General features: G+C 35.9%; 1 protein-coding gene across 10 annotated transcripts; it reads left to right on the top strand.

Annotated features, from left to right (window-relative positions):
* The first annotated feature begins 16104 nt into the window (after nt 1-16104).
* Nucleotides 16105-71051, top strand: TTK (TTK protein kinase). 10 transcript variants are annotated; one of them, XM_082730261.1, is made up of 22 exons: nt 16105-16127; nt 29463-29603; nt 33884-34106; nt 34460-34566; nt 36815-36958; nt 37931-38045; nt 38203-38275; nt 38360-38451; nt 39868-39958; nt 40867-40987; nt 45477-45625; nt 49468-49604; nt 50981-51107; nt 55159-55251; nt 59400-59557; nt 59680-59831; nt 61330-61454; nt 63494-63574; nt 67953-68129; nt 68487-68571; nt 68889-68986; nt 70558-71051. In XM_082730261.1, the coding sequence occupies exons 2-22, from the start codon at nt 29465-29467 to the stop codon at nt 70639-70641; spliced, it is 2571 nt and encodes an 856-aa protein (XP_082586387.1). In that variant the 5' UTR covers nt 16105-16127; nt 29463-29464; the 3' UTR covers nt 70642-71051. The 10 variants fall into 10 exon arrangements, with proteins under 10 accessions (XP_082586387.1, XP_082586384.1, XP_082586388.1 ...); XM_082730258.1 differs by lacking the exon at nt 16105-16127 and adding an exon at nt 28103-28207 and having other exon boundaries at nt 39871-39958; nt 49471-49604; XM_082730262.1 differs by lacking the exon at nt 16105-16127 and adding an exon at nt 28103-28207 and having other exon boundaries at nt 39871-39958.
* The last annotated feature ends 1038 nt before the right edge of the window (nt 71052-72089 follow it).

Below are 72089 nucleotides of genomic sequence, written 5' to 3'. Positions count from 1 at the left end.
CCTTTTTACATTCTTTGCACACCATTAGTTGTGTCTAATTTTCTTATTGATTTGTAAAAGATTTTATGTAATAAAGTTAATAAGTTTGTCTGCTATATATGTTGCAAGTATATTTTCCCAGTTTATTTGTCTCTTACTGGATTTGTTATAATACTTTTCAACTGGGCATATTGGAGGCTGGAAATAAGTTAGACTCACCTACCACCACCTCCAAAATAATTATGTATCAGAATGTCTTGTGATCATTCTCAAACTGTAGAACCCCTGGAATTTCCAATTGACATTTCTAGAAGCATATGCTACTCCCTTTCCAAGGAGATTTCCAAGAATCTTTTTTGTTTTCCCCCTGAGCTTTCCACGTATGTTAACTTCAAATAGCCTGCATTGGGTAATCATCATTTTGGGGTCATCCACTATGTACACCTAGTGTATAGTCTCTCTGTTATGGTCAATGCCAGTGTCCAGTCCTCCTTCACATAGCCATCCTTTAAGGCCATTTAGCCACACTTCTACTCATGTGTTACAGAACAGAGAGATAAATCTGCCAAACCATGGTATTTCTGCCAGTTTTTCCTGGCTTGGTTACACCAAGAAAAGTTCTCTCACTCTCAATTGAATGTTGTCTGTGTTTCCAGTTCCTTCATTTACTACATCCTGTAACATATCCATCTTTACCAGTGATATAAACCTTGACCAAGAAATCAATAATAAATGGAAAATGTTGAGGAGAATGCTTCTTCACCCTGCTCTTGTCTTCCCATTACTAAAATTGAGTCTGGTTTTATTATAGGAAAAGATAGACGGGCTCCTGAGGGGAAATTAAGTCCTCATTATAGAGGAAAGAAATTGGCTATATTTCAAGAACTTAGTATAAAAATCTGACCCTTGGTTCCAGGCCAGTGTTTAGCTAGTTCCAGAAGCCATCTTTCATGAGACATCCTGAAATTCTGGGAATGCCTTAAGGAAAATGACTGTATGTAAATGAATTTAAAGAAATTTTCTAGTAATTAGCTAATGTGCAGTGGGACATGCACACAGGATGAATAACTATACAAAAATGAATAATGTCCTTCAGACTTTGTAGAAACAACTTTTGCTCTGATGAATCCATACACAAAACCAAAAAAACATCAGTAGAGGGAAAGTATTGACTTTTTTTTTTCTTTTTTAATCTTGACTTTTGTGCCATCACTTATATATCTGGTCCCTTTTTCTGTTTGTTTGTTTGTTTGTTTGTTTTTCTTTCTCACCAGCTCCTTCTCTTCTTTCTGACCTTTGAATGTTAGAGTTCTTTCTAGCTGCTTTAATTGTCTTCTCTTTTTCTTATAATCACACTTCCTACCTAAATTATTTGATCCATTCTCATGGCATTAGTTGCCACCAGTTTATAACTCCAAAAATACATATCCCCACCCTAGATCCTTCTTTCAAGCTCATATCTTACATGACACCTTCTCTTTGATGTGCCTTAGACGTCTAAAATTCAGTGTACTAGAACCTGTCCCCCTCCACATTTCATATTTCTCTATATTTCCATATATGCCAAAAGTCATTACTGGCACCTTATTCTCTCTTACCAATCCATGACCAGCTCTCAGTTCTACATGCAAAATTTGTCTTTGACTTCTTCCATCCACCTCAGCTCTATTACATACACTTTATCGTAAGCCTCCATCATCTCCTGCACCTAATCACCTCAATCACCTCTTAACTGAACTCTCTGCATCCACTTCTTGCCTTTGACAATTTATTCTCACAACAGTTTAAGTCCTTTTTTAAAAAAATTGCACACCAGGTTATGGTGCTTCTTTGACTTAAAACTTCTTAATGCTCCCACTGCTCTCAGGAAGCTTCCTTCCAAGCCTCCACATATTCCCCTGCCCCTTCTGCCCTCATCCTATGATGAAACTATTCTTGACTTCTTTCAGTTTCTTCAAAAAGCCAAGCTCCTCCTTGCCTCAAGGCTTGTGCACACAGATTTTTCCTTTCTGGGAATGCTCCTTTCATAACCTCCTCTATTAACACTAACTTCCACTTTACTGTTAACATATCACTTCCATCAAGAAACTCTTCCTGGGGGGTGCCTGAGTAGGTTAAAGCCTCTGCCTTTGGCTCAGGTCATGATCTCAGGGTCCTGGGATTGAGCCCCACATCTGGAATCTCTGCTCAGCAGGGAGCCTGCTTCCTCCTCTCTCTCTGCCTACCTCTCTGCCTACTTGTGATCTCTGTCTGTCAAATAAATAAATAAAAACTTTTTAAAAAAGGAAAAAGGAAGCTCTTTCTGGGGCACCTGGGTGGTTCAGTCATTTAAGCATCTGCCTTCTGCTCAGTTGTGACCTCGAAGTTCTGGGATCAAGCCCTACATTGGGCTCTCTGCTCAGTGGGGAGCCTGCTTCTTCCTCTCCCTCTGCTCCTCCCTGCAGCTTGTGGTTTCTATCTCAAATAAATAAATAAAATCTTAAAAAAAAAAAAAGAAGAAGAAGGAGAAGGAGAAGAATCCATGACTAGGCTTTATATGCCTTCATGGTATCTTTTCCTTTTTTTTTATCATACTATTTATATCATTTAGTATTATGTAATCTTTTCCTTTTTTTTATCATACTATTTATATAATTTAGTATTATGTATGTATATATGACAGAGTAACTGCAAATAAGAGTGCTTAAAACATGATGGAAGCTTTTCTTTTTACAACTTACTGGAAGTTTCTTTTTATGACTTAGGCTGACCAAAGCTAGTAAAGAGAAAAGGGTCAGTAAAAAGTAAGCATCTTATAACAACTTCAAAATACGTTAAGTAAAAACAAAAACAAAACATTAAGTAATTTTTAGACTAAGGTTAAGAACTAGACAAGTTCAAAATCATTGTCAGGGACTTTAATACCCATCTCCTACATTTGAATAAATGGACCAAAAAAATAGATTTGTATCACAAAATAAATCACTTGAGCTTGCTGAAGCTTATGGGATACTAAATCCAGTTAAATAAGAATACACATTCATTTTAGTACACACAGAACATTCACAAAGGTCTAGGATTTTCTGGGTCCTCAAATAATTATCAATAAGTTTCAAAGTATTGAAATAATATACTCTATTTCTCTGACCACAAGGGGATTAAATTAGAAATCAATAACAATAAAACACTAATAACATTGCTAATTATTTATATACTAAGCAACATAATCTTAACACATGGGGCAAAAAAGAATTCCAGTTAGAAATTAGAAAGGACCCCAAACTGAATAATAGTTATAACACAACATACTGAAACATGTGGTATGTACCTAAAGCAGCTGTGAGAAGAAAAGAAATAACTTAAAACACTTTTATTAGACAAGAGGAAAGGTTTACAATCAATGCTCTAAGCTTCTAACTTAAATAGCTGGGGAGAAAAGTAAAATCAAAATAAGTAAAAGAAATAAAAGAATAAAGAGAAGAAAATAGAAAATAGCCATCTGAAAAAATCAGCATGGCCAACGACAGTATGTGAGTCAACCTTTGAAAATGTTAAGAAAATTGATAAACTCTGAGCTAAGATAAAAAAGAGAATGAAAGAAAGATATTATCACAGAAACTGCAGGCATAAAAAGGATAATAAGGGGGCGCCTGGGTGGCTCAGTGGGTTGGGCCTCTGCCTTTGGCCCAGGTCATGGTCCCGGGGTCCTGGGATTGAGCCCCACATCGGGCTCTCTCCTTGGCGGGGAGCCTGCTTCTCCCTCTCTCTCTGCCTGCCTCTGCCTACTTGTGATCTCTCTGTCTCTCTCTGTCAGGTAAACAAATAAAATCTTTTAAAAAAAAAAGGATAATAAGATAATATTATGAACAACTTTATGCTTCAAGATTTGATAAATTGGATAAAATGGACTAGCTCCTCAGAAAGTGTAACTTACAAAACCAAAGCAAGAAGAAATGTGAAATCTGAATAGCTGTAAACTATGAGAGAAATTAAGTTTGTAATTTAAAAATTCCAGGCCTAGGTAGCATCATTGCCAAATTCTATGAAACATTTAAGGAAGAAATAATGCCAATATTACACTTTTTTTTTTTTTTTAGAATATAGAGGAGAAGGTAACTCTTCCTAACTTATTTTATGATGTCAACATAGCTCTTTTTTCAAAATCTAACAAGGACTTGTCAAGAAATGTAAAGTACAGTCTAACATCCTCATGAACATAGATGTAAAAATCCTTTTGAAATTTATCAAAACAGGGGCGCCTGGGTGGCTCAGTGGGTTAAAGCCTCTGCCCAGCTCAGGTCAGGATCTTAGGGTCCTGGGATTGAGCTCCGCACTGGGATTGAGCCCCACATTGGGCTCTCTGCTCAACTGGGAACCTGCTTCCCGTCTATACTCTCTCTCTCTCTGCCTGCCTCTCTGCCTACTTGTGATCTCTGTCTGTCAAATAAATAAATAAAATCTTTCAAAAAAAATAAAGAGAACTCAAACATTAAAAAAAAAAATTATCAAAGCGTATTCAACAAAATATAAAGAGGACCATACACCCTAATGGGTATGCACCAAATAACAGCATGGTAAAATACATGAAGCAAACACTAATAGAACTCCAAGAGAAGTTGAAAGCTCCATTATAACTGGAGACCTCAACACCCCTTTTTGAGTAGTTGTTGGGTGAAGCAAACAAAATATTAGTAAGTATACAATTGACCTAAACAATACTATCAATCAACCTGATCTGATGCAAAGTACTCTTAACAACAGTAGCATATGCCTTCTTCTTCTTCTTTTTTTTTTTTTAAGATTTTATTTATTTATTTGACAGAGATCACAAGTAGGCAGAGGCAGGCAGAGAGGGAGGGGGAAGCAGGCTCCCTGCTGAGCAGAGAGCCTGATGTGGGGGTCAATCCCAGAACCCTGAGATCATGATCTGAGCTGAAGGCAGGGGCTTTAACCCACTGAGTCATCCAGGCATCCCCATATGCTTTCTTCTCAAGCTAATATGGAACATTCACCAAGGTAGATTATATTCTAGGCCATAAACACATGTAACAAATTGAAAAAAGTGGAAGTCATACAAAGTACGTCTTCAGACCATCATACATTCAAACTAGAAATCAGTAACAGAAAAATAACTTGAAAAACCTCAAATATTTGTAAATTAAACAACATATTTCTAAATAACACATGAGTCAAAGAAGTTTCAAGAAAAATTTTAAAACATTCTGAATTAAAATGAAAAGATAGGGCTTCCTGGGTGGCTCAGTGGGGTAAGCCTGTGCCTTCAGCTCTGGTCATGATCTCAGGGTCCTGGAATCGAGTCCCATATCAGGCTCTCTGCTAGGCAGGGAGCCTGCTCCTTCCTCTCTCTCTCTCTACTTGTGATCTCTCTCTGTCAAATAAATAAAATCTTTGAAAAAAAATGAAAACATAACATTAAAACTTGTATGATGCTGCAAAAGCAGTACTTAGAAATTTTTTACAGCATTAAATGAATATATTAGAAAAAGAGATCTTAAATCATTAAACTTTTACCTTAGGAAGCTAGAAAGAGAAGAACAATGTAAATTCAAAGCAAGCAGAAGAAAAGAAAAATTAGAAGAGAAATTAATGAAATTGAAAACAAAAAACAACATAGAAAAATCAACAAAACTAAATACTACATCTTTTTTTTTTTTAAGATTTTTTATTTTATTTATTTGTCATAGAGAGAGAAGTGAGAGCAAGCACAGGCAGACAGAGTGGCAGGCAGAGGCAGAGGGAGAAGCAGGCTCCCTGCCAAGCAAGGAGCCCAATGTGGGACTCGATCCCAGGACGCTGGGATCATGACCTGAGCCGAAGGCAGCCGTTAACCAACATCTTTGAAAACAAAAATAAATTGATAAAGGCCTAGGGAAGCCAGATAAAGGTTTAAAATTGATAAGCCTCTAACCAAACCAACTTTAAGGAAAAAGGAAAGAAGACACAATTATTAACAGAAATGAAAAAGTGGTCATGGCTACTGGTTTCATGAAGACTAAAAGGATAATAAACGAAGACTGAGCAAATCTATGTCTACAAATTTGTTAACTTAGATGAAACAGACCAATTTCTTAAAGGATACTGCCAAAATTTATAAAAGGAGAAATAGAAAATGTAAATAGAATTATATCTATTTTAAAAATGTAATTAATAATTCATAACCTTCCAAAAAAGTATGCAGGCCCAGATGGTTTCCCTGGTAAATTCCACCAAACATTTAAGGAGAAAATGATACCAAATTCTCTACAATCTCTTCCAGAAAATAGAGCCAGAGAGAATACTTTCTAACTCATTCTATGAGGCCAAAATTATCCCCATACCAAAACCAGATAAAGACATTACAATAAAGGAAAAAATTAGAGACCAAGATCTCTCATAAACACAGATGAAAAATCCTCAAGAAAATATTACCAAATTAAATCTAACAGTGTATAAAAATAATTAGACACCAAGATCGCGTGGGACTTATTCTAGTTATGCAAGGCTGGTTCAATGTTCAAAAATCAATGTAATCTTTCATATCAACAAGCCAAAGGAGAAATTCTTATTGGTCTTATCAACTAATACAGAAAAAGTATTTGACAAAATCCAACATCTATTCACAATTAAAACTCTCAGCAAACTGGAAATACAAGGAATTTCCTCAACTTGGTAAAGAATCTCTACAATCTATAGCTAACATCCTATTTAAAATGAGAAAATGAATACTTTCTCTTTAAAATAATGAACAGGATGGATTGCCCACGTGGCTCAATTGGCTAAGTGTCTGCCTTTGGCTCAGGTCATTATCCCAGAGTCCTGGGATCAACTCCCACATCAAGTCCCACAGTGAGCTCCTTGCTCAGTGGGGAGCCTGCTTCTCCCTCTGCCTACCGCTCCCCTACTTGTACTCTCTCTCTCTCTGACAAATAAGTAAATAAATAAAATCTTTAAAATAGTGAATAAGACAAGGATATCTTCTCTCACTACTCCTGTTCAACATTGTACTGGAAGTCATAGCCAGTGCAATAAAAAAGAAAAGGAAATAAGTGTATACAGATTGGAAAACAAGATATAACATTGATTATCTATGTGGAAAATCCTAAAGAATCAACAACAAAAAATTTAGGGCACTAATAAGTAAATATAGGAAGTTCATAGGATACAGGGATAATATACAGCAGTCAACCGCTTTACCAATAATGAACAAGAATTTGAAATTTAAAAATAGTATCATTTATAGTGGTATCTATGAAAATTAAATATTTTGGTATAAATCTAATTTAGGTATATAATGTAAATTATATACAAGCTCTATATACAGAAAATGCAAAACCCTAATGAAATAAATTTTAAAAATAGGTAAGTAAATGGAGAGAAATTATAAAATTGGGGAGAAATGATTAGAAGGCTGAATGTTGTTCAGATGTCAATTTTTCCCAATCTGATCTACACATTCAATGCAATACCAATCAAAACCCCAGAAAACTATTTTGTAACTATTAACAGACTGATTGTAAAGTTTTTAAGAAATGCAAAAGATTAGCAAACACAATAACTGAAGGACAGAATCAGAGAGTTTACACTACTTAATGTGAAGACTTGCTATCAAGCCACAGTAATCAAGGTAGTGTGGTATTGAAAAAATGGATGCAGAGAATAATGAAAAAAATATGAAGTCCAGAAATAGACCCACACACATATAGTTGACTCATCTTTGACAAAGGAACAAAGCCAATTCAATGGAAAAAGGATAATCTTTTCAACAAATGGTGCTGGAAAAATTTTATATCCATATGCAAAGCAAAAGAAAACACAACAAAAAATTAGAGGCCATCTTTTATCAAGATTATCTAAAATTGGCATAGACCTAAATGTAAAATGTAAAATAATGGAACTTCTGGATTTTGGGAAAGGTGGGATAAAAATCTAGGTGACTGGTTTTGGAATTGAGTTTTTAGATACAGCATAAAAGCATAATCCATGAAAGAAAAAAATAATGTCATTAAAATAGAAACTTCTGCTCTGTGAAAGATGGTTTAGAGAATGAAAAAAGCCACAGATTTGGAGAAAATATTTACAGAACACTTCTCTGACAAAGGACTTGTATCCAAAATATACAAAGTATTCTTAAAACTCAACAGTAATAAAACAAACAACTCAATTTAAAAAAAAAAAAAAAGCAAGAGATCTGGATACCTCACCAAAGAAAATATACAGATGGCAGATAAACACACGAGATGTTCAATTTGCTATTAGAGAACTGCAAATTGAAACAACAGTGGTGTACTATATGCCTATTAGAATGGCTAAGTTTCAAAGAAGCCTAACAAATACCAGTTGCTGGTAAGGTTACAGAGCAACAGGAACTCTCTCATTCACTGATAGCATGAATGCAAAAGAAAAAAAAATAGTACAGCCATTTTGAAAGACAGTTTGGCAGGTTCTAAATATAGTTTTACCATATAATCCAGAAATTGTGCTCCTGGGTATTTGCCCAAATAATTTGAAAACTTATATCCAAAAAAAGTCGCACATTGATGTGTATAATAGCTTTATTCACAATCACTGAAAGCAACCAAGCTGCACTTTAACAGATGAATGGATACACATGTTGTGGTACATTCATACGGTGAAATATTATTCATCAATGAAAGTAAATAAGCTATCAAGCCATGGGAGACATAGAAGAAACTTACATGTATATTGCTAGTTGAAAGAAACTAATCTGAAAAGGCTATATATTATATGATTCCAATTGTTTGACATTTCTGAAAAAAAAAACTATAAAAACAATAAAAAGACCTGTGGTTTCCATGGGCTCAGGGAGATAGAAGGAGGTTGAATATGTCTAGTACAGGGCATTTTGTAGAACAATGAAACTATTCTATATGATACTGTAAGGGTAGATAAATAACACTATGCATTTCTCACAATCCATAGAATTTTACAGAATTTTTCTTAATCATTTAGGAGGTTGGGGAATCCCAAGATGGAATACAGACTGTGACAAAAGAATCTAATTATATTACAAAATGTATAGTATGACCTCACTGAAAAGGGATCAGGGTAAAATTTGCAGTTGTAAGTAAATTTGGAAATGAGTAGAGTCTGTAAGACTAAGGGCAAAAGGAACTGCTGATAGTCAATGTACTCTAGTTGATAAAAGTGGTTTCCCACAGGATAACAGGTCAACAATTCTGATAATGTTATATGTGTATACTAGAGTTGAACAATTAAGCAAATGCATGGTAAATTATTTGAGTTGGGTTTCTCATTGTTGGAGTGGAAGTTGGTAGGTAAGCTAGGAGAGGAAGCTAAAATGATCCATGTAGTAATAGATTAGAGTTGGGAGACACCACTGTAAACTCATGTTTAGCTTGATATAGATGCATATGGTTACATATAGATGTATTTATTGATATGGTTGTATACATACACAGGTTAGTATATGCTTTATCAGCTGAGAGGGGCTTCAACGTTTTGATACCCGATTAGTAATAAGCACACTTAGTACCCAGGTTTTGGTCTGTAATACTATTCTCCAGTTGAAATAACCAGGGATCCTTAGAAAAATACTGATTCTAACACTAGGGCAGGAAAAGTATATGAAAATCTCAGAACATCTTTTAGTACTAGAAATTAAAAGAAATTAAAAGGGGAAAAGCAATTGGTGTAGCTATGGCAATAGAACACAAGAGACAACTGGAAGAGCTCCCAATGCCCAAAGTTGGAACAGTTTGAGCAACAAAATAAAGTAGTATTGTATTGCAACCCAAAGTGTAAAATTAATACTTATGCATACATGCTGGTATAAACAAATGATTGGATGGATGGGGAAGAAAAGAGAAATATATCTTGCACAAGAATTCCAAATAATAATGTAGATACTCCACATTCAAGGAGATGGAGCATAAGGATGCCTGGGTGGTTCAGTTGGTTAAGTGTCCGCCTTCTGCTCAGGTTATGATCTCAGAGTCCTGGGAGGGAGTCCTGCATCAGGCTCCTTGCTCAGTGGGCAGCCTGCTTCTCCCTCTGCCTGCAGCTCCCCCTGCTTGTGCTTCCTCTCACTCTCTCTCTCTCTGTCAAATAAATAAATCTTTAAAAAAGGAGGTGGAGTATAACACCCCATTTCTTAAGTAAGGGCTACACATAGTGACTTCTTTCCAAAGAGTACAATATGGAAAGGGAAGGAAAAGAGGAACTTTACAATGGATAAATCTAATAAACACTACCTCAGCCAGGTGATCAGGGTCAACATCAACAATGATATCTATGTATAACCCTTGCTCTGATGTAATGAAAATGGTGCTTTACCTGTGTGGTCTTTATACCCCAAACACATAACCCAAGTAGAATCATGTGGAAAACGTCAAATGAGTTCCAATTGAGGGACATTATATAAAATAACTAATACTCTTTAAAAATTGTCAAGGTCATCAAAAACAAAGAAAGTTTGAGAAACAGTCTAGCCAAGAGGAGCCTAAGGGGACATGAAAACTAAAAGTAATGTATTATCCTGGATGGGATCCTGGCATAGAAAAACAACATTAAGCAAAAACTAAGGAAATCTGAGTAAAATACTAACTCAGCATTGGTTCAGTAACTGAGACACATGTACACACTAATGTAAGATCTTATTAATAAGGGAAACTGACTGTAGGGTATATGGGACTCTTTTTCAGTTTTTATTTAAACCTAAGCTGTCTAAAAATACTTTTTAAAATCATAAATAAAATATAAATAAACATAAATAAAGCATAGAAAAAATAGTTGTAACCTTTTGCAGTAATTTCAGTTGTAGGAATATTATCTTTTTTTTTTTTAGATTTTATATATTTATTTAACAGATGGAGAACACAAGTAGGCAGAGAGAGAGCGGAGGAAGCAGGCTCCCCGTTGAGCAGAGAGCCCGATGCGGGCCTCCATCCCAGGATCCCGGGATCAGGACCAGAGCCGAAGGCAGAGGCCTTAACCCACAGAGCCACCCAGGTGCCCCCAGTTCTAGGAATATATCTTTAAAGAAATAACTACTATGTATCCTGTAGTAAAGTAGGTTTTACAGTAGTACCCAGAGCATAAGCATGTTGTGAAACTTAAATGAGGTCAGCCATATACAGTAGTATGGGCACTCTAATAAATGTTCTTTGCTACTATTTTTGTTATTATTCAAAGCTGATTTGACTCAGGCACAATCCTCAAAAGAACTGATAGTGCAATAGAAAGATAAATAAATGAGCTTATCTACTGCCTCGGTTTCTGGAACCCAGTAAATAGAGTAGTAATAATGGCATTAACCTCAACAACATTAATGGCAAATCTAAGACAGAAGTATGATGGAGTGCAGTGGAAACAGGAAGATCTCTAACTTAGACTAGAGATGTCAGTGGCTTTCTAGAAACTATAAATAGCTAAGTAGAGTCATGTAAATAAGTGTTAGCTAATTCATGTGTTCATTCAACAAACATTCACTGAGGTATTACTATGTATTATCAGGCACTATTCCATTGTTTTGAGAAATCAAAAGTGACTTCCCCACAACATTACTGCCTTCTGTAACTTGTACTTTTTTCTTTAAAATAGTTGAAATCAACCATTATCATATCTGGGGCCAATAGGCATTCTTTGGGAAAAAATTCTCTTGAGAATTAGAAAGTGTTATCCTGGTCAAGACATATATAGAATTAAATTGCATGGGTTTGTCAGTGAGTAGGACCTAAATAATCATCAACTTCTCCCCATTTCTAAAGTCAAAGTGGAAAATAAAAGAATACTATGAGTTATTAAACCAGGAAACTAAATCAAGTCTGTAAGTACTAAGGCTTATCTGGTAGAGCTAACTAACTGAGCAGCAAAATCTTAAATTATAATTGCCATAGACAAATTAGGTTGAGCAACATTTCTTATATTACTAGCAGATTTTGGTCTAGAATAATACAAAAAATATCCAAGTAAAGGATGACCTGTGAATTAGTGCAAACTTAACACAATTGCAAAATAATAAGTCTCTTGGTAAATTTCTGGTAGCATGCATTCATTCTTTTCTGATGTAGGGTAAAAAAGGATAAGACTGAAGAAAGGCAACACATTTTGAGCACATTTTATTAGAGGCTAACTAGTAGGCTCCTTATTTTCCTACTTTGTCTGCAACAGATAATAGATATTAAGAGAACTAGGAAGATAGTATGTTATAATGGAAAGCATCCTGGACCAAGAATCAGGGAGATCTCAGTTCTGGTTATTTTTTTTTTAAACAATTTATTATTTGACAGAAATAGAGAGAGAGAGAGAGAGAAAACAAGCAGGGGAAGTGGGAGGGGGAGAAGCAGGCTTCCCATTGAGCAGGGAGTCCAACATGGGGCTCAATCCCAGGACTCTGGGATCATGACCTGAGTCGAATGCAGATGCTTAACCAACTGAAACATCCAAGTGCCCTAACTTGGAATTGTTAATTGTTTTGATTGTTCTAAAAAAGAATAACATGAGCTATATTCTCTAGTCTTTGATTAGATATTATTTTCTCTCTCATAAAGTTATTGATGGATATATTGAAAAAGGAGAACTTAAGAATTCCTTAAAATTTTTCTCTGTCCACTCATGACTAATACTTATATCCCTTCTCCCTATATCATGTTTTCTTTTCAGTCATTTCATCGGAGGTGAGAGAAATACACAGTTCCTCTAACAAGTAGTCCAACAGCCCAAGAGGTGCTGCACAGTGATTTTTAGCTTCCTACAAGAAGCAGATGTGGGTAACAGTCCTCAGAAGTATCCTTGACCTGCAGGAGCATTGAGGAGGGAAACAGCAGGTACTCACATTTTGCAAAAAATAACCGAGAAAAGAGAGAAGGTCTTAGAGATGGATTGATTCCTGTACAGTAACAGAAGTTATTTAAGGGGCACCTGGGTGGCTCAGTGGGTTAAGCCGCTGCCTTCGGCTCAGATCATGATCTCAGGGTCTTGGGATCGAGTCCCGCATCGGGCTCTCTGCTCATCAGGGAACCTGCTTCCCTTCCTCTCTCTCTGCCTGCCTCTCCATCTACTTGTGATTTCTCTCTGTCAAATAAATAAATAAAATCTTTAAAAAAAAAAAAAAGAAGTTATTTAAGAGTAGGGACTATATCCTATTCATCTCTATGTCTATAATGCTGTGAACAGTGCCTGACAGTGAGAAGATGTTCAATATAGATGCCATTGAATGTTGAGTGGATGGATGAATAGATAATGGATAGATAAGTAGATATAATAGACTTATCTAGAAAATATAGACTAAAGGATTGTATCACAATCTCTTTCAGTCTTGTTGACGAGGCGGGATTGAAGGTAGGGGTGGGAATAGCAACCATGTACACACATGCACACACCAGGCATTCTATCTCTTTGTTTAATTACTGGAGCCAGTCTCTACTCTAATTACCATTTGGCAAAAATAAATAAGACCAAAGTACAATGAAAATTGCTATTATAATGCACTAAGCTTTACTGATTTGCTAGCTAGGAAATAGTCAATTATAGTGTTTGATGAATAGTTGTAAAAACCTCTAGTCACTGTAATTGATATTCAAGCATTTTATTCAGAACTTTGGAGCATTGTAGATGTAAACAAGCAGAGATTTCTTCTGAGTAGGAATGTGGGGCAAAAGAGTAAAGTTTAATAAAAAGAAAGTCAAAAAGAGTAAGAAAGCAAAAACCCCCAAACATTGAGACAATAAAACAGCTGGAACTAAGCAATGATTTCTTGTAAGGTACACATTCTAAAATATCCTTTTTATGCCCAGACTGAATATGATTTTACAGCATCTGTTCCCTTTGATATCATGCAGCAAAAATGAGTGTATCTTATAACACTGCTGTTAAGTAGTAAAAAAGAAGCTAAAGCTACCTTAGTTACTATTTTGGTATTTCCAGCATAGCACTTCCTGTTCCACAGGCTTTTGATTAAAATATTAATAAATAAGATATGAAAGGAAGTAGCTTATATTAGAGGTAGCAAAGTGAAATTCCCACAACTTCCCTAAAAGTGACAAAAATGAGTGATGTCTTTGTGTCTTTTAAAAGACACATATACTCTCCAATAAATACAGAAGGACAGATAAAAAGTAGAAAAGCCATGATTTTCGAACAGCTATAGTAATAGTTGATTATGGCTAGAACCATTAATAGATATTAAAATTATTGGTGGAAGGATTGTTAAGGAACAGGATAGTCACATAATCTGAAACATCACTTCACACAGATCCCATTAATTACAAAGGGGAGAAGAAAGTTTTACAATGGAAAATTGGCTTCTGAGGTGAAGCCCTGCAAAGGCTACCAAGTATGTAATACTACATTATATCATTTCTCTAAAAGGGCAGGCAGAAAGCTCCTGTGCAGCTCCTCTTTACAAGACTTTCAGGGAAACTGTAAGGTTCAGTTATAAAATGAAATACAGGTGAAAAGTTTTGGAAGTCCGTTTCAGCAAAATGTATTGGCAGCAAGTATTTCTGGGAGATTCTGTGTCCTCTCATGTATTTTATCACACACATCTTTTAAAAAAAAGTCATAAGAGTAATATACTACAATACTTTATTTCTGGAGTTGTGCATATTTGTGTGTGTAAATGGTAAGGGATGTATCTGTGTGTTTGAGAGATGGGAGATTGGTGTGGGAGGTTGGATCAGTCATTATTATGTATCTCACAAAAGGTATCTCTCTCTTCTGTCCTTGCTTTTTTCAAATTTAACCTTGATATTGGGCCAATGCATCAAAAAACACAGCAGAGAGAAAAATATATACAGTGAACATCCTTATGCTGAACATTTCAATAACTCAACACTGAGAAACTCATGTGACTGTGGATTCACAGTCCCTGTGTAGCCCAGTCCTCAGAAGCCTGGCCTGTCTCCCTCCCTCTTAGTCTGCTGTACCCCCATAAAGCCCAGCTAGCTCTAGGTATGCCTGATCCAGTACCTCCCTCATACCAGGGCAAGAGCCCCTCACCTGAGCCCCAAGTTTCACATATATACCAACAAATACTTTTATTAACAAACATGTTCATTCTTTGTTATTCATCCATTGCTCAGCATTACACAGTGTGATTTGTAATCCTAAACACCCACCCTTGTCCTAACCCCATTCAAGCTCCAAGGAAATGCTTCTCCAAACCTTTTGTCCTAGGACTTTTGAAACAAGAGGCACCTGCCCCCATGAAGGTTTTTTGGTTGTAGCACTCCCAACAGTGGAGATGGACACTGCTTCAGAGCCATTAGTGGTAGAAGTGCTTAGGTAAGAAAAAGACTAACTTGTCAAATTGTCCCTCTTAACATCATTCCCAGTAGTGTGGAACATCCATTTCCTTGCTTCTCTTTGTGTTTCAATGTATGGGTCTGAAGGCCTTTACCAGTTAATGGTGTTTGTAACAGTTTACATGGCTGTCTAGTATGGTAGCCTTAACCACATGTGGTTGTTGAGGCACCTGAAATGTAGGTAGTCTGGCAGAGAAGTGCTACAAGTGTAACTGAGACAACGAATTTTTCACACGCAGTGTGAAAAAAGAATGTGAAAGACCTCATTAATTATTGTTATATAGATTACATATTGGAACAACATTTTAATACTTTGCATTAAATAAAATATATTATTAAAATTAATTTCAATTATTTTAAATGTTTACTTTTTAGTTCTAACAGGAAAACATTTAATGTAAAAAATTAAAAGTCATGCATATGGCTTGCACTACATTTCTATTGGACAGTGCTGATCTAGACATAATTTTTATAAAGTATGATACTGATTATTAACAATTACATGGACATGCAATGCTAGAATTGTGAAGAGTTTTTTTTTAATTGAGATAAAACTGACATATATTACTTTCGGGTGGACAACATAATGGTTTAATATTTGTATGTATTATGAAATGATCACCAGAATAAGTCTAGTTAACATCTGTCACCACACATAATTACACACTTTTCTCCTTATGATGAGAACTTTTAAGATCTACTCTCTTAGCAACTTTTAAGTATATAATACAGTATAATTAACTGGAGTCACTATGTGCTACATTGCATCCCTGGAGCTTATCTATTTTTTAATTGAACATTTTTACCTTTTGACCACCTTTTCCTATTTTTTTTCAGCCCTCACCCCCCCCGTCTCTGGCAACCAGGAGTCTGTTCTCTGCATCTGTGAGTTTGGGGTTTTTGTTTTGCTTTATTTTAACATCTCATATATAAGTGAGATCATACAGCATTTATTTTTGTCTGATCTTTTTCATTTATCATGATGCCCTCAAGGTCCATGGGTGGATATTTTTATTTTTATAAAAAGGTCTACTAAGATTTAATTAAATATTTAAAAATTATTTAGAAAATCAACTTTATTTAATAACTTTGATTAAAATTTTTCATATGCAGGCACCTGGGTGGCTCAGTTGGTAAAGCAGCTGCCTTCAGCTCACATCATGATCCCAGGGTCCTGGGATTGAGTCCCACACTGGCCTACCTGCTTAGCAGAGAGCCTGCTTCCCCCTCTGCCTGCTGCTCCCCCTGCTTGTACTCTCTCTCTCTGTCAAACAAATAATTAAATAAAATCTTTTAAAATTTTGTTTTATATGCATTGATTAGAATTTGTATTTTGACTTAATCTTAATGTACGTATAATTTGAATATTTTAGAAGAAAATGACTTCAGAAAAATATATGTAAAATATGTTTAATTTTGCAAAAATACATTCAAATTTTGTACTCTTAACATAGTTGCAATTAATTTTTAATCTTTTGGCTCTTTACTATCAATAGAATACAAATAATGTAAAAATCTTTACTGGAATAATACAATGAGTGATCTTTTTCTAATGAAAGTAAGAAAAATAAATTTGTGGAATGAGTCAAATTAGAAATTATTTATAAGTTATAGAGTTTTATGTTATTATTAATATAAACATCTCTGGCCCATCAACAAAAAGATCCCTAAAATGTAGAGTAATAATTAAATTCAAACGTCTTTTATGTTTCGCCAACTAACAGTAAAAACCAGCCATAGCTTTAAACACATATTTTACTTTTGTTATTATGAATGTACTATTGTTTCAGTAAGAGGAGAGAACATACTTCATTTTACAGCTTGTTAGCCTGAACTGTAACATTTAAATGTTTAGATATATGGTATATGGACCCCTATTTGTACTCTTGCTGTGGAGCTCACAAATGTTAGGAACGGACCTTTTCTGATCATAAAGGCAACCAGGGTGACCCAAACTTTCTAAGTGAAATGGGCTATCCTCCATGGAACCACATCATATGGAGCTTCCATGGTTTCTGGGGAGCTCTCAGAGCTGACAACATTTGTATGGCCCTCTCAAGTTCTTTGTGACCCAACTCAAGGGTCCACCCTAACTCATCTGCACATTTACACCACACTATGGATGAAAAGGAGTGGATCTAAGAAATTGGTGAGCAAGAGAATGAACCTAACAATCTCACTGCATATGTATCTTCCGACTTTTGCCCTTTCCAGACTAAGTTAAATAGCCCCGCTGGCAATTGCAGAGACAAGTTTAAAGCCAATTCAAAATTTCTGAACTATATGCAATATCACAGCTGTGGTGCCAGCTTTTAGTAGAAACTAGGTCAAAGGGTGGAGTAGGTAGGAAGTGATGCTCTTCAAATGGTATACTCAGCCATCTGTCAACTAAGCTGATAGAGGAGGAAGGCTCTTGAAGAACCCAAGGGAAAGTTGTGAGCAGAGTGGTTTATTAAGTTGATTCACATATTGCTTAAACCGTCAATGAGACTGTTTACTCCACTCTGAAAATTAATGGCTATTTTCACAGACTAGAACTATAGAATTATGAATGATCATTATGTCAGAAATAAAAATGGATTGGAAGCAGAAGCCCAGAGTTCTCATCCTAGTTTTGCTATTTTCCAGACATATAACCCGGGGCAAGTCAGTAAACTGGTGTAGCCTTCAATCTCCTACCTGCAAAATGATTTAAAAAAAAATGTCAAGCCTATTTCATAAATTGATATGAGGATCAAAGTAAAGCACTTCTGAAAATTAGAAGGTTACTGAAGCTCCTGGGCGGCTTCGTGGGTTAAAGCCTCTGCCTTCAGCTCAGGTCATGATCCTAGGGTCCTGGGATCAAACCCCACATCAGGCTCTCTGCTCAGCAGGGAGCCTGCTTCCTCCTCTCTCTGCCTGCCTCTCTGCCTACTTGTGATCGCTATCTGTCAAATAAATAAAATCTTTAAAAAAAAATCTAAAAAAAAATTAGGTTACTTACAAATAGAAAACATTACAATTTTTTGTTGCACTCTTGATATTTCCTTCAGAAACTTATAACCAATTTCCTATAATTGCTATTACCATAACAAATTAATATGGGTTTGTTTGATGTGATTATATTGTGAGATGTATTTCTTTCCCAAATGACTGCAATTCAGAACTCTAAATCACCAGTTATTAAATATCCAAACTTTATTAAAGTACTATTCCAGAGAAACTTACTTTTTTTAGACCTCAGTTTCACTCACTAAGAGTATTATATTTCCCCCCTGAATTCCTATTTCTCTTTCCCTCTCCTTTCATTTAAAAAAATCAGATGACTTATCTTCTATAAGATACTTATACTGTCAAAAAATTATCATCTGCCAATGTCTGCTTTTCTTCTGTCTCTCCTTCCTGCACTCATCTACAGTTTATAGAGAAGGTGTCTCTTAATTTTCTCATCTTGATAGTTTTTACAGAAAGGGACCCTTGTTGCTCCTTTCTTCATCCCCAAAGCCATCTGTGGGTTCCACTCGACAGGACTAGTTGGGCTAATGGACACTCCCTGTGCAACCTTGCCTTATCAGATAAATCAGGGAGTGGGCCTCTGACAGGTGCTGCTGTCACTATCCGGGATGTCCATGGCGCAAGTGGCACATAATCAGACTGTGTACACACGTGGTTGAGCAAGAGACTATGGGTGAGTGACTTTTTCCTCGCCCCAGGTAAATGCCTTGCCACATCTGTGTGCTGAGTCAGTGAAATCCTTTCTTAGGATTTGAAATAAAAGAGAACAATGTGAAAACATTAAGACATTGCTCCCATCACTAAAAGTTGCACATTTAATTATGCAAGAAGAAAACTTCAGGTGCCTAAGTATTAGGATAAAATAATGTATTAAATTATTTTCCTGGGGTGCCTGGGTGGCTCAGTGGGTTAAAGCCTCTGCCTTCGGCTCAGGTCATGATCCCAGAGTCCTGGGATCGAGCCCCACATCGGGCTCTCTGCTCAGCAGGGAGCCTGCTTCCTCCTCTCTCTCTGCCTGCCTCTCTGCCTACTTGTGATCTCTGTCTGTCAAATAAATAAATAAATAATCTTAAAAAAAAAAAATAAATAAATTCTTTTCCTAACTGAGGAAAGGCACTAGTTACTTTATATATTAAGATAATAAGTTAATTCAAACCCCTCCCAGACAACACAATTAGAAGATAATTCTAAATAAGATAAATAAATAAATAAATAAATAAATAAGAAAAGACTTTCCCCACTCTGTGTCTTATATTTAATTTGCAAAAATTATTTTAGAATTTCAAACACTGTTTATTATGTTTTTCCTCACAGCTGAGTGTTACAAAGTTGTGTAACACAGATTGATGCCTACCCCCAAAGTTTTAATCAAACACAGGAACAGGTAGAGCCCTGGGTGGGTGGAGCCCCAGTTTTCACTGAATTTCCCACCAGCCAATAAGAATGGGGCATGGAGTTAGCTTTCATTTCAAGTGATTTATAGGTTATAAACAAATATGGTAGTTCTTGCACTTTTGAATTTGTGAATTTAAATTACATTATGGCTTTTAACATACACATTCACAAACTGGACAATGGATTAGAGAGAACTAATTATTAATGAATTAGTAATTGATTTTAATTAATTAATAATTCTTTGTTTGAACGAGATGTTATTGTTGAGCTGATGATTGTAGAATAGTATTTAGGCTCACAGGTATATAACAGACATCTTCACTTACTCCTTGGCCCTTCAATTTGAAAACAGCATAACAAAGTATAAAAACTAAAATTATGTTGAAAAAGCACCACGATTCCATCATCCAAATAAAGCAACTATTTTATCTGCATATATCCTTCCAGTCAATATATATTGACAAGTAACCAATCTGAGGAGTACCATGGAGGATTTCCAGCAGAATTATTGAAAGCCCAAATTCCTTCCAGACCTTAATAGAATATCCTTGGTGTGATTGACTTGTGTGTTCCTTTTGGTGGCCTTTAAATTGCTCTTGCTGCCACCTCATGGCTTCCGTTGTTGCTGCTGCTTTCTTACCCAGGGTGTGGGATGGCTTTATGTGATTTGAAAGCTTGTCACAGCTGAGTTTAGTTGAAGATTTTCTTGTGCATCAGGATAACAACCCTGAGGTGCAGCTCCTGTAGGCTCATACCTGTCCGAACATGTCTGGGAAATTTGTGAACAGCCTATTTTCCTGGGAAGGGCCAGCCTATGGAAAACGCTTGAGTTTTGTCTCCTGCTTGACTAAAAGGCATTTGGGGTAAATTATGAGGTATTCTGACAGAAATCAAATTGAGAAGGGGCTTTACAGAGTCTCCTGGAAAAGAATTCATCCTAAGGGTAGAAGAAGGGAGACCTAATGAACTACCCAGTATCAAACCCTTAGTCATCAGAGAAGAAAAGAGATTCTGAATATAACTTTGAGACCCATCACATCTGTTCTTAGCCCCGTCCCATACATTCTTGTCTGGGTCCTAGGTCAAATGAGGACGGTAAGTAAAAATTAGAAGAACATTCACTGAACACTTCATAAAACATGAAGGCATACACACAGATACATTGCATTGTTTTGGACCCCTCAGATTGGCCAGAGACAGATAACCCCAATTTGCCACAGATCACCAAGTTTTGGTTCTGCGAACTTTTAAGAACGGCAGCGTGTGGTGACATCCTTTGCACTCAGTAGAGTAACAGCAGGGTGAAGAATGAGATGCTTAGGCGACTAGGATCTGGGGAAGGCGTGGTGACCACTGGAGGAGAAATGTGGTATCTAGTAAGATATCTGTCTTTCTGATCACAAGTAAAGCATCCCCTATGACTCTCAGAAATGCTAAAGGGAGCATCTTAGGGGTTGAAAATCAAACTTAAGCAACTAGGGATAATAAGAGCTGAAACCTGAGTCATCTTCCAGTGACCCTAAATGCACCTACAGGCTGGCGAGGTCCCTTCAAAGCTAGATGCAAGCTTGCAATAACCACAGATGGAAGATGCAGCTACTATATAGTATATATAACTAGTATATGTATATATATATACACTATATATGTTATATATAGTATATATAACTAGTATATATAACTACTATATAGTCAAAGTGTCTTGGCCTTTTAGATATTTCACAGTTCCCCTTGACTTATTATTTTTCTTTCATTTTTATTCAACACATATTAAGTATATCCTTTGTGCAGGGGGATAGAGTACATAGTGTGCAAAACATATTTACAGACCTCGTAGCCTGGTGGGCAACACAGATTCATTTATTTATTCATTGAACAATTTTTATTGACTACCTACAATATGCTAGGTATCATTCAATGTTTGGGCATAATAATGAACAAGTAAGCTAGGAAGGATTTTAGTTTCAAAATACTTAGTAGGAGAAGATAAACACGAGGATAATAAGTTATAACAATACAAAGATCAATAAAAGAGAAGTAACTACAGATAGGGCTAAGTAGAGGGGAGGAAATAAGCATAGTGATATAAAGACAAACAACTGAAAGGCCTTGCTGAAGAGGTAGCATTTGAACAGGAATCTAAAAGAAGGAAAAGAGGGGCGCCTAGGTGGCTCAGTGGGTTAAATTCTCTGCCTTTGGCTCAGGTCATGATCTCAGGGTCCTGGGATCGAGTTCTGCCTCAGGCTCTCTGCTCAGTGGGGAGCCTGCTTCCCCCTCTGCCTGCCTCTCTGCCTACTTGTGATCGCTCTCTCTGTCAAATAAATAAATAAAAATCTTTAAAATATGGAAAAAGAGCCAGACACCAGAGATCTGAAGATGAGTGTTCTAAGTGAAAACAACAGTAAGAGGCAGCCCCTTAGGTGAGAGAAAATTCAGTGTGTTCAAGGAACTGAGAGGAAGCCAATGAGCTAGAACTTAGTGAGAGAGGAGAAAGTGTGATGAGATGAGCTTAGAGAATCAGAAAGGGCCAAATAATATGGGGCCTTAGACTTTGGTCAGGAGACTGGCTTCTTGCTTTGGTTACTAAGAAGGCTATGGATATTATAAGCAAGGGACAGTCATAATCTTAGAAATTAGAGTAACAGGTGCTGAGATTTTTAATTTCCATTTTCTAACAGTACTCTCCCTCAATTCTCAAGAAAATTACATTCTTATGTGCGTCCTGAGAAAATGTCAGCTGGCACTATTCAGGGACTTACCACCAAGCTCATTTTTCACACTAATGTATGGTGTCTCTACACTGATTCAAATATCTGAACTTCTGCTTAATCCCTTGGGGGATATAAAATGGAGCATCAGGGTGGCTTAGGTTTTCTCCTCTTCACTGGAGGATTTCCACACCAAGACTATCTAGCAACTGCTCCTCCCAGGAGGTTCATGGCAGTAAAACTTTTATAGGCCTACCTTTCACTTTAGAACAGCCCTGTGTTGGGGATTGCCTGGGTGGCTCTTTCAGTTAAGTATTCAACTCTTGATATCAGCTCAAGTCTTGAGCTCATGGTTGTGAGTTTGAGCCTCAGCATGGAGTCCACTAAAAATTAAGACAAAACAAAACAAAACAAAAAACAGAACAAACCCCACAAAATAACAGACCTATGTTGAGGAATTTGGCAACATACACATAAAACTTGTGACCTAAAAGTCTTAATAATAGTAACATCACAGGGAAAATGGCAGAGATGTCCTGCAGACCTGCTAGGACCCTGAGAAGAGTAACTGAAGCAGCCAAACGAAGACAATTCAAATACTATGTAGTGGCTCCCTGTTTTTTGTTTTTGCTTTTAAGATATTATTTATTTATTTATTTGAGAGAGAGAGAGAGAGAGAGACTGACCATGAGGAGCAGGGGGAGGTGGGGCAGATAGAAATGAAGAGGGAGAAGCAGACTCCCCACTGAGGAGGGAGCCTGACATGGGGTTCAATCCCAGGACCCCAGACCATACCTGAGTCAAAGGCAGACACTTAACTGACTGAGCCACCAAGGCACCCTGGCTCTTGTATATAAACAAATGTACAAAACCCAAGAGAGTCTCAGAAGTAGTGGAGGAATGTGGATTGTTCAAAGAAACAGAAAGCTGATAGCAGGTAGGAAAAATGGAATCACCAATGGGCTAAAATATGGAACACAGCTCCATCTTCAAAATATTTTCTAAACATTTTGAAAATATTTGGGCTTCTTGATGGGATTTTTTTCATTTATTTTCTTTCATTCATTCACCCATCATTAAAGAAATGTATGTGTTTGTGTGTGTATATTGTATGTATATATACATATATACACACATACCTATGATTGTATAATTATATTTATATATATAGTTTTAACTATATTAGTCACTATATATGCTGATATATATATTATATATGGACTAAATGTGTGTTCCCCTAAAATTCATATATTAAAATCCAAAATGAATATGGTCATAACATTAGGACACCCCCAATGGAATGTGTTCTTAGAAGAGGCTCTCCTCTCTCTCTCTCAGTCTGTACACAGAGGAAGGCCATTTGAGAGACATGCTGAGAAGGTGGCTATCTCCAAGCTGAGAAAGAAGGATTCAATGGACACCGACCCTGCTAGAACCTTGATCTTGGACTTCCAGCCTCCAGAACTGTGGGGAAATAAATTTCTATTGTTTAATCCACTCATTTTCCTGCTTCTTTGAATAATGGGTAATGTTTTCAGTTATATGCCAGACATTGTAAATTTGATCTGAATGGATTTTCTTGTATTTCTACACACATCCTTAAGCTTTGTTTTGGGATACAGTTAAATCATGTGGAAACAACTTCATCCTTTTAAGGCTTGCTCCTAAGTTTTGTCAGCCTGGACCAGTGCAGTCTTTAGTTTAGGGCTAGTTTGCTCTAGTACTGAGGCAATATTTAAGTCCTTTGTTTGATGTTCTGTGAACATGAACTATCCCTTGTTTTTTATGACTCTAGAGATTATTCCCTCTGATCCTTTCAGCTCTTATTTTCCCCTGGCCTTGGAGGAAAATAAGATACATGCACTCATTGGTACTCAGCCAGAGCCTCAAGAGGCCTTTCTGTAGATTTCCAGAATTCTCTCTGTCCTGGCTCACTTTTTTTTCTGGTACTCTGCCCTGTGAACTTCAGCTGCCTTGACCATCCCAAACTCCTTCTCCTTAAACTTATGGGAAATGCCAGGCAATGCCTGGCTTTCCCCCCTCCCTATACTGCGTCTTAGAAACTCTCTCCAGGTACTAATGTACAGACAATCTCAGGGCCCATTTGTTTGTTTCCTTGCACAACCTCAGGGATCACTGTCCTATGCTGTCTGGTATCTAATGCTTGAAAATGCTTGTTTCATTTACTTTGTGCAGCTTTTGTTGTTTCCAGAGAATAAATCTGGACTGTGTTTCTCCATCTTGGCTGGGCTCTATGTATTTAAGAACTTCATTTTTATAAACCTTAATTACATCTATCCCTATAAATTTCATATTTTAATTTTATCCTTTTTAATTATCTTCTGATATTTTGCATTTTTTGTATTAATTAATATGTGAAAAATGAATAAACATTTCTATATGTTTGCCACATGGGTAAAATATGTAGTTTAGAGTAAGACCAGTGATAGAGGTCTGAGGCCTTCTACTAGGGACCAGACTGAAGTTCTCCTCAAACCATTAGGCAGGGTTCTTTGAGAATAACGGCCCATAGAGTTGCAGGATCATCTCACATTAATTTGCATGGAGCTTACATACACATCTCCTATCCACAAAAACAGTAAGGGAGTCTTCATCACTTTCCTTTTTTTTTTTTTTTTAAGATTTTTTTTTTAAGATTTTATTTATTTATTTGAGAGAGAGGAGGTGAGAGAGAGCATGAGCGAGAAGGTCAGAGGGAGAAGCAGACTCCCCGTGAAGCTGGGAGCCCCATGCGGGTCTCGATCCCAGGACTCCAGGATCATGACCTGAGCCGAAAGCAGTCGTCCAAACAACTGAGCCACCCAGGCGTCCCTTTTTTTTAAGATTTTATTTATTTATTTGACAGAGATCACAAGTAGGCAGAGAAGCAGGTAAAGAGGAGGAAGCAGGCTCCCCATTGAGCAGAGGGCTTGATGCGGGGCTCCATGCGGGGCTCCATGCACGGATCCATCCCAGGACCCCGCGATCACGACCTGAGCAGAAGGCAGAGGCTTTAACCCACTGAGCCACCCAGGTGCCCCTCTTCATCACTTTCTTTGCAAAAATGAAGTTATTCTATGTTTATTGCCTTCCCTAAATTTAGAAACTGTCACAATGGGAGTTTGGTTTATTCTATATGGCTTTTTCTATTTTTTTTTTTTTTTTTTTTTTAAGATGGATGGATTTATTTATTTATTTATTTGACAGAGTGAGACACAGCGAGAGAAGGAACACAAGCAGGGGGAGTTGGGGAGGGAGAAGCAGGCTCCCTGCCATTTTTCCATTTCTGATTTTCCATCATTGCTCTTGTTTATCATGATCTTTTAGAAACTGCCAACAGATTCTAAATGTGGTGAAGCTAAATTTCTGATTGAACAACAGTTAAGGATAAAAATCAATTTGGATAGGTAAGCCAGAAGCATTGATTCTGGGTAAAGCAGAAGAGCCGTGGACCCCCTCCTATGTAGATGTCTACACACTGCAATGGAACTATTCATCCCAATAAGGCACATTGTTACATTTCTCCCATGAAAACAATCAATAAAGCATTTAGTCAGAAATTGTACCTACTTTTGTTTCTGAATAGCTTGTAATGATAATCTGTCAATAAATAGTGCTGAGAATTGTGCAGGACACAATGGTTCTTCAAGCACTTACAGGAAGCTTACATGGTTAGTTGACAGAGGATATTAATTTTAATAATATATCTTATTTAATACAATATATAAAAATATTTCAAACTGTGATCAATATTTACACTATCCATAATATATTTTACATTATCTTTTCATATTAGGTCTTCAAAATCCAGTGTGTATTTATACACAACATATAAGCACTTGCACAGAAAGTGCTTAATCTGCATTTAGATTTCACAAGATTTACACTTGGAAAAGTAGCTTCACATATTCAGGTTCTAAACATACTTAAAACTTTTCTAATAATTGCCTAAAATATCAGGTTTTAGTGAACCTCATTAATTTAAAAATCTAGTTCCTCTGTTGCACTAGCCACATTTTAAATGCTCAATAGCCTATGTAGTTAGTAGTTACCGTATTGAACAGAAGCTCTAGACCATTGTAAGGACTTTCGGCTTTTATTCTGGGTGAGACAGGGAGCTCTGAAGGGTTTTGGGCAAAGGAGTGAGGTGATGTGATTGAAGAATACTCTGCTGTGCTGGAAAATAAATTGAAGTGAGGCAAAGGTGGCAGCAAGGAGACCAGCCAGGAGGCTACGGTACTAATAATCTAAGTGACGAAGAACTAGGTTGGTAGCAGTGAAGGTGCGGAGAAGTAGGATTCCACGAATACCTTGATGGACCTAACACAATCTGCTTATAGATTGGATGTGGTGTCATCAATGACACCAAAGCTTTTCGCCTAAAATGAAACTGTCACTTACAGAGAAGATTTTGTAAGAAACACGTTTGGGGGTTAAGGGAGAAAACTCAGTTTTGGACACTTTCAGTTTTTAGGTGCCTATGAGACAGGAAGTGGAGATGTTAAGTAGGCAATGAATATATGATTCTGGAGTTCGGGGGAGAGAGCTCAGCTGGACATATAAATTTGGGAGTCATTAGCATATAGTTGATATTTAAAAATTAAGACTGGGGATCACCAAAGGAATGAGTATATAGAAAGAAATGTTAGGGTGAGGTTATTCAGTGAATGTCTTTTTAGGAAAATGCAAGTTTTGAAATCAGGCTCCATTGGGGGAATAGTCAATTCCTTCCAAGTAAAAGCAGTGTTAGACAAAACCGTGTAAAGGTGGCGATCACCCAACTATGCTACAAGATGATTCTGTTCGGCTGAGATAAAAATTCATAGCCAGTGGATATAGAAAGATGCAGTAAGCGGGGAAAGGCTTTCTTGCTGGCTAAGTGGCCAGCCAGAGCTGGAAGTGCGAGGACTCTAGGGACAGCTTTGGAGTAAACGAGTGACAGCTGTAGCTCCTTTCCTACACAAACACAAAACCAACCAGCCTGTTGGACCATACAGCATATGTCCTAATGCTGGTACAACAAAGACTTCGATTGGCAGAGAAGAAAAAGTGTTGCCTTGAACCACAAAGCCACTCTAACAGCAGAGGCCCAGCAAGGGTGGATTACTAGGGAGGTACCCTTTCCGTGAGCTCCAGAATAGGACGAATTCCGAGGGAGGGGGCTGATCAGGCCCGCTGCAATCCAGACTGGCTTGTGAAGTCTGCACAGAATTCTGACAAAGGGGAGGGCCGTGGCTTGGAGACGAAGCGCGGAGTCATTTATTTCAGGATAGCGGAAAGGCGCATGTGGCAGCTCAAGGACAAAATGGTCTGAGATTCTTGCGCAGGTCGCAGAGTTGAAGGTAGCTCTGCGAACGAACCTTTCTTGCCATATCTTCTCTAAAGCGGGCAGTGGGGAGGGCGAAGGACGGAATCCGGTGGTGGTGCGGCGGGAGGGACCGACTCACACGGCATCTTTTAGGTTCTGATGCCGGGAGCAACGGTCCCCGTCACTACTTTCCTCTCACGGTAGCTCCGTCTACGGGTGGCTCCCTCCCCGGCAAAAGTTTCGTCTGGTTAAACGGAAATGTGCAGGAAAACCGGCCTGGGAACGCCCCGGGACACGCCCAGGAACGCCCACCAAATACAGGAACCCAGGTACCGCCCGCCCCGCCCGGGTGGAATCCTAGCGCAGGAACCTCTATGGCGTAGCTGGCGGACCGCAGGGGGCGGGGCGGGGCCGACGCGCACGAGCCTATTACGGCAGACGCTTCCACGTGACTAGAACTGACCAATAGGCAGGCGCGACGATAGCGGCGGGGAGATTCAAACGTGTTTGGGGCGAGGAGTCTGGATTCCATCTTTTCTTCCCAACTCCGCTTTCTAGCGGTGAGTTCTCCCTCGCGGGGACACCGAGGAACGGCGGCAGCCCGTGTGTGGGCTCTTTAGCCGCGAGGGTCGGTGAGTGGTTAGGGCGAGGCGGAGAGGAGTCAGAGCCTGGTAGAAGACGTAGGGCGCGGCTAAACGAACTGAAGGGGGAGGGGAGGTCTCGCTGCTTCCGCCAGTCCAGAGGGTGGTGAGGGGGATTTTGTTGAGGACCCAGGAAACAAGAGGTGGGTGTGTACCTCGCTGAAGAGAGGGCCCAGCGGGCACCTGGGGAGAAACTGGGGGACATGAAGTCTCGCAAAAGACACGCCCTCTTGCCTGGTGTTTTAGAACAGGGAGAGGAGACAGTGACCCCGTTCTGACGGTTACATTTTGAACCTGACTTCAAGTAGCGGTATCGAGGTGCCCACTTCATCGCCCCTTTTCATTGTCAAACTCGAGGTCAGGGGCGGCTTTGATATCAGTTACCCTGGGCAAATGGGTTAATGTCTGCGAGTCACAAACCTGAGATTGACAGGAAGAATGACTGCAGACCCTTAGCAACATCACCACGGTGCAGATGAGCAAGTGCTCGGTGCTGTAAGAATACAGTAGGTTTTTGGTTTTAAAATGATTAAGATAGCAAATCGAAATTCTGCCAGATAGGTATAAGAACAAGCCTTCTGATATTCCATGTATCAATAAAAGGCAATAATGTGTATATTTTCCGCTTTGAAAGCACTTGCAATGCGGAGGCTTACATACAGTAGGTGAATAAAGGAATGGTTTTCATTATCAAAAATATTCTTTATGGCGCTATGTCACTACCAGAATCCAAGCAAGCATTCCCTCACGTTAAAAAAAAAAAAAAAGACTGAATTTGAATTTGCGGATGGCCCAGAGGAAATAAATCTGGAAAAAAAGTGAAAGGAAAGCGTGGGGAAAAAATGGAAAGTTTGAAAGCAAGGAGAGACAGCAATTTCTGTGCTGTGCAATGGCTTCATTGAAATTCCGTTGGGAAGAAAAGGTGTATCGGATCTATTGGAAACCTTGCTGGACAAATTACAAGGATGTGCTGTTGTTGTCACGAACAGTTTCACAAATGCTACTCATAATATCTGCTTTTAGATGGGTTTGCATAACTGAAGATTTCGTGTTCTGGGTTCTAAAAGGCTAGTTGAAACACTTTTTTTTTTTTTTTTTTCTTTAATGCTAGTAGAAAGGAATGATGACCAGTTCAGTATTTTTGTTTGTTTGTTTGTGGTTTTTTTGGCCTTAGAAATGGAGGCTGAGGATTTAAGTGGCAGAGAATTGACAATTGATTCAATAATGAACAAAGTGAGAGATATTAAAAATAAATTTAAAAATGAAGACCTTACTGATGAGCTAAGCTTGAATAAAGTCTCTGCTGATACTACAGGTGAGTTCCTTTTCTTTGAGTGCCTGCTAAGGTAAAGGAATGAAGTGGCAACCACTTGTATTTCATAAATGTAATTTTTCTCAGTAATTGTTGCTTGCAGATTAGACTACAAATACTTTATATTTTACCCCTTCATGTGGAAATGTTGCCACAATTTTCTGCTTTCTTAAAAACGGAAACTTATAGTGTGCTCTTAACTCTTCCGTTTGTCAGCTGTTATTTCTGTTGATACCCCACCATCAGTAGATATGCCGTTTTTTTCCATTCTTTTTTTTGCTGCAAACTGAGAAAATGTTATGAGTCTTAATGAAATTATGGTATAAACTTAAAGTCAAACACTCGATTTTTGATAGTGGAGAATCTTCTTATTACTTCCCTTTTAATTGTGTTCTCCTTTGCTTATTACTCTGTTCCAGCGACAGTAGCTTCCCTGCTCTCTCGTACTATACGCTAGACCAGCTTCTATCCCAATTCCTTGGTTTTTACTCTCTGCCTTGAACACCACTCCTGAGATCTCTACCTACTCTTAGTTTTTCCAGGTCTGTTCACAGGTCCTCTTAGTGAGGCTTTTCCTAACTCACTTATTTAAAATAGCAACCTGCTGATGTGAGCATGTGTATCCTTTCCCTGTATTATTTTTCTCCATTGCATTAATCACCTTGCATCTAATTTACTCATGAATTTGTTGTCTGTCTCCTCCACTAGAATGTGAGCTTCATGAAGCCATGATTTTTAATGTTTTGTTATATCTACAGGGCTTGGAATGGTGCCTGGGATGTCATGGATACTTAAATTTTTATTGGATGATGAATGAGCAAAACTGCCCAAAGTTTGATACCCTAGCTTTATGAGCAGTTAGCTCCGACCGTAATTCTCTCTATATTTCAAATTACTGAGGTTGTTTGAGAAGTGACCTTTGGATAAATTTGTTGTATCTGTACTATTAAGTGAATGATAAATGAATGAGGGATTGACAATAAGTGGAAGAACCTGAAATCTAGTCATGATGGTAGATCATATTCAACTGAAACAACCTAGAAAATGATCATTTTGGTGTTAAGCAAAATCTTAGTAGAATATTACCGTATTTTATTATGTGTACTTAAATACTATTAAATCTTGCGCACCAAGATGGGTCCTTATTTAAAATTCTTAGCTCAGGACACCTGGGTGCCTCAGTTGGTTAAACGTCTGCCTTGGGCTCAGGTCATGATCCCAGGGTCCTGGGATCAAACCCCAAGCAGGGAGCCTGCTTCTCCCTCCTCTGTTGCTCCCCTGCTTGTGTTTTCTCTTATGCTTTCTCTTTCAAGTAAGTAAATAAAAATCTTAAAAAATAAATAAATAAAATTCTTTGTTTACTCAAGACTGTAAATACTTATCATATATTGATAACTGGGATATAAAACATTATTGTAAGTATTGAGGGAAATCCAAAGATTAAAATCATGGTTTCTAGGTGATAAGAATTCATATAATCACTACACTTCACTGTAAAATATGTTTGGCATCAAATAAATACTAACACAGGGACACCTGGGTGGCTCAGTGGGTTAAAGCCTCTGCCTTCAGCTCAGGTCATGATCCCAGGGTCCTGGGATGGAGCCCTGCATAGGGCTCCCTGCTCGGCAGGGAGCCTGCTTCCCTTCCTATGATTAAGCGTCTCTTATAGTTTGTCTCTTCTGATTCTTTTTGTTTTATTTTTTCCTCTCTTCCCCTATGATCCTGTATTCTTTCTTAAATTCCACATATGGGTGAGATTGTCTTTGTCTGATTGACTTATTTTGCTTAGCATTAATACCCTCTAGTTTCATCCACATTGTTGCAAATGGCAAGATTTTCATTTTTTGATCGTTGAGTAATATTCTATTGTATATCTATACCATATCTTCTTTATCCATTTGTGTGTTGATGGACATCTAGGTTCTTTCCATAGTTTGGCTATTGTGGACATTGCTGCTATAAACATTGGGGTGCAGGTGCCCCTTTGGATCACATTTTTATCTTTGGGGTAAATACCCAGTAGTGCAATTGCTGGGTCATAGGTTAGCTCTATTTTCAACTGTTTGAGAAACCTCCACACTGTTTTCCAGAGTGGCTGTGCCAGCTTGCGTTCCCACCAACTGTGTAAGAGAGTTTCCCTTTCTCTGCATCCGTGCCAACATATGTTGTTTCCTGAATTGTGCATTTTAGCCATTCTGACAGGTGTGGTGTGGTGTCTTATCATGGTTTTGATTTGTATTTCCCTGATGCCGAGGGATGTGGGGCATTTTTTCTTGGGTCTGTTGGCCATTTTTGTAGGTCTTCTTTGAAGACATGTCTGTTTGTGTCATCTGTGCATTTCTTGATTGGATTATTTGTTCTTTGGGTTTTGAGTTTGATAAATTCTTTATAGATTTTGGAGACTAGCCCTTTATCTGGTAAGACATTTGCAAATACCTTCTTCCAGTCTGCCCATTGTCTTTTGGTTTTGTTGACTTCATCCTTTGCTATGCAAAAGCTTTTTATCTTCATGAAGTTCCTGTAGTTCCTTTTTGCCTTTGTCCCTTGGCTTTGGAGACAAGTCTAGCAAGAAGTTGCCATGGCACAGAGGTTGGTGCCTGTGTTCTCTAGGATTTTGATAGGATTTCTTTCTCACATTTAGGTCTCTCATCCACTTTTGGGTCTTTTTTTTTTTTTTTAGTCTATTTTTATGTATGGTGTAAGAAACCATTCATTTTTTTGCATGTTCAATTTTCCCAACACTATTTGTTGAAGAGAATTTTTTCTTGTATATTTGTTCCTACTTTGTTGAGTAGGATTAGTTAACCATAGAATTGAGGGTCCATTTCTGGGTTCTCTATTTTCCATTGATCTCTGTGTCTGTTTTTGTGCCAGTAACATACTGTCTTGATGATTACAACTTTGTGAAAGAGCTTGACGTCCAGAATTGTGATGCCACCAGCTTTGGTTTTCTTTTTTAACATTCCTTTGGCTATTCAGTCTTTTTTCTGGTTCCAACACAGAGTGGTTTTTTTAGACCTCTTGCAGGCAAATTTGTTAGGAGCTCAATGGAAGTGAGGTTAAAAAAAAAAAAAAAGGAAAAGGAAATTAATATCAGGCCAGATTAAATTGAAAATAAAGCAAAGTAATGAGTATGTTATGTTTTAGTAAAAAGCAGAAACACTAATTTTGTTTGTAAAAGCAAAGATTTTGCTCTTATGGAAGGCAACTGAAACTTATAGAAAGAAGGATTGTTTCTTTGGGAAATCTGAATTTAATAATGTTTAGTAATGACTAAAATATCCTGAACAAGAGATTGACATTAATTCAGTTTGTCTTTTTAAAACAATTGACATGGGGCACCTGGGTGGCTCAGTGGGTTAAGCCTCTGCCTTCAGCTCAGGTCATGATCCTGGGGTTCTGGGATTGAGCCCCACATCGGGCTCTCTGCTTAGCAGGGAGCCTGCTTCTCTCTCTCTCTGCCTGCCTCTCTGCCTACTTGTGCTCTCTGTCAAATAAATAAAAGTCTTTTAAAAAAAAATTGATAGTAAAGAAAGTAAATAAAAAATAATAATTACAACGAAAATAATGGAGAAAGATGGGTAACTTGGAGAAGAAAATAACCATACCAGTTACTTAACTTTTATAAATTGGTTTTAATTTTAAATTTTTAATTGGGTTTAATTGGGTTAAAGGTAAGTTTGAGGTATATGGAGATAATGTTGGATGGATGAGGTTGTAAGGAAGATTATGTTAGGAATGGGGCAATAAGTTTTTAAAATTTTTAATGAAGAAGTCACTGATGAAGAATTTTCTAACAAAGTTGTTACAGGTGGTGGTAGGAGAGGCTTAGGTTTTCTTTGGATAGTTAGGGGGCTGAAATAGAATTATGCTGCTAGACCATAAAAATTTCTTGGACTACATACAGTCTTTTAAAATATACTTATAAAAAAGCATATTTCCAAAGTTTCTCTTTCCTTCAAAACATGTAACTTTAGTAGTAAAATAAACTCTTATAACGACATACATTCAGTAAATAAGTTGCTTATATTTATATGAATTGTTAAAGTTTTAAAGTGTTTTAAGGAGCTTATGTACATTAATACTGAGAATGTAAATTATTAACTCATTTGAAAGGAAAGTGCAGGGAGCCTGCTTCCCCCTACTCTCTCTGCCTGCCTCTCGGCCTACTTGTGATCTCTGTCTGTCAAATAAATAAATAAAATCTTTAAAAAAAAAAAAAAAGAAAGAAAGAAAGGAAAGTGCAATTTGTTGTGGTATATTTTGTTCCTTTTACTCAGATAACTCAGGAACTGTTAACCAAATTATGATGATGGCCAACAACCCAGAGGACTGGTTGAATTTGTTGCTGAAACTAGAGAAAAACAGTGTCCCCCTAAATGATGCTCTTTTAAATAAATTGATTGGTCGTTACAGTCAGGCAATTGAAGCACTTCCTCCAGATAAATATGGCCAAAATGAGAGTTTTGCTCAAATTCAAGTGAGATTTGCTGAATTAAAAGCGTAAGTATTCACTTTTTAAACTACATTTAGCTAACTAAATTACATAGCACGTAACTACATTATAAAAGAAATATGTCAGTATCAATTGTAAGAAAATTAGTATTTTTTAACCAAATGCTTTTGTTTGTACTTAACAAGTGAGTATTGTAAACTATTTACTATGTACATATTCCCACAAAAGTTAAATATTCTGGTCTCTGCCTAAAAAGATTATAAAAACTAACTTATTAGTATTTAATTTTACACACAGAAAAAAACAATATCCCATGTCCTTGGAAAATTGAATGAGGAATATCAAACTTAGGTAGTTCTATCCTTTTTCTTAATATTTGACTCTAAAATCTTTATTATAGTGTTCAGGAGCCGGATGATGCCCGTGACTACTTTCAGATGGCCAAAGCAAACTGCAAGAAATTTGCTTTTGTGCATGTATCTTTTGCACAATTTGAACTATCACAAGGTAATTTGAAAACGCCAAGTCCAAATTTTAAGTAATAGATAACTTCCTGCTGTAACTCACATTGTAATGTTAAACCATACATATAAAGTGGGAAATTTGAGACAAAAGGCATTGAAGTTGGTCAGATGAGAATCTGGGGGAAGAATGCCACCAAAGTGTAAATGCAGAGAATATTTGTTATACTAGCTTTTCTACTTGTAAGGCATAATCCAGGGAAATAAGTATGAACATCGTATTTGTGCAATTAATTAGATTCAGGAAATGTCCAAAAGAAAGTGACTTTTTCACTGAATACTTGTGTGATAAAAGGATATCAGATATTTAAGTTAGCACTTAGATAAACTTTGCTTATGCTATGGTTTCATACTACCAAAATATATAGCAAAATAAAACTGTAGCATTAATTGGTACTTTCCCTTTTTAATTAAAAAGAAAAGCAAACTGCTGTAGAAGCTTTTGTTTCTTGTTCATTTGATTCTTGCATAGTCTTGGACTTATGGATAGAACCATGGCAATTTCTTCTTCAGACATTTTTAGCCTACCTATTCTTTTTTCTTTTTCTCATTTTCTGGGGCTTTTGGATCCAGGCTCAGCCAGCCCTCTAGCCACATATTCCTAATTTTCCCTCTGCTCCAATCCTGATCCCATTTACTACCTGTAATACACACATCACTATTAGTTAATGTGTTTCTGACTCAGCCAGAATCCCCATCATGGTGCTCAAAGCAGGGCTCAGTCACTGGAGTGTATTTCCTAGGATTGAGGTTAGAGAAAAGCCTTATAAAAACTCGGGAAATAAAACAAAACAAAACAAAAAACCTCAGGAAATCGTTTGAAACCCTGAACTTTTACTTATTTACAGTATTTTTGAGTCCTAGTTGTCTGAATTATCTCTAATCCATCCTATGTATTGTCAGGTGACTTTTAAAAAACAATCATTCCCTTTTTGCCTAGGAAAATTGATTAATTCTTGCTTATTAGAGTAGTTTGGCCAGACCTTTAATACTGTCTTTCTTTTCTTCATTTTACTTAAAACATTTGTTGAAGTATTATGGCCTATCAACAGCAACTATAAATTTTATATCTTTAGATACATAAATATTGAAAATCTCAATTTATCTGTAAAAAGGAAACTTTATCATTGCAATGTAGTAGTGGCCTCATGGTCAAAATTGTGATTATTTTGAACAAGGTTATGAATAGGCTTTCAGGAAATAAGCACATATCTGAAAACCTATGTGTAGTTTGGTGTGTATGTATATTTTTGTAGTGTTGGAGGACATTCCACCAAACTCTCAAAGGGGTCTATGACCTTATTAAGCTCCCTAATTACTAGTTCTTATCTAGCCTGCCTTTCTTTTGCTGCCCTAAAATGTTCAAATCCTGAAATACCACAACTCTGAATAAATGTATACTTAGCCACTATCAGATATATTTATAGTCTTAAAATTTGTAAACTCTCAGTAACTATAGGCCATCTCTTAATCATTTTTATATCCAAAGTGCCAGGTGTGTAGCATAGCTGAGTGGCTCTCATAAGTTCTGATAACACATTCCATATGATCCATGATGTATACATTTGATATTTATAAATCAAATTCTAGACAAAATATATTGAGTAAGTTTGCAATTGAAAGGAAATTTGTTGATTTGTTTGTAGTCAGATGATTATAGTAGTCTCAATTATTTTGCATTTTGGGGTTGGTATAGTTAAGTCTGGTAGCTTAAAGACTAATCTTTGCTATTTTTAAAATGTGAATCCTTTTGATAGAGGATTCCCTTTAGCAAAAGATGTCGACCTTAATAACTAAAGGTTGTGATGAATCATAATTATTATACTCTACTGGAATAGATTGGTGTTCTTGGGACTATAGTAATATCTATGACTTAGACTTTAAAAACTTTAAAAAGTTTTCCCTTTTAGTAAGTTCCTTAAGTTTCTGTTTTATTTGGTTTTTGCTGCCCCCACTTTATACTGCTTTGTTATATTTCTTTACTTTTGAAAGTGGAAAATGATGGTAAAGCTAATGCATAATTATGTTAATTACATATTCTATAAGTAAACTACTTGACAGGAATTATTATCAAAAGAGAAATTGCTATTATTTGCTTATGAAATAAGGTACATGAATCTTGGAATAAATATTTTTGCTTAGGCCTTTTAAATTTTTCGATAGGTCCTGATGAATAAGTACTTGGGGAATAAAGATTGCTGCATTAAAATGACAATTATTTTTTACTTTGTTAGGTAATTTCAAAAAAAGTAAACAACTTCTTCATAAAGCTGTAGAATGTGGAGCAGTACCACTGGAAATGCTGGAAATTGCCATTCGAAATTTAAACCTTCAAAAGAAGCAGCTGCTTTCAGAGGAGGAAAAGAAGAGTTTATTAGGTAAATGTGTTAATGTGTGCTATTACTTTTCTGTGGTAGATTGTCTGCAAAAAGAATACAGGATAGTGTTTTATTTATTTATTTTTAAAGATTTTTTTATTTACTTGAGAAAAAGTGCACATACAAGTGGGGTGGGGAAGAGGGGGAGCAGAGGGAGAGGGAGAAACAGACTCCCGAGGGAGCAGGGAGCCTAATGCAGGGCTCCGCCCCAGAACCCCAGGATCATGACCTGAGCTGAGGGCAGATGCTTCACCGACTGAGCCACCCAGGTGTCCCCAGGATAATATGTTTTTAAAAATGCATATTTGTATTTGGTATTTTTAAACCACTGAGCCACCCAGGCACCCCTGTATTTGGTATTTTTGAATGATCAAAATCTAAGATTAAATTTTAGATGTAAAGGAGGTAGGACTTTTAGAAGTAACAAAATATTAACCCTTTTAGAATTTTTTTCCCCCTAATCAAACTCATTAGTTATACATTAAAAACAATTCAATCTAAGCAAGAGAATGACTATTTTTAGAAATAGGGAATGTGCCTTTATTCTGGGAAACAGGTATGTCATTAAGAATCAGTTGCAAAGTGGAGTGCCTGGGTGGCTCAGATGGTTGAATGTCTGCCTTTGACTTTGGGTCATGATCCCAGGGTCCTGGGATTGGGCCCTGCCTCGGGCTTCCTCCTGGGGTTGGGGAGGGCGGTTCTGCTACTCTCTCTCCCTCTTCCGATGCTTGTGTTCCCTCTTTCACTGTGTCTCTCTCTGTCATATAAATAAATAAAATCTTAAAAAAAAAAAAAAGAATCAGTTGCAAAATATAGAGAATTATCTTCATAACATCTTCATGTGTGCATATCTTACTTGAGGACAGATGTTTACCATGAATTGTCCTTTTAAATATTCTTATTTGTGAGATTACTTTTTTGTGTATTCCTTATATCTTTATGAATTTAATTACAATTTAACATTTTTTACAGCATCTACAGTATTGACTGCTCAAGAATCATTCCCCAGTTCACTTGGACATTTACAGAATAGGAATGTCAGTTGTGATTCCAGAGCACAGCCTACAAAAGCCAGGTTTTTGTATGGGTAAGGAAACTGAATCTGTTTTTTAAATACTCACCATATATTTACGTTATTTATATACCTGCATATATATTTTAATGTTACAGTGGTAACATTAGCAATTAATAGAAATACCTATGTTAATATTATTCTTTTAAAAATTGGGGTATTTTCTTTATAGAGAGAACCTGCCCCCTCAAGATGCAGAGATAGGTCATCGAAATCCCTTGAAACAAACAAACAAAGTTAAAAGGGTAAGTTAATTTTTAATTTGCCTTAAGTAGTAAGGTATATGTTTATTTCCTATTTGGTTACTTAATCTTTCAAAACATTTTTAGTCATGCCCATTTGGAAGAGTCCCAGTTAACCTTCTAAATAGCCCAGATTATGGGAAGACCGATGGCTCAGTTGTACCAAGTTTTACAAAAAGGTATGTTTGAATTTTAATATTGTAGTTTGTTTTCAATACTTAAAAGATTGATGACCAAATGGATGCAAAGTCTTTTATTGCCTAATAGTAATTATGATTTAATTTTTATTTAGTATTAAAGTTTACCAAGTCTCTAAATGCTACTAGGGACAAAGGAATGACTTTATTTTGCTTTTTCACTCATTAAAAATTAAAAGAATGGGAGTGCCTGGCTGACTCAGTCGGTGGAGCATGTGACTCTTGATCTTAGGGTCGTATGAGCCCCATGTTGAGTATAGAGATTACTTTAAAATGAAATCTAAGAAAAAAAATTAAAGAAATGATTAACAAATTAGGAAACACAGAAGAAAAAATATTAAGTCAATATTAAGCTTAAAAGTTTATGCAGATGTCCCTTGGGTAAAAATTCCCGATGATGGGACATTTGCTTATGGATAGCCTCTCTGGTAAGAATCTCTTCTTCATGTGTATGAAAGTCTTAGCAAGGGCGAGAACAATTTCTTTGCTAGCTAGTTCAAGGAGAAAGGCTGCTATCAGTGGGAAAGATGACAGATTCACTCATTTGTTTCAGAGCCCAGGGTATCAAGAGGTGAAGAAGGGCGGGTAATGATGAAATATTGTTCATTCCATTCCATGTGTTCTCCTTCCTTCAAATTGAGTGTTTATCTCCTAAAAAGAAGTGGGAATCTAGTAACCCACCTTAGCTAAGGAAACTTTTCTGGTCTGTTCTTAACTAATCATTCTTGATTTCTTATTTCTGCTAGAAAAGTCTCCTTGGATTCCAAAGAACCATTTTGCAAATAAACTTCAGAAGAACAACTCTTATTTTTAGTTGGCATCCTCTTTAATTAAAATCCTGTCATGCTTAGGGCTTGACTAAGGATAGATATTAAGAGAGCATTTTGGTTGTCTAAAATCTTAGGTGATGATTTTTGTTGTCTCCGTTTCAAACAGCTAGCTAAAGAATAAAGGAGAATTTCTCTCACTATAGAAAAATAAGAACAAAAACAAACCAGTCATTTTCTTCGTGTTTGTTATGTTAGACTAAAGGCTAGGCACTGTGGAAGCCTGTGGGAAGGCTTATACTCGAGTCCTTCGGCTATTTGCAATGTGAGTGTAGTTTGACCTACATACTGCTATCCCATTCTCCTTTACCACAGGCATACTTAGCTATAACTGTTACTTAACACATAATGATGTACTCCTTACTTTTATCCCTTGTGTCGTTACCCAGCACCTAATTTCATTATATTTGTATTATAATCATACTATTTAAAAAAAATTTTTTTTTTCAAGAGATCTTTCCATTTAGAAAGTGTACATATTGTTAAAAAGTCAACTTCAAAATTGAAAAATAAAACAACACTGGAAAGATTAATTTCGTGTTAAGTATTAAAACTGTTTTGTTGTGTGTAGTAGACAGACCTCTGGATCAGAACGCCGAGATATGATTGTGCCTGGATCTAAATCAAGTGGAAATGATTCCAGTGAATTGAGAAACTTAAAGGTATTTTAATTTTAAGATCTTCACATGGAGCAAGGGTTACTGATCCAGGATCCATGGAGTTTTTCTGGGGAAAGGGTCCAACAGTGTTCCTGCAGGCCCAAGAGATAGAGGACTACTAATGGGAAATGATACAGAAGTCCTAAACTGTTCTTCCAAAACTGAGGTGGTAGCAAAATGATCAGTGATCTCCTGGGGTAACTTTGAAGTAACAGTTATTATGTGTATGTTTAAGCAGGTTAGTTGGCCTGGTTTGGAAAGAGCTGGGAGAGTCATTCCCCCCAACTTTTGTTTCTTGGTGTCTTTAATCATATAATCTGATAAGGCATCTCATACAGCAATGAGAATAAATGTGGTGTATCTTTGTATATTCAAAGATACAACTTGAGTCTCTGGTGCACTGATTTTTAGGGGTTATACTATTCTTACTTTACTTGACCTCAGTGTAGGTCTTTTCAATTTGTATTTTTTGTGATTTCTCTATTTCATGATCTATGCTTATTTTACCTAAGTTTACTTTTTGGATTTAGAGTCTTGGACTTATACAAATTTTAATTTTCATTAACATTTTTGGGATAAATTACAATCATAGTAACAAAATAATGAGGCGTGTTTTATGTTAGATTCAAAATTTCAATCTCTCTTTTTAAGTGAGAGTATTTTAACAATTGATTATGTCCATTGAAAACACATTACCCAGATTTATGGTTATGGCCATTCCTGATGCTCTAGTCAATAATGAAAGAAATTAATCTTTTCTCGGTGTGTGAGTCTACATCTGATGATAGTAGATAATTTAGTTAGCAACCTTTTCACATAGATGAGACTTCAGTATTTTGAAACTAAGGCAAATTAGTGGTATTGTTGTTTATGAGACTTTATTTTTTTGATATCTTATTCTTTTCATGTAGTCTATTCAAAATATCCATTCCAAGGAAACTGTGATGTCAGATGAGAAGAGTTCTGAACTTATTACTGATTCAGTAACCCTGAAGAATAAAACTGAATCAAGTCTTCTAACAAAATTAGGAGGTAAGAGAAACAAACTAAGCTTCCTTGAGAAAACCACTTTAGGGGCACCTGGCTGGCTCAGTCAGTTAAGTGTCTATCTTTAGCTCAGGTCATGATCCCAGGGTCCTGGGATCGAGTCCTGCATCGAGCTTCCTGGTCTTCAAGGAGCCTGCTTCCCCTTCTTCCGTCTTGTATACTCTCCCTCTCTCTCTCTCTGACAAATAAATAACATCTTTAAAAAAGGGGGAAAAAAAAAATAAAAGAAGAGCACCACTTTGTTGCTTGGGAAAGTTGACCAGCCATGTAAGAATTGCATTGTAAGACTATATCTAAATCCCTTTATCTTGATGCCAGTTGAGTTATATAAATGTATGAAAAAGTATTAAATTCTGTAGCAACATAAGTTTATTTGCCTAAAAGGTGCATAGAAAGAAGAATGGAGGGAAAGTACAATTGGGCTGAGTTAGTTTTCTCAGCTGGCTTGACAAATACTTTCTGGAAAAAACAGAGAAGCTGTATTATCTATAGGACAGTTCTCTCTTTTTTATCAAACATTTGATTTTCTGCTATGTGAGTACTATGATAAATGTTCTAAGGGTATATAAATGAATTAGACAGGGTCCCAAGGAGATTGCCATCCAGCATGGAAGAGAGACTGATAAATATGCTGTGTAGAGTTTAGAGAGTGTCATGAGAAACACATAAATAAATATTATGAGAATTCAGAAGAGGGAAAAACCTGGAGGACCAATTGGTTTAGGATAAATAAGAAAATGTTTTGTGGGGGAAAAGAAACATGAAGAAGTCTTTGGGCTTAAATAGGAAGAAATAGCAGTGATAGAATATTTCAGATGGAAGGAATAGCAAAAGCAAAAGAATAAAATATTTTAAGAATCAAAAACAGTCTAGTTGTGTGAAAAACTGTAACAGATCATATAGAAGTGGGAGATAAGACTAGATAGACTGAACACCAGGCTTAAAGTGTTGTTTTTGTTTTTAATTTTGTTTTTTTTTAGATATCAGAGTACTGATAAAGATTTTTGAACAAGATCACAAATTGGATGATTCTTGTCCAAACAAAAGCTGACAGATTGACTTGAATGTTTTTATTTTATTTTATTTTATTTTATTTATTTATTTGACAGAGAGAAATTACAAGTACACTGAGAGGCAGGCAGAGAGAGAGAGAAGGAAGCAGGCTCCCTGCTGAGCAGAGAGCCCAACGTAGGACTCGATCCCAGGACCCTGAGACCATGACCTGAGCCAAAGGCAGCGGCTTAACCCACTGAGCCACCCAGGCGCCCCTGACTTGAATGTTTTTAATTGGACTGAGGAGGAAAACTGGGACAAATTAGGCTTGCTGAGACTCTTTGGTTTCCAGACTGAGACTTTCCTGGTGTTAGCCCTGGAAATTTCATAAATCAGATTAACCCTCAGTCCCTAACAAACCAGGACTATTAATCACCCTAGAATAGTCTCTTTTGCCGTTATTTTGACCTCAGAAGGGATTCCTATTTCTAATATTTGGAAGAAATTTTCATGACATCTATTATAAACTAGTATTACTGAAAAATCATTTTTCCCAAATATGCTTAATAGTACCAATCAGACACCTAATTTAATGTTTTTCAATAAAAGCTTGTTGAGTAGGGGCACCTGAGTGGCTCAGTGGGTTAAGCTGCTGCCTTCAGCTCAGGTCATGATCTTAGGGTCCTGGGAACGAGCTCCGCATCCGGCTCTCTGCTCAGCCGGGAGCCTGCTTCGCCCCTCTCTCTGCCTGCCTCTCTGCCTGCTTGTCATCTCTCTCTGTCAAATAAATAAATAAAATCTTTAAAAAAAAAAAAAAAAAAAGCTTGTTGAGTACCTACCTACACAGTGCCAGTAGTACTTTATTATATAGTAAAACTTATAGTCACAAAATTGTGCCCCGGTGAAATAGCATTTCATTCCTATATGTTTCTTATGAGTTGTATTCAAAGAGTGGGGTTGTAGGATCACAGGATGTGCATACGTTCCACCTGTGGCAGATAGTGCCAAACCATATTCTAGAATGGTTGTGCCTTTGACCAGCAGCTATTTTACTCTAACTCCATATTAGTCCCAATTGTTTTATTATTCGTTTTTAATTTTAGACATTTGTATGCCGCTAGGTGGTAGCTTATTGTGGTTTTAATTTGTACTTCTCTGATGGCTTACGATGTTGAACATGTTTTTCTATGTTTATTGGCCATTTGGATATCCTCTTATGAAGTTCTTGTTTGAATCTCTTGCCAATCTTTCTTTTGGGGTTTTCTTTCTTTTTCTCATTGATTTCTAAGAGATATTTATATCATCTAGACACATATCCTTTGTTGGATGGATGTGTTACAAGTAACTTCTCCCATTATGTAGTGAAGACTTTTTAAGAAAAGGAATTCTTAAATATCATGCATTTTAATTTATCAATCTTTTCCTATGTGGTGTTTCCTGTCTTTAAACAAATTTGTTTCTACTCTAAAATCATAGTAATATTTCCATATATTTTACGAATTATCATTTTTCATCATTTAAATTCATATATTTATCATTTAAATATCATCTGTTTATCATTTTTCTTTTCACATATTTCTATTTATATAGAAATTTTATGTTCTACCTGAACTTAATATTTGTGTATGTGTAAGAGGAAGTATCAGGATTCTGTTGTATTTTTTCCCATGTGAATATCCTGTCGGTCCAGCATCATTTATTGAAAAGACCCTCTTTTCCCTCAGAGAATTATAAATTAGGTGATCCTGTGTGTGATATTTGGCTTTGGAGTCTTCTTTGTTTCATAGTTCTTTTTATCTATTTTTGTGCCAGTGTTCTCTTAATTACTGCAATAAGTATATCTGTCAGTTGTAAATTCTTCCAACTTCATTCATCTTTGAGGCTGTATCAACTATTTAGGCCTTTTAGATTTCCGTATAATAATGTTAGACTCTAACAGATGCCATTTTGTAAAAAAGGGGATTTTGACGAAGACCCTAATAGGACAGGTTGACATCTTAACAGATAAGTTTTCTCATCTATTAACATGACATATTCCTTCATTCATTCAAGTAGTGTTTAAAATATCATCGAGAATCATTTTCTGCGTGGAGATTTTTCTTATCTTATGCTAGAGTTATTGCTAGATAGCTGACATTTTTTTGATGCTGTGTTGATGGATAAGATCTTTTTAAAAATTTTTTATCCTCTACTTCATTGTTGCTGTTATATAAAAATGTAACTGGTTTTAGTTATTGATTTTAGATACAATGTTTGCTAAATTTACAGAATAATTCCAATATTTTTCTATGGATCCTTTCATGCTGTTTGAAAATAATATAACATTTTTTCCTTCTAATTCTTTTAACATATTTTGTGTGTGTGTGTGTGCTGTATTGCACTTAACACCATAACAATGAATAGGACGGATGTTAGTGGCTATCTTAACTCATTTCTTATTTTAGAGGGCAGCTTTCAATATTTTACTTTCATGATAATTGCTGTAGATTTTTGTACTTACTCTATCAAATATCAAAACAGTGAATTTTGCTTTTTATTTAGATTATCATTAGTTTTTTGTGACTGAGTGTTGAATTTTATCAAATACTTTTTCTGCATTTGATTTGATCATGTATTTTTCTTCTTAGTCCTGTTATTATGGCAAATTAAATTGATTTAAAGTGTTATGCAAACTTTACATTTAGGAATAAACATAACTTGGTCATAATTCATTATCCCTATTGTATATCTGTTGCAAATATTTATTTAGAATTTTTGCATTTATTATCATGGTAGGAATGAATATTGATAATCATAGAATACTAAATATATTGTTGAGGCTCTATTGTTTGGAGACCATTAAGAAAATAAGATAACAGGCTAGTTTAAGGTAAAATTTTTTTTTTTTTAATTAAGGTTTTTTTTTTTTTTTTTGACAGAGATAGAGACCGCGAGAGAGGGAACACAAGCACAGGGAATGGGAGAGGGAGAAGCAGGCTTCCCGCTGAGCAGGGAGCCCCATGTGGGGCTCGATCCCAGGACCCTGGGATCATGACCTGAGCCAAAGGCAAACACTTAACGACTGAGCCACCCAGGCGCCCCTAAAATTAAAAAAAACAAAAACAAAAAAAACAACTGGAGGTCTTTAAAGTAGTGGGTTGGCTTCTCTTTATTAGTGAGACCTTATGATGTATATGTGTTTTTAAATTTTTACTTATTTATTTGGTGTTCTCTGGTGAAGACCAGAAGTATTTAAATTCAGAATCGTTTCTGTTAAAGCTCTAGATAGCAGCTTAGGAAGATGGTTGTGTGGCACTTAATAAAATTGATTTATTAAAGGCAAATTGTCAGCAGCTAGTTTCAAGTTTTTAGTTTCTCTCCTTGTTATTAAGAGCAAAGTGCTAATACAGTTTGTAACATGTTCTTTTGTAGCTCAGATTTAATCTTGTTATTATCAGAAACCCTTTCCTTTTATTGATAATAACCGCAAATGCAATTTCAGAAACTAAGGAACATCATGAACCAAAGGTTCCAGAGAGTAACCAAAAACAGTGGCAGTCTATGAGAAAGCCAGAATGTGTAAACCACAATGCTGCTGCATCTTCAAATCAGTGGCAGATTCAGGAGATAGCCCGAAAAGTTGATGCAGAGGTAATTCTTTTCCTCTCAAGTATAGCATTGCTGTTATTTATAATGTGGATGATCATGTGAAATGTTTTCTTATTTTATTAAATCCTTATGTACCATAGTTAGTGAAATAATTTAGAGGATTTTCTTATTATTCACAAAACAATGATGATTCACAGTCACAGATGCAGTAAAAGTGTATAGCAAGCTAAAGTCTTATTTTCAGTGGTGTTTCTAGATTTCTGGTAAACTGGTGCAAAGGGTCAGCAAACTACAGCCTGTGGGTCAAATCTGGTTCCTGCCTGTCTATAAAAAAACTTTTATTAGAACACAGCCATGCCATTTATTACTATCTATGGCTGCTTTTAAACCATAAAAACTGAGTTGAGTCATTATATCAGAAGCCATCTGTCTCAGAAAGTCTCAAATGTTTACTTTCTTGTGCTTTAAAGAACACAGTATGCTGATCCCTGAACTCTTGCAATGCTGTGCCAAAGTATTTGACAATTTCCTATTGTGATCCCCAGGGATAAAATAGGAAAATATAGACTAGACAATGTATGTGAATTTATAACAGGTTGAATGATCATTCCCAAAGGCCAGAGGTCATTTCAGAAAGAATGATCTGGTAGGTTACTAGAGAGCCATACCTATATATAGTCCATGGCTATACTTCTCTTTATTTTCAGTTATATTCCAACTCGGTGTTTCTCAAACATGTTTTGGTCTTGGGGTCCTCTTTATACAAGGCCCTTAAAGAGCTTTTGTTTGTGTAGGTTATATTTATCTGTTTTTACTGTATTAGAAAATAAAACAGACATTTTTAAAATATTTATTAACTTATTAAAAATAATAATAAATCCATCACATGTGACTATAGATATACTTTTATGAAAAATAAGTATTTTTATATTTTCTTTCATTGAGATATAATTGACATATATAACATTTGTTTCAGGTATACAACCTAATGATATGTATTATGAAGTGATCCCCATAAGTTTAGTTAATATCTGTAGCCATACAGCTATACAGTTTTTTTCTTGTGAAAACTTACAAGATTTACTTTCTTAGCAATTTTCAAGGATGCATATAGTACTAATAACTATAGTCAACATGCTATACCTAATATTTTAATAACATTTATTTTGTAACTGGAGATACCTTTGTATCTTTTGACCCCATTCACCTATTTCGTCTGCCACCCACTCCCACTTCTGGCAACCATTAATTTGCTCTCTATCTATGAGGTTGGTTTTTTGTTTGTTTGTTTGTTTATTTGTTTTAGATTTAATGTATAAGTGTTACTATACAGTATTTGTCTATCTCTGTCTGGCTTATTTCACTTAACATAATTCCATCAGTATCCATCCGTGTTGTCACAAATGGCAAAATTTCACTCTTGAATGGCTAGTAATACTCCTCTGTGTGTGTGTGTGAGACAGAGAGACATTTTCTTTATCCATTCACCCATTGAGGAATACTTAGGTTGTTCCCATATCATGGCTAGTAATAATGCTACAGTGAACATAGGGAGGCATGTATCTTTTCAAGTTAGTGTCTCATTTTCTTTGGATAAATACCCAGAAGTGGAATTACTGGGTGTAAGATAGTTCTATTTTTAATTTTTTGAGGAACCTCTCTACTGTTTTCCATAGTGACTACACTGATTTACATTCTTACAAATAGTGCACAAGAATTCTCTTTTCTCCACATCTTTGCAAATACTCGTTATTTCTTGTCTTTTTGATAATTGTCATTCTAACAGGTGTGAGGTAGTTTGATTTGTATTTCCCTGATGGTTAGTGGTGTTAATCATCTTTTTACTTACTTAGTGGCTATCTATATGGCTTTGGAAAAATATGTCTATATATCTATTTACATCTTTTGCCCATTTTTTAATTGGACTGTTTTCTTTTTTTGCTTTTGAATTATAGGGGTTCGTTATATATCTTAGATATTAACCCCTGATCAGATATATGATTTACATATATTTTATCCCATTCTGATGATGTGCCTTTCATTTTGTTAATGATTTCCTTCACTATGCAGAAGCTTTTTAGTTTGATATAGTCCCACTTACTTATTTTTGGGTTTTTTGCCTTTGCTTTTGGTGTCAGATCCAAAAAAATCCTTGCCATGACTGGCATCAAGGAGCTTACTGCCTGTGTTTTCTTATGGAAGTATTATGGTTTCAGGTCTTACATTCAAGTGTTCAATCCATTTTGAGTTAATTTTTTTTTATATGGTGCAAAAAAGTGGTTGTTTAATTCTTTTGCTTGTTGCTGTCCAGTTTTCCCAACACCATCTTTATCTTACTTTATTAAAGATCTAAGTACTGAAATAGATGATATTAAATGGGAAAAATTGTGACAGTTTAAATCACGGATCATCTGAAATAACACCTTTCTTTTTGAAATTTGAAAGTCAATAGCATGGTAAAAAGACTCAAAACCATTTATTTGTCGTTAGGGAAATGCAAATCAAAACCACAGTGAGGTACCACTTCATACCCACAAAGATGGCTATAATTAAAAAGAGACAATAACAAATGTTGCTGAGGAAGTAGATAAATTAGAACCTTTATACATTGCTGGTGAGAATGTAAAATACTGCAATAACTTGGAAAATGGTATGGAAGTTTCTCAAAAGTTTAAACATAGAGTTGCCATATGATCTCACAATTCTACTTCAAAGTATATACTCAAGAAAACTGAAAAATCTAGATCCACACAAAAACTTGTACATGAGTATTCATAGCAGCATTATTCATAATTACCCAAGTTGAAAATAACTCTGAATATCCATCAACTGGTGAGTGAATAAATAAAATGTGGTACTCTAAGTTAATTACTTCAATTTATTATTCAATAATGAAAGATAATGAAGTACTAATAAATGCTACAGCGTGGATGAACTTTAAAAGCACACTAAGTGAAAGAAACCCTATCACAAAAGACCACCTATTCAGTGATCCCATTTATAAGAAATGTCCAGAATAGGCAAATCCTTAGAGGCAGAAAGTAGATTAGTATTTGCCAGAGACTGGGAAGAGTGAAGAATGGAGGGTGACCACTAATGGATACAGAATTTCTTAGAAGGATGAAAATGTTCTGTAATTAAATAGTGCTAATGATTGTATACTCTTGTATACATATTGAAAACCAATGAAAAGCAAGCTTAGGAAAAGAAGCAAAAGAAACTAGGTGGTTTCCTGAGGTCCCTGCTTCTCCAGAAGCCCTCTCAAGTAGAGTGTTTTTGTCTCACACCTGACCTTATAGCTAGAAACTCCCTGTAGCTATGTCCAGACTGTTTCTGCTTTTTGGATATACCAATCTGTTCCTTGCTCATTGCTATCATCTCTGAACATCCTAGTGACTCCCCATCATTCCTTGAAGATATTAGCCTCTGGATCACTTTCTCTACTTCAAATTCATAACTCTGTCCTCTCTCATGACCATTTCTTTAATTTCACCTCAGCTACCCATTCCCATACACTGTGGTTTTATTAGTTACAGAAAGACCAGTTTTCAGAAGTACAGAGTACTTATTTAGATGATAAAAGTTCAGTAACGGTTACAGTAGCCCTGATGGCAAAGGATATTAGATCCTGTTTTGTTAAACAATACTGTGTGCCTTCCCTCTACTTGTAATCCCTTTGCGGAAAATATAATAGGCTTTGGAATTTAGAGTAAGAGAGCTATACTGAAAAGTTACTGGAATTCTGGAATACATTTGTTTTACTTATTTTAGCAACCTTGTATATTTCGTATTTTTATTTTTCCTTTAGAAGTTATATTGTTTGTAAAACAATTCAACAGGTGACTAAAAACTCTAAGTTGTGATGTTCTTTTATTTTGGTTTAGCAGAAACAAACAACTTTTGAGCAACCTGCATTTTCAGTTTCAAAGCAGTCACCACCAATATCAGCACCTAAATGGATTGATCCAAAATCTGTTTGTAAAACACCCAGTAGCAGTGCGTTGGATGATTACATGAGCTGGTAATGCCTTTGATGCTTGGTTTGGCACAATAGAAGTAACATGGGCTTCAGGGCCAAATCTATAGTTGAATCCTGCTCTGTTAAAGAGTTTCCAAACTTCTGTTATTTTTCTGAGCATCAGTTTTTTCATCTGTAAAAGGGGAGGGGAAGATGACTACAATACATTTTTAAGGATTGTTCTGAAAGTCTGTTATAATCTGTTCCTACAGTCTATAAATACTCTAAATATTTAAAACTTCTTGATAATTTGCATTGCTACATGGATAGCTGTCTATTACTGAGAGAGATATTTTGAAGATTAGCATTCTTAGACTGGATAAAGGATAGGTACATTTTATAGCAAAGGAGATGTTCATTGGTATGTGATAGTTTCTGAAAGAGGTTGGTTATGTAGTTCACTCAGTACTGAGGGTGTTCTAAAGTAAAAGACTTGGGCAGATGGGAATGAGGGATGTGTGAAGAAATTGGATGGTCAGTGGTGATTGACAGGAAATAAGGATATCACAAAAGCAAGTTAATGATATTTCAAAGAAAGGAAATAATGGAATGTGGCACATCATATCACTCAGCTTGTGGGCATATTTTTAATATATTTTTAATGTCTTAGAGAATAACTTAAGTCCATGATGCCGTTTGCTTTTCATTTTCACAATGTACTCTTTGATCTTAATTAGAACTGGCCTTATAAATGAGGTTTTATAGCCTGGTGTCTTACGGATTTAATACAGTTTTGCTATTTATTACCTTGTTTTATTATAGTTTGGAATATTTTATAAATAGTTGCTAACTAGAATCTTGATGTAGTTATTTTTTGTGAAGTTAGGTTATTTATTGTCTACAAATTTTTGTAGAATTCCGTCATGCCAAGCACCATTCTAGGTGTTGAGGATGTGGCAGTGAATAGTGAGCACAAATGTGAACTCAACAGCTTTAAGCTCAAAAACCAAACTCCTCTGTTGTTATTGGCTTTTAGATATTTCTAGGAAGCTGTTAATAGAACATGATTATTAAAATGTACTCATAAACTCTATGACCATCCATAGGCTAATGTATGCCTTGGCTAAATTCTTATTAAGTAACCCCAACTCCATATTTTAATATTTTAATTAATATTTTAATTAATCATCTGACTAATTTTACTAGTAAGAATTTCTTGTCTAGGGGTAAAAAATTACTTTCAGAAAGAATTGCCCCCAAATAAAATTTCTAGTGATGGTGTACCTAGAATAATTAATTTAACTATATTATGAAAACTGACCTGGATTCTGTTTGATTAATACACTTGTTTATGTGTATCTTTGAAATCATACAAAAACTGAATCAGAATCTTGTTTTTACAATTTGAATGTTGTAAACTAAAACTGTATCTTTCCTAGTTTTAGAACTCCAGTTGTAAAGAATGATTTTCCACCTGCTTGTCAGTTGTCAACACCTTATAGCCAACTTGCCTATTTCCAGCAGCAACAGCAACAAATACCTGTTACTCCACTTCAAACTTTACAGGTTTGATAAGTTTATTTATGATGGTATATGATTAATGTATGATCAAGTCCAAAGATTGTATTTTCCCAGCAACTAGTTGTTAGGAATAGCTTTAAGAACTTTTCCATTCTTAGTTCTATGAGGTAGAACTCTTTTCTAATATCCTCCTAAGGATGCCTTGTGACTTATGGTTAGTTATTAAAGAAACAAATGAAGTTTTTTTCATTAACTAGGCCAAAAATCCAGGTGAAGAGCTAGATATAATTTCTCTTGTATTTGAGGTTGCTTTTTATTCCATTTCACTATTTCAGTCTGCTATTACTGAACAGCCTTATCATTGGCTGATTGATGTATAGGTAAGTTTTCAAGAATATCAAAATAGCAATATAAGATGCTACTAAAATATAAAGTAATTATTTAAAAAAAAGGAAATTTTTTGTTACTGAAGCAATTGTACTGCCATCTAAAGAAAAAACACTCCTGATATCAATACTAAAATTAATTTCTAATAACTGAGAGGTGGCTTAATACTGGTAGAAAGCTTGAACTCTGAAGGGAGACTTTCTGACCTTGAATCTTGGTCTCACTGCTTACTAGCTGTGTAAACTTCTGTAAGTTACTTAAATTTTCTGTGGCCATTTCATCATATATAAAGTGGGAATTACAAAACCGCCTACCCTATAGGATATTTTTTTTTTTTAAGATTTTATTTATTTATTTGACAGAGATCACAAGTAGGCAGAGAGGCAGGCAGAGAGAGAGGAGGAAGCAGGCTCCTTGCTGAGCAGAGAGCCCGATGTGGGGCTCGATCCCAGGACCCTGAGATCATGACCTGAGCCGAAGGCAGAGGCTTTAACCCACTGAGCCACCCAGGCGCCCCCCCATAGGATAATTTTGAAGATTGAATTAATTAATATATATGTAACTTACAAAAACATCTGCTACTTAGTGAATAATAAAAGTTAGTAGCAATTGTTATTTAAATAAACAGCCAAAAAGAACAACAACCAAAAAAACCACACAGGTAATTAGCTATTTCAAATTAAGAGATAAAAAATTTAGCTGACAGAAAGAAGAACAGTGGTTACCAGTGTCTAGAAAGAGGCAGGAATGGGGAGTTACTGTTTAATGGGTATAAAGTTCCAGTATGAGATGATGGATGATGGTAATGTTTGCACAACACTGTGCATATACTTAATCTTAATGATACTGAGTTGTATGTTAGAAATGGTTAAGATACAAATTCTTTGTTACGTATATTTTACAATTTAAACAGAACAAAAACGGGGGGCACTTCCATGGCTCAGTTGTTAAATGCATCTGGCCTTCAGCTCAGGTCATGAACCCAAGATCCTGGCTCTGTGCTCAGCAGGAAGCCTGCTTTTCCCTCTCCCACTCTCCCTGCTCCTGTTCCTTCTCTTACTGTCTCTCTCTCTATCTCTCTATCAAATAAATAATTAAATGAATCTTTTTTTTTTTTTTTTTTAAGGGAGGGGCACTTGGGTGGCTCAGTCGGTTAAATTGACTTAACTGACTGAGCCACCCAGGTGCCCCAAGAGGAATAGTTTTCTGGGGATTGAAGAAAAATAATAAATTACAAAGAAAGAAAGATGATCAGGTTTGCCTATATACATTGATTCAAAATACATATATTGAGCTATTACTCATGTCAGATCCTGTTTGAGTTGATACCTACAAGTCAAATTATGGTCAAGTGAAGTTGCCAAGAGCCTTTTAGAAAAGGCCAGTGTCAGGAGGAAACTGAAAAGGGGCTAGAGTGTGGCTAGAGCTCAGGCTGAGCACCTGAGGTGATCCTTAGGGTTCTGCTGGGACCTTTATTTTTATTTATTTATGTGTGTAGTATGTAAGTACGCAAGCTCTTCGCCCAGTGTGGAGCCCAACCTGGGGCTCAAACTTTCAACCCTGAGATCAAGAGTCTGATGCTTAATCGACTGAGCCACCCAGATACACCTCTGCTGGGCTCTTTAAATTTTACTCTGAGAGGGATATGAAGCTGTGCAATAGTAAGTAGCAGGTAAGTGAAGTGATTTTATCTGCATTTTGAAAAAATTACTCTGGCCACAGTGAGGAGGATGGACAAAGGGAGATGTGGAATGACCTATGTAGGAAACTGAGCTCCACATGAATTGAATCAAATAAGACAGAATTACTTTACTTTAAAAACTGTCAGCAGTTTCAGCAGTTAGGGGGAAGAAACACTGAACTGCCTTTTTCCCTCTCAGAAATTCTTAGTTTAGATATGAGAGGATTTTCCAAAAAGGATGAGGGGCAGGAGAAAGTAGTGAAAAACCTTGGTAAAATTGTAACTTAATGGAAAATAACAGGTACATATTTCAAAGCCTAACACCTTCTTATAGAAAACATATTTCAGGGATGCCTGGGTGGCTCAGTCAGCTAAACATGTACCTTCACCCAGGTCATGATCCCAAGGTCCTGGAATCGAGTTCCACATCAGGCTCCTTGCTCCTGCTTCTCCTTCTGCCAGCTACTGCCTTGCTTGTGCTCTTTCTCTTTCTCTCTGACAAGTAAATAAATCTTTTTTTTAAAAAAAGAGAAAAAGGGAAAAGAAAACATACTTCATGACTCAACAATGTTTTTTAACCCTAGAGGTTAAAGAAATTAATATCCTTATCTTTTATATTATGTAGAAGATTACAGAGGAATTCTAACATTTGGGGATCTAAAGCAGGACTTGGTTAAATTGAGGTTTTTTTCAGAACTTGTTTCAACTTAATCAGCTAATAATGTGCTCTTGTGTCTTCAGCTTCCTTGTCAGCTTGGAAGGACTCCTTCCATTGCATTCCATTGGTCCAAAGCATTTATAGGTCTGCAGAGAGCTCTAGTGTACAGGAAGGAAAGAAGGGGAATGTTGCACTAGGGCAGGAGCAAGAAGTTTGCTGAAGTGGATGCTGAAGTTCGGATTAACTTACATGTTGAAGGTCACCCAGCAGAAAAAGGGCATTGCTGAAATTTGCATTTGTCTGATTGACTCTGGAGCTTTAAGCACCTTAGTATAATGCTTTCTTTACACTGTAATGCTAAATGAAGAGAAAGAATATAGATATAATTGTTTTTTTATGTAAGTAAAGAGGTTTTTATAAGAAAAAGGAAAATGGGGTGCCTGGGTGGCAGAGTGAGTTAAAGCCTCTGCCTTCAGCTCAGGTCATGATCCCAGGGTCCTGGGATCAAGCCCCACATCAGGCTCTTTGCTCGCCAGGGAGCCTGCTTCCTCCTTTCTCTCTGCCTGCCTCTCTGCCTACTTGTGATCTGGCTGTCAAATAAATTAAAAAAAAAGAAAAAAGAATAAGGTGAAAAGTAATAGCTTGTGAGTTTGTATATTGGAAGAGATCTTAAATCTTTTTATGTTTCTAAAACGTACAGGTGAACTAATATAACATTGTATGCCAACTGCACTTAAATTTAAAACAATTTTTTAAAAAAAGAAGTGGGGGCATCTGGGTGGCAGTTGAACATCCCGTCCTGGGATCAAGTCCTGAGTCAGTCTCCCTACTCAGTGGGAAGCCTGTTTCTTCCTCTCCCTCTGCAGCTCCCCCTGCCTCTGCAGGCACTCTCTCTGTCAAGTAAATAAATAAAATCTTTTAAAATAAATAAATTAATTAAAAAGCAAAAGCAAGTTAGAGGGGGACACCTAGGAAGTTTACACATTAATAAATTTATTTCTTTGACTAAAATAAAGTAAATTTCCTCCTTAAAATATTGTGACTGGGGGCGCCTGGGTGGCTCAGTGGGTTAATAAGCCTCTGCCTTCGGCTCAGGTCATGATCCCAGGGTCCTGGGATCAGGCCCCGCATCGGGCTCTCTGCTCAGGAAGCCTGCTTCCCTTCCTCTCTCTCTGCCTGCCTCTCTGCCTACTTGTGATCTCTGTCAAATAAATAAATAAAATCTTTAAAAAAAAAATTGTGACTGATACCTAATTACTTAATATTTAAGATAATTTCAAAATTGGAAGCATTTCAATGTACTAAATGCAAGCTAATTTCTCAGGCATAGTCTTTGCACATTTGAATCTTTACATTTTTTAATTATTTAGATCTCAGCATCCTCTTCAACAAATGAATGCATTTCAGTTAAAGGAAGAATGTATTCTATATTAAAGCAAATAGGAAGTGGAGGCTCAAGTAAGGTAAGTATCTTAAATGTTTAAGAGAGAAAAATGTTTTAAACTTCCTTTCTTTGTCTTTTTACCTTTTAGGGCTCTTTTTTCATAGCACCTAGGGGCCTGTATTGCTTTTGAGCCAAAAAACCCTTCTCATCCCCTGCTCCCATTTCCTCTCTCCAAGTGACATATCTCTTTAGGCCTATCTCTTAATTTCAGTTCTCTGTTCTTCCCTCTAATGTCTTGTGCTTCCAAATTTCTTCTCTAAATGACATTAGTATTGACTTCAGGATGGCAAATGAAGCTATATCACAAACTGTCTTGTGTGAATAATATTTTGAATAACATTTTGGGCTAATTCGGCAAGATATTTGATTAATTTTTTGAGTTTTTTGCGTTTTTCTTTTCAAAAACAGTTTAATAATGTGAAATTTCTGGAATTGGAATAGATCATTTGCTAAATTTATCTGAGTTCTAAATTAATACAGTTCTAATTCTCTGGGTGGAAAGCACCTCAAAAGAGTTATCTATACTTGTACCATCTTTAGTTCTTATTCTGTTCTCAAATCTACTTAAGTCTGATTTTTATCTTCATCCCTCACCAAAACAGTTATCAGGATCACCAATGATCTCCATATTTTTTGCCAAATCTAATTCTTAGCTTTAATTGTGGGTTACTCAGCATTTGGGGCAGTTGATTGTTCTTGCCTTGTTGAAACTTTTTTGCCCCATTTGGCCTCTCTCAGTTTTCCTCTTCTTCAAGGGGCCTTTCCTTTCCAGTCTTCTTCCTGTCTCTTATCTTAATGACACAATGTCCCCAGGCCTCAGCCCTTGATCTCTTCTCTTCCTAAACTCACTTCACTCCTTTGGTGTTGTCCAGTCTCCTGAATTTAAGTATCCTGCATATGCTGATAATTCCCAAACATATTTCTAACTCAGACCTCTCCCTTGAATTCCAGACTTGTATATCCAGTATGACTGCTTTCTATCTCTTCTCGGGTATCTACCAGGTATTTAAAACTTAATATGTCCTGAACATTACTCTGGCTCTAGTCTTTCCCAGTTCAGTAAATGGTGGCTTTGTTCTTCCACTAGTTAGGCCAAAAACTCTGGAATCATTGACTTCACTTTCTCTCTCACATACATCCAGCCAATCAGCAAATCTTGTTGGTTTTACCTCAGAGGATATCCAGCATGTGACCATTTCTCACCACCTCTACTGTTAACATTTTGGTCAAATCAGCTGCCATATTTTCACCTGGTTTGTTATAATAGCTTTCTTAGTCTCATTGATTCAATCCTTGCTCTTCTGGTGTATTTTCTTTTTTTTTTTTTTCTTTTAAGATTGATTTTTTATCTTAGACCTTTTATAGACGATTTTCTGCAACTTGTTAATTCAGAAAACGAAGCCCAGAACGGTTTTCTCTTCATGAGTCTGAGCCTGATTCTCCTGGTGTATTTTCTCATAAGAGTCAGTTTTCCTCTAGACATCCTCATCTCTTTGCTCAAATGTCTTCTCAATTAGGCCTTCCTTGACCACACCTCCCACCTTCCAATTGCTGGTGAGCTCCATTTCCTTCTTTATTTTGCTCTGTAGCTCATCCTCTAGTGTGCTCTGTAATTTCCTTATTTGGTTTGTTGTTTGTGTCTTCCTGCATTTCAATGTGAGTTGCATCAAGGTAGGGTTGTTTGTCTGATTTCCTCAACAATGGTTGCTCTGTAACCTGAAATAGTGCCTAGAATGTAACAGATTAAAGTAATTTGTGGATGAATGTCCTTACTCAACTCCTGCTGTTTTAAATTGTTAAGGATGATCTATGAAGCATAACCCATTGGGTTTAAGTTTTATGTATTTTCTAAGCCAGCCAACAATAACTAGATCTGTTTTAAGACTGCCGTGTTAGCTTATTATAAATAAGGTAGGTATATTACGATGTGTAACAATTGTTCAATAATATTAGTTTCTTTTTTGTACACATTTTCTTCTTTCCATTGCCTCAAATTTCAGGCATGAGAACAAAGGGACAATACAGTTGACTTTTATCAATGTTAGAATTATCTGATTTAGTTGCTTTAATAGGAATTCTTTGGTTAATATTTATTATTCTTTAGTTATATTTGAAGAGTGTCAAGGTGTGATATTAGTGGCATGTTTTCAGAGGATATAAAATGATCTTGCTGATGTTTTAAACATTTTTTTCCTTGGAGCATAATGACAATGCTAGCTTAAATTAAGAGCCAGGTGATGAAGGCTTGACTGACCCATATTTTTTTTTAATATGATTACCTTTAATTGTTATAGTGGAGTTGAAAAAATCACCATGCCTCAGAGAAAGAGAGCAACACGCTTTATGAAACAGTGTATGTTCTATTCTAGAGTTCAGACAGTGACCAACATATACTGTATGAAGAGCATTTAGAAAGGTCATGGGGCAATTAGGGATGGTCATGACACTGGCCATTTCTTTAACTATTTCTATTTCTTTAACTTTCCATGAAACTGAAAATGATAACTGGTACTATCTCTATGAAATGGAAATAAGGTCTACCTAATCATTAGTTATTGTAAGAGTTTTGCCAGAGCAGGGGCAAAAGGGGGCTGAAAGCACATACATGAAAAAGTTGATTTAAAAGTTTTCATTTCCTCTAAAACTTGGAGATCTTATTATGTTGTTTTAATATCCTGCAAATCCTCTTTCTGTTAAACCCGACAACTTTAATAGGTTCTAAAATGTACACTTTATTCTGTCCTAATAGGCCGTAAAGATAGTAGGTAACTTTGCTGCACTCCAAATATATCATCTCGGTCATCCTTCCAAACCTGTGTGGTAGATACTAGTAATAACATTTTAATTGTATTAGTGTAGTAAATACTTTCAATTCTCTGAGGTTAGTAAGGCTGTTTACCTTTTACAAAGTGCCTTTATATATTTTAAAATTCCTTTTATCTCTTCCCTTGTTATTTTCTGCTGTCTCTTTCCCTATCACTGTTTTAATGCCTGTCCCTGTCTAATTTGCTATGTGTGCAAGTAAAACTGGTAATACTTTGTTAGAGTTTAGTATTTAAAACTTTAAAGTAACTAAGCTTGTTAGTGCAGTTACAATGCATGATTCTCGTAACACTTCCTTTCATATTCCTTTCCCCAACCTGCTGAGTAGTCAAGGTTAAATGGCTTTTGAGTAAATGATATTTTATTTCATTGTGTCCAAAGGGATAAATGAATGTAATTTTTCTTGCTGGCCCTGGCATTTGTATTTATATTCATGCATTTCAGAAGCCTCAACCCTATTGCATATTTGTTGAAAGTTAGACACATTAACAGGGTTTTCTATTTTTCAAAATGTATTACCTGCCCCAACAACATTGGTTAAAAGTTAATATCATTATAGCCAGAGCAGTTCGATCTGGACCTCAGAGATCCTGACAGTGGGCTTATAGGAACATCTTGTTCCTATCAACTTGACTTTGAAAATTGGACCTAATCCACTTTTCACAACTGAATATACAGATAGATTACAATTACTACAGATTTTAAAATACTCTCTACCACATGAATGAAATGTCAGTTCCAGGCACAATGGAAAAAACACCATCTGTGAAATGAATTGACTCTTTATGACAGCCCTTAGATGTTCTTAACATTTTTGAATGTCTTCTTCTTTAGGTTATTTTCCTGGTTAAGGCATCTGATAGAGTTACAAATGTATATGAAATTGCAATTATCTTTTTTATATGTTAATATAAAACCTTTTTAGGTTTACCCCTTTGCATTATAGAATGCCCATTGTTGGGGTGCCTGGGTGGATCAGTGGGTTAAAGTCTCTGCCTTTCGCTCAGGTCATGATCCCAGAGTCCTGGGATCGATCCCTGCATCCAGCTCTCTGCTTAGCGGGGAGCCTGCTTCCTCCTGTCTCTCTGCCTGCCTCTCTGCCTACTTGTGATCTCTGTCTATCAAATAAATAAATAAAATCTTAGAATGCCCTTTGTCATAGGTAGCTGAGAATGGTCTTTTAACTCTTCTAAGATTTTTTTCCCTTCAATACTCAAAATAAGCCCAGATATGTTTGATTATTCATATCAGTATTCCTTAACCTAAAATTCTAGTAAATAGAGAAGTATTACAATAATGTAAATGTAGTGCATTCTAAACTTTTTCTTTTGTTCTACTATATAGGTATTCCAGGTATTGAATGAAAAGAAACAGATACATGCCATAAAATATGTGAACTTAGAAGAAGCAGATAATCAAACAATTGAGAGTTACCGGAATGAAATTGCTTACTTAAATAAACTACAACAACACAGTGATAAGATCATCCGACTTTATGATTAGTAAGAATTTTCTTAATTTGAAAAGAAAATTATTTTTGGTATAATTCTTTAGAATTAGTGAATCTTAATAGTATAACCTAACCATGTATTGTTTTGGATTTTTAATTTGTTTTTAATGGCAGTGAAATCACGGACCAGTACATTTACATGGTAATGGAGTGTGGAAATATAGACCTAAATAGTTGGCTTAAAAAGAAAAAATCCATCAATCCATGGGAACGCAAAAGTTACTGGAAAAATATGTTGGAGGCAGTTTACACAATTCATCAACATGGTATTTTAAAATCTCTTCTTATGCAGAGTTATAATAATCATTAATATTGTCATCTTAGAGAAATATGCTATTAATTTTTAGGTATTTGTTATTGGCACCTTTAGACAAGATAAATAATTGGAAGCTCATTTAAAGATGAAGGGACAAAACACCATTTCTTTTTCTCTTTTTTTTTTTTTTTTTTAAGATTTTATTTATTTGACAGAGATCACAAGTAGGCAGACAGGCAGCAGAGAGAGTGGAGGAAGCAGGCTCCCCGCCAAGCAGAGAGCCTGATGCGGGGCTCGATCCCAGGACCCTGAGATCATGACCTGAGCTGAAGGCAGAGGCTTTAACCCGTTGAACCACCCAGGTGCCCCAAAAAACCATTTCTTTAAAGCATTTTTTACCAAAGGATATAGTGCATGAACTCAAGTCCCCATAGCCATAATGTATCCATAATGCAAAATATACCCATATCTTTTTTTTTTTTTAAGATTTTGTTTATTTTTTTTGACGCAGAGAGAGATCACAAGTAGGCAGAGAGGCAGGCAGAGAGAAGGGGAAGCAGGCTTCCTGCTGAGCAGAGAGTCTGATGTGGGGCTCGATGCCAGGACCCTGAGATGATGACCTGAGCCAAAGGCAGAAGCCTCTGCTCAATATATCCCCTCCCCTTAACCCACTGAGCCACCCAGGCCCCACCCCCCATATCTTTTTTAGTATTAACATAGTCCATTAACTGCGTCTCCAAGTAGTTCATGATAGCAGATCTGAGACTTTGGGGGTTGGGCATCTCAAAAATCTGAGATGTTTATTTCTCTCGTTCTCTTGGTCATTTTGTATTGTGTACCCTGTGTGGGAGTTAGTTTCATTCTTTTTCAATTGTTAGCCCTAAGTTGTTTTTTTTTTTTTTTTTTTTTTTTGTTTGTTTTTTTACTTTACTTGGACTAGGTTCTTTTTAGGACTTCTCTGCCTTTACTGTATCCTTTTTAAAAAAATAACATTTAACTTAGATAATTGTAATTTTTTTCCCCTCATGTCTCCTGTAAATTAAAAGATAATTCATCAGTGATTAAGGTCAGGGTTGTAGGGATTAGGGTCTTAACACCTGGCAGTATAATTTACAATGTTATATAGTAGTTGGTGAATCACAGTGGTTTTAAGATTATTAACTCTGAAGCCAGACTGCCTGGGTCAAGTCTGGCCCTGTCACTTAAGGCTATATGATCTTGAACAAATTACTCAAGCTCTTTGTCTTAGCTTCCTCTCTTAAAAAGTGGTGATAATAATAGTACAGTAATTACCCAGCGCTGGTATGAAAATTAAGTGATTCAATCTAAGCAGCAAACTTAGAGGAGTATCTGGCACATAGCAGATGCTGTTTCTTTTTAGAAAATTTTAAAAATGAACATTTAATTTGATTGACTAAAGGAATCAACTTGGCCAGTAGATTGTGAAAATTTTTGGTACTTACAGTGTTTTACATTGTTTAATATTACAATGGATTTTTATTCTAAAGGCATCGTTCACAGTGATCTGAAACCTGCTAATTTTCTGATAGTTGATGGAATGCTAAAGTTAATTGACTTTGGGATTGCAAACCAAATGCAACCAGATACAACAAGTATTGTTAAAGACTCTCAGGTAAGTGAATGGTTGGTTACCACACACTACAGTTCAAATCCTTTTTACCTGTAAAGCATTTTGCTAACAGGGATTTTATTTTTTCCCTTCTCATTCTTTAAAGGACTTAAAACCTTTGTATAAGAATAAATACTTTAAGAATCAAAACCAGGGACGCCTGGATGACTCAGTTGGTTAAGCAGCTGCCTTCGGCTCAGGTCATGATCCCAGCATCCTGGGATCGAGTCCCACATCGGGCTTCTTGCTTGGTGGGGAGCCTGTTTCTCCCTCTGCCTCTGCCTGCCATTCTGTCTGCCTGTGCTCACTCTCTCTCCCGATCTCTCTCTGACAAATAAATAAATAAAATCTTTAAAAAAAGAAAAAAAAAGAATCAAAACCATATTTAATACACTTTAGTATAGGAAGCCAATATTAGGTAGAAGTAAATTGAGCAATTTTGAATGATTTTCCTATAGTTGAGGTAGAGAAGCAGTAATACCTATCTTGGAGATCATCTTGGTCATGATCTTGAGTTCACCTAAAACCGTCTCAGAAATACCTGGTAACAACCAAAGAGGAAATTTCAGTTACATATTTTTCATTGTCTCTGAGGTAAGATTATTTCATTCTTCTGGAGAAGTAAAGCTTTTCCTATCACTTGCATTTGAAAAAATCCTTTTTTTTTTTTTTTAGTAACTTTTTTAAGATTTATTTTTTTTATTTCAGAGAGAGAGTGAGCAAGCAGCAAGTGCAAGTGAGGGGAGAGGCAGAGGGAGAAAGAGAGAAAAAATCCTTAAGCAAATTCCCCGATGAGTGGGAAGCTCGATCCCAGGGCCCTGAGATCATGACACGAGCAGAAATCTAGAGATGGCCACTTAACTGACTGAGCCACTCACGCTCCCCTGAAAAAAATTTCTCAAGTGGGCCTTCATAGTGGAAACACCATAATGAGTACTGTACCCAACTGCATTTTTCTAATAGGATATGCAGTCATAAACTTAATACATTTGTCCCCATAAAAACTAAGGTGATGACACTAAAAAATAACTAAATATAATCCTACTTAGAGCCAATATGATGTGTTCCGCATATGCAGGTTTTTGATGTGGATCTGCCATAATCCTAGAAGTAAAACTAGACCTTTTTTTAGGAGGAATAGATGGACAGTATGCCCTTGAAAAAATTCTATTTGACAGTGACTTCTCTTTGTATTGTCAATGTGGCTGAACATTAGAGCTCCTGGGTGGCTTAGTTAGCTAAGTGTCCGACTCTTGATTTCAGCTCACATTGTGATCTCAGGGTCATGGGATGGAGCCCTAGGTCAGGCTCCCTGCTCAATGGGGAATCTGCTGCTCTTGGTCTCCTGCCCCTCCCCCTGCTCATGTCCTTACATGCATGCAAGCATACTCTCGCTAACATAAGTAAATCTTTTAAAAATGTACGGCTGAACATTTAGTTGTAAATCAGCTTGAAGATATCCTCTTTGGCAAGGTTCTAAATACAGGTATTCTTTGTTTGAAAACAGAATCATTTGTTTTAGAATAAAATAAATGCCTCATAAGGTTGGCATAATCTGACTGTGGAAGCTCTTGCATGATTTATATACCTGCCCCATCTCACTCTAGACATGGGTCTGGGGAATACTTGGAGACATATCTAGAATTTTGATAAGTTGGTTGGTTGATTTTTTTTCTTTTTTTTTTTAAGAAAAGCATTTTGGGTCTATTCCAGCACAGAAATGAGTGATATTAATTCCTTCAAAGTTTATGAACTTTTAATATAATTTTAGCATCAATAGTTTTTATGGTAGTTACTCTTCATCATCACAGAAAAAGTTCAGCATTCTGAAAGGAAGAACTTTTCTGATTATGAATCTAATTTGCTAGAGTTGTGAAGAAATTTATGTCCTAATATTCTTGTCAGTTACTTGAGTTTTTAGAAACTTACTGCAATATTTGTAATCATTCACGTTTCCAAGAGTCTAGCATCTGTGTTTTAAAAAATCAAAGGCAAAATAAAGTATTTTCATTGATTTGTGTTTTCTCTGATTTGGCATACAGGTTGGTACAGTTAATTATATGCCACCAGAAGCAATCAAAGATATGTCTTCCTCAAGAGAGAATGGGAAATCCAAGTCAAAGGTACCATGAAGGTTGTTTACATCCCATTTATTGGACATCAATAGGGAATGGGCTATACTCTGATTAAACTTAACAGCTAACTCAAAGTTGCTTAAGTTCTAAAACTTTTTAGGCCATATGAAGACCTTGCTTTCTTAAGCAAATTCTCATGGGATTTAATTTCACTGTTATTTATTGATTTGAGACTGTTCTTTTACTATTGTGCTTCTATGATGTCTCAACAGTGTGCTCCAATAAGAAATGTTACCAGGATATTTAGAGGTTTTAAAATTAAAAGTAGAAATTAAGATTAAATTAGCTCTGATTTGGACACCTTAAAAGGTATTGAATTGATGTTTGAAGTCTTTGGTTTCTTCTTTGGTTCTTACATTTTTATCTCTTACTATTTATTTATTTGTGAATTCTGCATTACCAAGTATAAATCTCATCTGTAATTTTTTTCCCAGCTTGCCACAGGCTACTTTCCTACTTACCTTATTTCATCACCTCAGTGAGCTTTGTGTTAGTCTCATTAGTGTCCCTTGTTGGACTTCTTTTGTCTGCCAGGATGCCTCTGGCTTCCAAACTAATCCTTCTTCCTCTGGAGCAATGTCACACTGTATGTGCAAGCACACGTTTAATGCAGGGACCTGCATTCAAGCAATAGATCAACCTCTTCATTAACAAATATCTTTGTGACTTAACTTGCCTACTTTCTTCATCTATAAATTAAGTTTACAAACAATACCATTAAAAACTAATTGAGGGGCACCTAGGTGGCTCAGTTGGTTAAGCGTCGGACTCTTGATTTTGGCTCAGGTCAGGGTATCAGCAGGGTCCTGAGATTGAGCGCACACCCCCTCTACACCCCGGTCAGGCTCTGCATTTGCATCTCTCTTTCCCTCTCCCTCTGCCCCTTCTGCTCGCACACATGTATGCGTGCTTTCTCTTTCTCTCAGAATAAATAAATATTTTAAAAAATAAATAAAAATAAACAGTAATTGAAGATTAAATAAGAAAGAATATAAATCAATACATTATCTAGTTCAAAATAATTGCTTAATGAATGTAATTACTAATTGTATTTTCTGTCCTAGAAAGTTGTGGCTTCTAAATATCTTCTCAGGGGCGCCTGGGTGGCTCAGTCATTAGCATCTACCTTAGGCTTAGGTCATGACCCCAGGGTTCTGGGATCAAGCCCCGCATGGGGTTCCCTGCTCAGTGGGAGGCCTGCTTCTCCCTCTCCCACTCCTGCTTGTGTTCCCTCTCTCGCTGTGTCTCTGTGAAAAAAAAAATAAATAAAATCTTTAAATAAATAAATATTTTCTCAAATAACTGATATAATATTATGTCAGAGTCTCTCATAAAATTTTTTTATATCTTTTTAGCTTCCCCTTTTAATACTTAGATTTGTTGTCTTTTTTCTTCTTCTTGGTTAGACTTACTAAGGTTTTGTTAATCTTAAAAAACAAAGTCTTTATTCTGTTTTCACTTGTTCTCTAATTAGTTTCTGCTTTTATTTTTATTATTTTTATTTCCTTCAGGTTTCTTTCTTTTTTTTTCTAGTTTCTGGGATTTTTTTTAAAGAATTTATTTATTTGACAGAGAGCACGAGAGAGCACAAGAGAGCAAGCGCGAGTGTGCGCACATAAGCAGGGGGAGCGGCAGGCAGAGAAAGAGGGAGAAGAGAAGCAGGCTCATTGTGGGGCTAGATCCCAGAACACTGGGATCATGACCTGAGCCAAAGGCAGACTCTTAACCTACTGGGCCACCAGGTGCCCCTCTAGTTTCTGGACTTAAATAATTGCTAATTTAATTTTTGTAATCTTTTTAATTAAAACTAATTTTTACTTGGAGTTTTACTTTAAATTCTACCTAGACATCTTTTGTAGTATTTGTTATTTTCATTAACTTATAAAATGTGCGATTTTAGTTTTAAAATACTATGGAATAAGATTTTTTTTAAGTAAGATTTATTTTGAATTGCATGTAGAGTTAAGATTTTTCAGTTGTCAACTCAGTGCTTTAATATTATGAGTAAATCTCCGGTCATTTGAAACACCTGCTATCCAATGGCCTTAGTGATTCTGAATAGAAGACAAATTTTTTTATCTCAACATATGAGGTAATCCCTCCTGGTAAAGAGCTCAGCTGTTCTCAAATTACTTTCTACTGAATATATGTTGGCTGCTTGGAGTTTCTGTTCTGAGATCTATCAGGCACATTCACTATTTCCCTCTGCTTTCTGTTTCAGCTACCTCTACTATTCAGTTTTTGTGGCTGTTGGTAGTTTGTCTCCATTCATATTCTGGGGTTCATGAGTAGTTTTTCACTTCGTTTTGTTGTAAATATTTTCTGTATGTATATGGTTTTGCTAACAGACTTCTCTATTTTGGGATTTGGACAGATTGAAAAGTGATGCTGTGATCTAAAAAGTAAAATAAATAAACTAAAAGAACAGACTCATATATAGAGAACAGTGATGGTTGCCAGAGGGGAGGAGGCTAAGAGATTGTGCAAAATGGGTGAAGAGGAGTGGGAGGTACTGGACTCCATTTACAGAATGAGTAAGTCAGGGGATGAAAGGCACAACAGAGAATAGAGTCAGTGGTATTTTAACAGTTGTGTGTTGACAGGTGGCAGCCACACTTAAGGTGAGCATAGCATAGTATGTTGAGTTGTCAAACCACTATGTTGTACACCTGAAACTAATGTAACGTCTGTCAACCATACATCAATTAAAGAAATAAATAAGAACAACTATTGCCACAGCCACTGCCATTTTTCCATAATTTGAAATCCTTTTAAGTCCATGATTTATTTAGAAATAGATTTAATTTCCAGATGGTTAAGTTGGAGGAGGGTTTTTAATTATTATTAATTCATTTTTAGTTTTCTTTGTGTTCAGATAGTGGAATCTATTTTATCTGCCATTTTCTGAAAGGCATGTGAAAATTTCTCTACCACTCCCCCCAAGAGAATTTAATACAGTTTTTACTTAATATAGTTCTATTAAATGTAGTTTCAATGCATAGATAGATGTTTGTGACTATCCTCTCCTCTTCGTTGGTCATTTTAAATTTTAAATTTGGCATTTTAAAATGGCTTTTCTGCTTTTAGAAGTATACTGCTATGTTCCTATTCTCTTTTTCTAATATTAATATTCCTATTCTGCCCCCCCCCTTTTTCTGCATTTGGTTATGTGTCCATTTTTTTTTTCTTCTTTCCTCATTTGGTTTAGATGAATTTTTTTTGACAGCATATTTGTTTTGTTTTAATGTATGTTTGAGTATCTACCTTTTAAAAGGAATTTAAACCCTTCTCACTTATCATGCCCACTTCTATGTTTTATCTTATTCTTGTTCTTTTTAAAGTCAAAATGATGATTGTTTTAATATTGCATTATTTCTAATGAGAGTATTTAATGCAAAGAACACTTAATAGGAAATAACATTCCTTGATTACTTACTATACTCAGAAATTACTCTCTATGGTTATGTGTATCTCATGGTTATATCATTCATTTAATGCCCATGACAATATACTTTTATTATTTCTATTTTAGAGCTGAGGAAATGGATCTACATAGAATTACTAGCCAGTAATAAGGCCAGGAATCAAATCTAGCCCAGCCTGGCTCTACATGTATTCTTGGGTTTAGGATAGCTCAACTTAACCTTTAAAAAAAAAAAAAAAAAATCTAAAAACAAAAAAAAAAATCTATGCATACTTATATGTTATGCATTTATATAAAAATTTATCCTAATCCTGGGTCATGTGGGTGGCTTAATCAGGTAAGCGTCTGACTTTTGATTTCGACTCAAGTCATGATCTCCCTCAGTGGTGAGATCAAGCCCTGCCTTGTGCTTAGCACAGAGTCTCCTTGGGATTCTCTCTCTCTCTCTCTCTCTCTCTCTCTCTGCCTCTGCTCCTTCCCCTGCTCTCACCTTTTTGATCTCTCTCTAATAAATAAAATATTAAAAATTATTTATTGTAATCCAGTAATTTTGGAGAAAACAAGTAAATTTAAGACTTGCAGTTCTTTAGTCTTTAATATTTTCACAAGCTGACAAGAACATAATAATATGTTTCATTTGAAATATTTTAATTATGAGTTTGTTAAGAGATGTAAAGGAAAGCTCATCTCTTAATAAAATAACCAAATATAACAACTAGATATATATACTAACCAAATATAACAACTATATAAAACTAGAAAAAGATATTTTTTCATGTAAATCTAATCTAGTACTTGTCCATTCATTGAGGTTTAGTTATGATTTTAAATGTTAGGGATTTTATGTGTACATGTGTGTATAAAATATTCTTACATATAATTTTATGTTAAGATTATAGCAACTTAGTATTCTTTTTTTTTTTTTTTTTTCCTCCTAACTAGATAAGCCCCAAAAGTGATGTTTGGTCCTTAGGTTGCATTTTGTACTATATGACTTATGGGAAGACACCATTTCAGCATATAATTAATCAGATTTCTAAATTACATGCCATAATCGACCCTAATCATGAAATCGAATTTCCTGATATTCCAGAGAAAGATCTTCAAGATGTGTTAAAGGTAACATTAATAGTATATGAATATAGAAGAACAGTATTTCATATACTCAAATTATTTGCCTAGAAGAAATAGTTGAACTCACTGGAATTATGTAACTGGCTTTGATAAATACATCTGGTCTATTGAAAGGAATTCCTGAATGAATTACTTTTTAAGTCATGATAAGCTCACTTTGAAGGTGTTTTAAAACTTGCAAATACTTGGGGATTTTGCAAAAATGACTTGTGAAATAATCTTGTTACTTCTGAGAAGGCTATCTAGAAAGCAACTTCTGTAGTATGATACAATCTTGAATAACACTTTATATCAGTATTACATTAAGAAAACTTGATTGTGTTTTAATTCTTATTTTTATAGTGTTGTCTAATAAGGGACCCTAAGCAGAGGATATCCATTCCTGAGCTTCTGACACATCCATATGTTCAAATTCAAACTCACCCAGGTACTTCTTTGAAAATCAGTTTATTAGTAACTACTAATACAAAGAGATGTCTAGCTATAACAAAAAAACAGAATATGAAATGGCTTCTCATCCCAGCCTGCCTCCTTCCATAAGGAAGTTCCTTTTATGCTAAAATACTAAAATAAATGAAATTCCTTTGTTTTTACTTGCTGGCATTCATATTTACTTATCCTAAGTAAGTGCTATGATTAGAAGTCAGTTAATTGTGCTGTTAATCAGAATGTATTTGTATCTGACATTTATGATTTTATATTTTATATTGGTATGGGCATGTTACTGATTATATGTTTTGGCAGGTAACCAGATGGCTAAGGGCACCACTGAAGAAATGAAATATGTTCTGGGCCAACTCGTTGGTCTGAATTCTCCTAACTCCATTTTGAAAGCTGCTAAAGTAAGAATGTCTATTCTCTTTCTACATTACTTTTAAATGTTCTGTATAGTTTAGTGAGTAAGACACTTAGGTAATCCAAAGAAAAGTTGGTCTAATCATTACATCAACTATGAAGCATATTTCTACATTTAAATACTTAATGTGTGCTTTTTGACAAATGTAGACCTGATTGATTCACATTCTTATTCTGCAGACAGCATAATTGAAAGTATTTTGTCGTATTAGGTACATTCCTAAAATTGCTGTCAGATCTCAACTGGAATAAATTTCATAAGGAATTTGTCATTTAAATCAACAACATTCTTAACACAGCTTTTGAATTAATTTCTTCTAGTCTTTTTTTTTTTCCAGAAGGCATCTTGAGAATCTCTGTGTTTGTTATATGTAATGGCTTAAAGCTGTATACAGCAGTAGGAACATTTCTCAAAGCAAATGTCTCAAACCTTCCATTCAGCCTCCCAGTGTTTATTTCTATCTATACCACCATTTTTTTTTCTTTTTTTTTAAATTTTTATACAACCCCACAGGCGCCCAGGGGGTTCCCACCTACCCCCCCACACCCACCGAGGGACGCGGGGCACACGCACACACACGGCCCGACGGGGCCACTGGGCAGTCCCCTCCCAACGGCCACGCAAAGACCGTGGCGTATACCACCATTTTTTAATCTTGTTGCCATCACACCCCTAGAACCCTATATATGCTTATTGACCAACTGGTTTAGTTACCAAGCAGTTACTAATTATTTATTTCCATTATAGTGTTACTATAAAATTATGGTACATTAAAAACCCTCTTAGTATCAAAAACTTTGATACATTCTGGAGGAATTTATTATGCATTCACTATTATATTTGCATTCATGGCATTAAGGTAAATTTTTTCTTAAAATTTTCTTATGTGCTTGTGGTTAAATCAGTGTCTTTACCAATTCAAGTTGGACAAAATTTGTTTTATAATTTTACTCTATTTCATATCTTCATGTTTTACATTTCTTACCCGTGTATTATTTAGGGCCTTTTATAAATAAAATTGAAATGAATTATCTTTACTACTAAGGTTATGTTATGTGTTCCTTCAGGGTAGAGATGTGTGTTATCTTTATAAAGGTTGGCTTAGTCTTAAATCTTTTAAAATATGTAGATTTTAAATTAGCTAATTCTGTTTATTTATAACTATATTTTTAAGGTCAACTGTTTATTAGTTGAAATATCATCTGATACACATCTGATGAGTGTATTTTAAAGTGTAGCAATTTATCTAAGACTGGATTTATTTAAGAAAAAATATGGGAGAGTAAGGCCTTTAAGATGTATATATATATGCTTATTAATGACTATGTTACATTTCTTTCATAGAACGATGGAGCTGTATCTCATGATAGTGGATTCTTAGGTCAAGCTAGGTGTTTACTGTTCTTAATTATCTTCAGTCATTTATAAAATAATTTTCTAATTTTAAGAATAAGAGAGAAATTCACTACATATTAGAATATATGTAGTTATCTTTACTCATCTGATAATACATTGAATTTTAGAAGTTACAAAACAGGTGTGTGTTTTTCATTTCAGACTTTATATGACCGCTATAGTAGTGCTGAAAGTCATGATTCCTCTTCATCCAAGACTTTTGAAAAAAAATGGGAGAAAAAATGATTGGCAGCTACTCATAAGTTGTCAGATATCACCTATAAAATATACGGACTATTGTACTCTTGATTCTCTGTGGAAATCTGCTTTTAAAGATGACTTCACCCTAAGATGTCAATGGCAGAAAAATTCAGTGCATTAACTTCAAAAGAAAACTATAAAAATAATAACCACTAATGATACTGTATATATTAAGTTGTTTTCTCTTATTCTTTCCTGTAAATCTACTCTATTTGATACCATTTCACATTTAGAATAGTGGGTGAACAACTGAAATATATTCTGAAGAACTATGTAAATAAAGCTTTGTAGCATAAAATGACACTAAAATGTAAAAATTGTATAATTATTTTCTTTAAGCAAATGTACTGCTGGTGTGGCAGCATAATTCTTAATAAAAAATTGAATTAAGGGAAGACACACGAGTAGAATTTAGTAAATGAACTTCAAGAAGAAAATTCCAAAGGGTTTGAATTCTAAAATAGATTTCCTAATTGCTTTATGGTACTGATATAGTCCAGAGTTTTAGGGCTGTACTTTGATGATTCTTTTAATTCTCTCTGATTCTTTATGATATCTATTGCTTAGTGTTGAGAGTATCATACTGGCTTTTTATTTCTTTAATTTTATTTATTTATTTTTAAAGATTTTATTTACTTATTTCACAGAGACACAGTGAGGGAGGGAACACAAGCAGGGGGAGTGGGAGAGGGAAAGAGAGGCTTCCCAAAGAGAAAGGAGCCTGATGTGGGGCTTGACCCCAGGACCCTGGGATCATGACCTGAGCCAAAGGCAGACGCTTTACAAGTGAGCCACCCAGGCAGCCCTATCGTGCTGGCTTCTGTGGTATAAGTTATATAGGACATGCCCTCACTATGTGGCTTGCTTGGTAATTACAAATGTAGTCTTAGAGTCTTCAGGACTGAGTCTAGTAGACTTTGCTCCCAACCCCTTTTCTTTTCTTTTTTTAGATTTCAATTGACCTATTTAAAAATTAAGCCTTTTAGATCTGGTTTAGGTTCACAGCAAAATTGAGGGGAATGTGTAGAAATTTCCTATATAGCTCTCGCCCCAATACATGTACAGTCTCTCTCATTATCAGCATCCCCCACAAGACTGGTACATTTGTTAAAAATAATGAACCTACAATGACAGGCCATAATAATCACCCAAAGTCTGTAGTTTACATACAGTTCAGTCTTGGTAGTATACATTCTATACGTTTGGACAAATGTATGATGACAAGTATCCATCATAATACTATCAGTATTTTCATTGCCCTAAAAATCTTGTGTACTCCTCCTATTCACCTGTCCCCTACCCTATAATCACTGGGTCTTGCTGATCTTCTAATAGTCTCAATAGTTTTGCTTGTTCCAGAATATTATATAGTTGGAGTTATAAAATAGGTAGCCTTTTCAGATTAGTTTCTTTCACTTAGAAAAATTCCTCCA

This window comes from Mustela nivalis (assembly GCF_964662115.1).
Source record: "Mustela nivalis genome assembly, chromosome: 5".
NCBI lineage: Eukaryota > Metazoa > Chordata > Mammalia > Carnivora > Mustelidae > Mustela > Mustela nivalis.
This window is presented reverse-complemented; position numbering and strand designations above follow the sequence as displayed.

Coding starts and splice junctions, on each gene's coding strand:
- TTK (XM_082730261.1), top strand. CDS start 29,465: ATGGAGGCTGAGGATTTAAGTGGCAGAGAATTGACAATTGATTCAATA. Junction 36,959..37,930: donor GGAAAAGAAGAGTTTATTAG/GTAAATGTGTTA, acceptor CATTTTTTACAG/CATCTACAGTATTGACTGCT. Junction 39,959..40,866: donor GTGAATTGAGAAACTTAAAG/GTATTTTAATTT, acceptor CTTTTCATGTAG/TCTATTCAAAATATCCATTC.